Source organism: Tinamus guttatus, unplaced genomic scaffold (assembly GCF_059628265.1).
Source record: "Tinamus guttatus ecotype Peru unplaced genomic scaffold, ASM5962826v1 Tinamus_guttatus_pri_ptg000150l, whole genome shotgun sequence".
NCBI classification, from domain to species: domain Eukaryota; kingdom Metazoa; phylum Chordata; class Aves; order Tinamiformes; family Tinamidae; genus Tinamus; species Tinamus guttatus.
The window spans coordinates 9,223,201-9,291,231 of NW_028288684.1; the positions used below are offsets into that span (position 1 = coordinate 9,223,201).

Below are 68,031 nucleotides of genomic sequence, written 5' to 3' on the forward strand. Positions count from 1 at the left end.
GGCCCATTTTCACACATAAAAACTGGAGAGGGACAGCTAGAAGTGGTCAAGAAACAACGGACATGGCTCTCCGGAACAATAAGTGAATTGCCATTAAACTGGGGATAAATTGCAAGAATTTTAAAAACCACTGATACTATAATCCAGCTGTTGAGTGACCTGGTTTCCAGGGTACACAGCCTTCCTAGCAAAATTAAAATATGAACACGAGGAAAGCAGTTGCCCAGCAGATTGTTGAGTGCAGGGGATTTATGTCTAGGCATTTTGTATTATATTACACTCACAAAGTAGAATCCAAGTATCAGCAGCTGTGTCTTGTATCCATTATTTCCCTTCTTCCCCAAATATAAACCTTCCTCACCTTTTTAATTAGAAAAGCTGTTTATTGACTATGACATGGAAATACTTTGCATGTTGTTGTCCAAAAATGCCATTATTAAATAATCAGGAAAATATGTTCGGTGGAAAACAGAGACATTTTAAAGCAATGTCAAGCCCACACACTCCATAATTTGTGCGTAGGTATGTGTTACTTTCAGAAGAGAAATCACTGTAGATTACTACTAAAATGACATGTAAGGCTGCTATGGAAAGTATCTTTTACAAAAAGAATTGTAGGGTAAATAAAAAATTAAAAGCTAAAATGCACAAGCAGCAACTTACCTAGTAAATTACCAAGTTAAAATCAGGACTGTTCATGGGAGGTCTGGCTTTATATTCAGAGTAACCAGGAACAAAAAAGTTTTGCTGTTTTTCAATGCTGAAAAATATCTTATAGCAGTTAACTGAGGTCAGGACATCTCTTGCTTTTTTGGCTGACTCATTCTTCACTCGTACAGCAGTTCTCTCATGCATAACAAAGAAACACAGGAGTCACGCAAAGAGAGAAGTGGTACCGGGAAACCCAGCAAGAGATGCTAAATTCACTGTGTAAAAGTATGGCATTCATCTACAGGGAAAATAAATAAATAAATAAAATAAGCATTAACGTGTCCTCTCCTTCCTTCATGCAATACCAGTAAAATGAAGAGGCTGTGTGGGGGTTAATGAAGATGGATTTTGGACTTAGCAGCCACAGGAAATCAGCAAAACTTTTTCATTTTATTACTGTTGCTGTTGCCGTTTGTTTCAGTTTTGATTTTGTGTTTTGAGAGGAGGTGAAAGAGAGGTAAAGAACAGAAAAGCTCTCTGTGTAGGACAGCAGAGCAAAACACTGACTTTGGTAAATTACGTTAACAGTAACTGTGAACTTTGATCGAAAAGCCTTAGAAACCTGCTTTAACTTGGGCGTAAACTTAACTGGGCGAGACCCTGAGTCTTGTACACTGAGGGGAATCCTGGGTTTTGCAGGAGTCAAAACAAGGTTATCTGATTGCAAAGCCTGCGCTGCTGGATGTCTCTGCCCATGTGTATTTATATCACTATCAAGAAAGCAGTCATAGCAGTCAAGAATGCTTTGTTTATTTGCAATGCATCATATTCATTATATTTGTTTTAAAATTTGTTTTAAAATACTTTTAAAAAGTTGTGGCTGGGCAAGAGGAGGAAGGTCCTTCTTGCCTCAGCCATTGCACAGAGGTTAGGAGAGCTTGGGGGCAGACTCAGAGCTCCAAAGAATCCTGATGCCATTGCAGAGTATTTTATAGGATACCCATTCCCAGATGTACCAAAGGAACCACTCATTGATGGCCACAGTTGATAGAAAGTAAGAGCAAGATGTATTTAAATAAATTCTTTCTTTTCATAGGTATGAGAGAAGGGGTGGCAGGACCTTCTCACAAGGAATTGGCTAGAGAGGAGAGCAGGTCACTGCAAGGTACTTGCCTAGAGTTTTGGTGAAGAATCTCTTAATTGGACTATTCTTCATTGGAACATACTAAGTCAGCAAAGTCACCACTTTACATGGAAACTTACTCATTTGGATGAAAGCTCACTCAGGAAGGGCCACTGAAGCACCACTTGGAATTTGGGAACAAAGGAAGGGAGAGAGCTTTCACAATAGTTTGGTATTCAAAGCACTCATGTAGAGGGAAGGGAAGGCGGAAAGAAAACACACACACACACACACACACTTGTTTTCTTTCAGCTAGCCAAGAGTAGAAGTTTGACCATGAGTTCTCCTCATGAGGAAGTCCTGTAACAACCATGAAATTCAAGAACATTTTTTTCCGTGCTTTTCCCCAGAAAATCCACCAATATTTTGAAGGTCTATCAAACTGGAACATTTTTTAAATCTCAAATCTTCACATGATCATTTCCCCAAAATCTGTCTATACCCAGTATTTTTCTTTTCACCCTGCAGCATGAGTGTCTCCTTGAACAGCCTCCCAAAAGCCACAAATGGTCCTTCCCATATCAGATAGCGGTGGCCCACAGGCAGCCACATGGACCCTACTGAGTGGGTGCCCCATCATCCTCAGGTCATATGCACAATGATAGCAGAGTTTCTAACACCATTTCATGGCTCTTCTTGGGCATTCTTGGACGGTCATAGGTCACCATGGGTAGAGGAGAAAGCTTGGAGATTTAAGCTGTATTTTATGGGATATTTTTTATTTAAAAAATGATTGTGGTGTTTGGAAAGCTATAATAATACAGAAATGATGACAGATCAAGAAAGGAATAAGCTTTCAATACAGATAAGTATGTTAATTCGTGCATTTTAGGCACTGCAAAGGTCTGGTAGAGCTTCTTAGAATATTTTAATAGTTTTAATTTAATTAATAGTTTTCCCATAGGAGTTAGCATACTGGGCCCCTTTTTTAGGTCTCACTATTGATGCTAAGCTAGAAAAAAAAGCAAGTAGACCAGATTTTTTTTGCCCATGCACAACTTTCTTCAAGCTCTGCCTGACTTAAGAGAATTTGGGAGAGTTTGCTGGTTCCACAAGAGAAACATTTTATGAACTGTTCAGCTGCCCCTGCGAGTGTCGCGGACTGCACTGAGATATGGATTAAACGAGCAGAATATGAGCTGTCAGCGCTTATCGAGCTTGTTTCAGGGGCCACTCGAGAAAAGGCAGACCAGGAGTGAAGACGAAAGCTTGTGGGAAACCCAGGAACATCCCAGGACTCCCGTTTAGCAACACAAACTGCAACTCATCCTTCTTCCCTTTACCTATCTGAAATTAGCTTCAAGCAGCCCCATGGTCACACCATCTTGGTATCTCATTGACAAACAATTAAAATGGAAGAGTTGCCAGGAGGGAGGATCGCAGTTTATTTGCTATGACAGAGATTCTGCAAAGGAGATGGAGATTAAAAATGTTGAAAACAAAACTTGACTTAGTGACTTTGTTGGCTCCCCACCATCCAGGGTATCTTGTTCTTCATCACGTCTCTTGCCTCTGTCACTGCAAAGGTTCTGGACCACCACATCACGTCCCACACTTCCATGCCTTTGCTAAGGACTTCACTACTCCTCCCATGCATCCTGCTACCCCTGCCCACATCCAAACACCCAGGTCTTGGTTATTCTTTCCAAGCTCCACTTTCCAGCAGAAAAGCTCTCCCCAGCTATCATAGGGTTTTTTTTTTTTTTTTCCTAGAAAAAGAAGTCCTTCCTCTTTTCTTCTCCATTGCTGCTTCTACACTTGAATTTTTTGCACATTTTGCCTCTGCCTATGCTAAATTATACACTCTTCTGTGAACAAGGCCTCATTTGATTTGCTTTATAAAACACCATTCACATGGATGGAAGTGTATAAATAATTAATACATGCCTTAACTTAAAGATTATGAAGAATAAGGTGGTGATTGCTGCAGAAAGATTAATGTGAATGAAATAACTCAACCAGATTGTAATTTTCTCTGCGACCCATGAAAGAATTAACCCAAAGGGGGCCCCCTTAAGTACTTTTGCAGATAACCTAATGAATTCTGGATAAGGCTTTTCTTTGCATTTTTTATTTTCTTTTTTTCTTCCAATATCTATCTGTCTGTCTTATATGCAAGCATACACATGTCCATTCCTGTTTTTATGCAGGTAGTTTCTCCAACTATTGTTGGAGAATTCTATTCTATTCTGTTCTATTACTTTATGTAATTCCTTTCAGTACTTAAAGAGCAGAAGGTGCAGCACCATCATAACTTTTTGCCTAGGTGACAAATTGTGCAATATAGATATGCTCATATATATCATATACGGTCACAGGCTCTGGCATTTCTTTGCTAAACGTATCCTCAATCCCTGAACTCTGTGCTCAGCTAGCAGGTTGGACACACAGAGCAACACACACTGAGACCTATGCTACACATCCCTCATCAAGATGATTTCATGAGCCCAGCACTTAGACCAAGTTAATAAATATTGCACAGGGGCAGGGCCCATTAACATGGTATGGCATAGCTGGCATCCTGGTGCCAGCCAAGGTATACTGCTTTCCAGATCCCGGATTCAGTACCTCTGCACCTACCATCTTATTTGGGTCCAGCTCAGAGCATCACCATGCCAGTGCCTGGGCTGAGTAACCCACAGGGAACTGAAGACATCTGGGTAGGGACTCTACACATCTCAGAGCATGATGGTGCTTTGCTATCACAGAATCACTGAATGGCTGAGTCTGGAAGAGACCTCTAGAGATCATCTAGTCCAACCCCCTGCTCCAGCAGGGACACCTAAAGCACATGGTACAGGGTGGCAACCAGGAGGGTTTTGAAGATCTCCAGAGAAGGAGACTCCACAGCCTCTCTCGGCAGCCTGTTCCAGGGCTCTGTCACCCCCACAGGAAATAAGTTCCTCCTCATATGGAGATGGAACTTCCTGTATTTCAATTTGCACCCATTACCCCTTGTCCTTTTGCTGGCCACCACCAAGAAGAGTTTGGCCCCATCCTCTTTGCATTCTCCCCTCAGGTATTTATACGTATTGATAAGATTGCCTCTTAATCTTCTCTATCAAGAAAATCTCCAGGGACTCTTAGCATGACAGCTCAGCAATCAGCAACAGTAGCTGAAGCACAAGCCTTGCTTTCCACCCTGGAATCAGTCCAGCATTTCTTTGTAAATGTTTCATTCTTTCCCTGTTTTCCTTCAAGAACCTGCAAGAGCTGAGGAGGCTGGATGGGATCTGGGGATTATAAAAATGGGGAGGGAGAGAAAAAAAAAAAGAACCACCCGTGGTTAGCTCAGCTGAGACAGTTCCAGTGAGCCCAACAGAGCTGTAAGGGGAAAGGTCCCTTTCTACCCTTCTGTCTTTCTAGCAATGCCTTAGAGAGAGAAAATAACTTTATAATGGCTTCAGCTTTCATTTGTCAAGGAGGAATGAATGAAAGTTATTAAAAGCCAAGAGCAAGCCTGTGCCGGACGTTGTGGTAGCAGTGACTGAATGGAGAACTGCTGGTTTCCATTCATGGCAGCAACTTCACAGTAGATGAAGCAGGACAGAAATGTTTTGGGCCCTCAGTGCTAGTGAAAGAAGTTGAACAGAGATTTTTATAACCAGGGCGGGAAGTCAGTCCCATAAGGACTGTCAGGTGGGTACTTCAAGGGCAGCATACGCAGCTGGATCAGGTGTCTCAGCGTGATGCAGCTCTATGTCATCTGGTCACAATGAGGAAATGCAGAGAACAGATGATGTTGGACAAAGAAGGACCAAATGTGAAAGCATTTCAGGCACCCTAGCAAGCCCATCACTATGCTAATGGATCTGTGCCCATTTATCTTTGGTCCCATGTATCAATGCCAACTTCCAACATTATTTTCATCAATATCATCTTACATTTAATGAAATAGTGGTTTTAATGCAATACTAGATACAACCAGAGATCACAAAGAATAATTTGAAATGTGTAGAACTGCTTTCAGCTTTCGTTATATACATATATATATATATATATATATTTATATCAATCAGATGAAACCTGCTGCAAACTCTACCTAGATACATATGTAGACCGATCACACACATAAACACTTTCCTGTGGAGAAGGGAGGGAGTGGAACATGCTCTAGGAAGGGAAGATGGGTACCTGCCATGCTACTCAGGACATCACCATCACAGAAACATTCTGTTCATCTCCTGCCCTTGGTAGGAAGGAGAGCAACCCCAAAAAACAGTAATGTGGTTCCTTCAAGGTTTAATTTAACTGGGTATCCATAAAGTCATCATCTCCTTTCTAGCCCCTTCAAATTTCTGATTGTTCAAATGTTAGAGCTTTCCTTTTATCCCATAGGATTTGGATCTTTTTTTCTGATCTTTTTAGAACTTTCTTCTGTTTTGACAAAAACACTTCCAGGATTTTCATGCAATAAATCACCTAGGATTAATGGTTCAACTTTTTTCAGGAGACACTCAACTTCCATTGAGTTCAGTAGGAGCTATTCAACTATTCAGCACTTTGACAGATCAAACCTCAAAAGCAGGCTTAATAAGAGTCACTAAAGCTCAGCTTATTCCTTTGGTTTACATCAAGTGATGATTACCATTTTTTTCTCTTTCCCTATAAAATTGCAAATCTTTACCTAAGATACTGATTTTCATGTTGGCATTATCTACCACATTCCATTTAACAACCTATTAAAAAAAAGAAAAAAAAAAAAAAAGACAGGCATAGTAATTTCATGTATGGATTAGGTGTCTCAGATCATTCCCAGAAACTGTTTTTCTTATTTCACAGATTTCTGTGCTCACCTGCAAGTTCTGCCTTGCTCCCTTTCTCTGCTTGACTCCTGCACATAAAAAGTGAGACTCAATTGCCCAAACACACATTCCTCACTAGCAGTTTACATTAATGTCTCTCTGCCTATCCTGTAACTGTGGTGTATGTACTCTGGCTCTTTGCATTCATGTTTGTGGAAGGAGATGTATCTATCTCATGTGTACCTGCTTTATCTATCATAGAGCCAAGACAGCAGAGACACTTTGAAGTTCACATTTGGAAAATGCACAGCCAAACTGTCCATAAATATTCTGGTTAATCATTTCATTCAATAGTGAATAAAACTGCTTTAGTTTTAGGAAATGATGGTGTATGAGGCATTCTGCATCACTGTGGATGCAATTACCTTACTTCTTCAGGTCCAGAAGATGGGTTAAGATTTGAAGACTGTTCTTATGTATAAAATTTGTCCTTTTGGTTTACCTCTCAATGCCAGCTTTGGGATACAAAAGAATCACCGTCACTAACAGCTTCTGATCACACAATTAAGCTTTCATATCTATTTGGCAACTGCACTGTGCTGCAGTTTCAGTGAACATGATGTTCTCTGTCTTTAGTCTAAACTGTTGTCTAAATAGCAGTGCATTAGATAACTAAATTAAATAAATAGATAATGGTATTAAAAAAGAACACTGAGGGGGATAAAGTGACTTTTGAATGAAACATAGGGGTGAATGCTATCTATGTACTTGGCTATACGGTGTATTGTAGCATGTCTATAGAACAATTTAGGATGGAAAGGCTCAATCCCGAAGTGTGCTACATGTTCTTACTGCTGCCCGGAAAAGCCCTAAGCACAGTCTTAATTTTAAACAAATTAATAGATCCACCAAAAATATAGCTAAGTCTGTGCTTTTAAGGATCAAGGCTCCCACAACACTGCATGATCCAGCCCTTGGCAAGGAGACATTTAACGGGCTGTACGGAGCACTGTGGGCTAACGTCATGTGGAGCTAGGGAGTGCGAACGAGGGAGGACCCGGCTCCCAGAAACAGTTTGTTCACAGGCTCTGGTTGCAGTCAGTGACTCAGGATCAGATCAAAAGGGATTTAAGCTATAGCTGAAAAACAGATGGGAAGTTGCCGAGGTGGAAAGAGGGAGAGCAATTAATCCCGACAGCTGGCACGGCAGCAAGACGGGTCTGACCACCAGTGGTGGGAAGGAGAGAGTAGAGAGCCAAGGGAAAGCCAGTGCTGGCAGGCATGGAGAAATGGAGAGGCTTGCACAAGTGCCCAGGACACAGACATTGGAGGCTTAAGAGGATGATTTCTACAGCAGAATATTCCATTGTTAAGGCTTATACCAATTCCGACAACTGCTACCCCAGAGCCTCTGGAGTCCGTGATGGCGTAGCTGCATGTGAGCCCCACATTTGGGCAGGTGGGGAAGGATCCTGCTGCAGCATCTGCCACAGCCTGGCACTTGTGGGGCTTTGGAAAAGGGCCCGGGAAGAAGCAGCAGTTATGAAAGCGGGAAGCGCCCAGTGTGCAAATGAGTGATCAGCAGAGCATGCTTCAAAGCCAGGGAGCTCGCACGCCCGTCACGGAGCACGGAGCTTGCCTTGTAGGAAAGGAGGCACCAGACACAGCTTCCTCCTGTCACCTGGGTGCTGGGGCTTGAAGAAGTGCCAGTGCTGCAGAGGCAAGCAAGAAGGATGTGTGTGAGTGTCCTGCACCGCTCCTGACGGGTCTATGAAGCACTCTGAGCAAAATATACCTTGCACATTGTGCAAGAACCCCTCTGCCCAAAAGGAGCCATTTGGTACGCCAGGAAGTTCATGAGATTTCCTGGCTTTTCTTGGGACATACCTTAGGCCCTGACACCTGATGTTGTCCTTAGAGAGCAGTTTCAACTTCCATTTTCACAGAGAAGATAGCCAGGGACCCTGGTGGTTACAGAGAAAAACTCGAAAGATGCTAAACTGAGAGCTTCTGAATCCCAGTCAGAAAATGACAATATTCCCTTGTTCTTGATAACATTATGGTGCTTGCAGTGGTTGCAGACTGCTGGGGATGGGCAACAGAGAAGAAAGTGGGAGGACGAACCACAGCCACCTACCAGAAATGTGTAGCCTCTATTTTTAAATGCAAACACTTTAAAATAGTTTACATGGAATATTTAAAAGCTGCTGGAAATCTATGAAACCATGGATTGTGATCTAACTTGCGAAGCAGATTTCAAAATGTGTGCATCCCATCATCTGATCCACTAAACTGACGCAGCTAATTCAGCAGAGCATTATAAGAGCTGTTGTAAGAGCTATTAAAAGGTATCTTCTTGCCTAATAAAATAATGCGCCAAAGCTGTGGAGAATCAAGACAGAAACAATAGCATCATGAGAAAGCAGTTAAGCATGACTTCAGTACTTATCACAGCAATGCTACAATGAATATTTGCTCAAAAACGTAAATAAAACCTAACTAAACAACCTTTTGAAGCTTCTGGTTCTATATGGCTGCTTTGGATAAAACTGTAGTATTTCGGTCTCCCAAACACAGCTAACCATTCTAACTTAGGTTTTTATTGGCTGAAACTCTCCATATAAACCTAAATGTTTGGTTACATGTTATTTTAGCTTTCTGCAATAAAAATATTTTTGGGGAAATAAGTTAAACAAAACAAACCCCACGAGTCTATATTATTAATGGCTTATGCCAACACAATCACTGAAAGCAGTACAATTAATACAATTTTCAGCAGCTGTATGGCATGAAGGAAAACATGTATTCTAAGCTGTAAAATCCTTTTTACCAGTATAAAAATTAAATTTAAGCAAATTATTTTTATACCACTTTGATGTAGCAATGTTTATTTTAAATTGAAACAGCTAAACTCAGTATTGGAGGCTTTTTGACATGTCACTTGATTTTATTAAATTATAATGGCTGTTAATTTTCATATGTAGCATGTGGAACTTGTTAATTAAAAGCTACTTCCTTGTGTTAGGTCTTGATCAGATTCCAGAATCAGATACTTAATGTGCTATTAAAATCATTCTTTGACAGCCCAAACCTGGGAGGTGCTGAATACCATCAACTCCCACTGAACTTTCTAGGTTGCTTTGCACTTTGGAGGTTTTCCATGAGTTAAAAGTCAGGCTGGACTGTTGTGATTGTCCTGGCTGGCTGAATATCTACCCCTACTCCATGCCTATGCCCACAGAGACCTCAGGTCCTGGTTCACTCCCTTGCCAAGATTAAATATTGATTTTTTTAAGAGCTCTGGGGATACCACACGTTGGCCACACTTACCTGATTGCTCCTTGTTTTGGCCACTGCTTGCAGACTCCTAAAAGGAAGAAATGCAGATATTAAACTCTGACCTCAGAGCTTTCAAAAATGTAAGTAGGATTTTATCAACTATGGAGAAAAGTTTTGGGGACGAGGTTAGAGAGAAATGGAGTTCACTTACCTTCCCCCACTGGTAACTTGAGGAGATGTAGCTTCTTGGCTTGCACGGTGAAACATTGGCAGCATCTCAGTACCCCTCCCCATGCAGACGTCCCCCACAATTATTCCTCCTCTGAGGAAGCAGAACTGTCCTGTCCTCGGCAGTTCAAATTGAAGCTCAGACAGCACAAAATGGTGGAAAGCAGCACAAGGTCCAACCACGTTTTTGAGATCCTCTTACCTAACACTGCTCCTCCAGCATTTGCTGCAGCCTCTGCTATTTTCACCACTGGCCCAAGACCCCTCACAAGGTTAGAGGCACCACAGATGTCCAAGCAGTTCCCAGACTGTGCCAAAGCAGCCCTGGCTCTAACTCTGAACATGCGGTGAGAGTTCTTGCCTGAAGCTGACCACAGAACATATCCAGTAGATTCTTGCAGCAAGAGCAGCATCTTTTTAGGGTGATCAGATCCAATGTTTAAGGTTCCTAGTCCTGATTCAAAACTGTCAAGTGATGCAGTCTACTACATCCCCTTCATGAGTCTTTTCAATGATTAATACATGTTATTCTGACAGCTTTTGTCCTTCTGTTTCTTAAGTTGTCAATTTTGCTACCTTCACTATGTTTCTTTAAAGTATTTTTCTACATGGCTTTCTAATTTCTTAAAAAAAAAATCAAAATCAAACAATTCCTATTCTCATGTTGCTTCATCCACTTTTCATCTCCCCCAGTGGCTTTTCAATACCCATCTTCTCTACAAACCTTCAGTCATTCCCAGTATCCCCTAGCTCCACCTACATCATCTTCTTTCTCCTCCTCTGTTTCCACCTTTCCTTTTTTCAGAGTAGTTGGGGCACTAACTCACCATGGTCTCGTCCTCAGGTCCAGTTTTGAACTTATAGCTTATAGCAGGGCACTCTTGGGCAGATATCAGTAGGGCTTTCAGGAGGCTTTCCCAGGCCTGCCTCTTGCACCTACCCTGCTTGGCTGTGTCTAGCTGTTGCTCAGGCTGGAGAAGAACAACTCTGCTGCCTGGGCCCTTGGGAACAAGGAAATCTAGATTCAGTTTCAGCTCTTGTGCTACTTAATGAAGAATTATATACTGGTGAAAAAGAAATCTAGGTCTTTATTTCAAGTGTCTTCCTATCCAGGTAAATAGTCTCATCTCTAAGCAAAGAAATGCCACTGTAGTTTTTCTTCAATTTACTCTAACTTGGAGACCATCTCCATTTATACTGAGGAGCAGATTAAGGACTTTTTGTATTTGCAGCTTGAGGAAAGGTGATCAAAAAGTGTCCAAAGTTCTCCTATGTGCCTTCCTGCCTCGCTCCTGTGCAGTCTAGCTGTGCGCAGTCGGGTATTTGCACTTTTGGAAATAGTTGCAGAGCTGAAAGACCTGCAGCGTCTGGCTCTGAGAGGTGTAGTTCGTGGAAGCGCACCTCTCCACGCGGTGGTCCTCGGCAGGCCGGTGCTCCGCAGTCATCCCCGGAGAGCTGGCGGCGCGGTGCCAGCTGGCCTCCGAGCAGCCTTGGAGGAACTCTTCTGAAATGCACTTTTGAGGCAGAAACAGTGGGTGAGTGCTAAAGGTCAGGATGCTGGCAGGGAAAATATATAGCACGGCATAAAGGAGCTTTTCTGCGGAAGTGCTCTTGGATAAATATACTTAGTTCTGAGGAAATGCCAGAGTAGGTAGCAAGCAGATTCAAAACCATCCAGTTAACCATGGAAAAGGCAGCCATGGTGCCCCGGGGCCCGGGCTGAGCCCCCTCAGCCTCACACCAGGGGAGCAGTGACCAAAGTGCCTGGAGGCAGCCACCGCAATGCCAGGGATGTGCCAGCCCATGGACCCAGAGCACGAGCTCATCTCCCTGCAGCCACCTAACAGGGGTCAGCAGATAGCAATGACACTTGCTCATCACTGGCAAGCACTGGCTTCAAACCCTTCAAACCCAAGGGACACTTGGTACACACAAGTTTAAAAAAAAAAAGCAGAAAGTTGTTACCAAGATGTGTTACACGTGGCAGGTTAGATTAACGCTATCATTTTTACCAAAGAAATAGGCATGCATTGCTAAAGGTCAATAAACTGGCAAAGGGAAATGTACAGCTAGTCATAAAGAAGCTTTTCTGCGAAAGTGTTCTTGGATAAATAAACATGAGTTCTTGTAAACACTGTGTACTCTCCAGATGTAAATATTCAGAAGGTGTGTTCAAAAAGCCTGAGGTGGTTCCAGCTCAGCATTTTATTAATAGGAGATGGTGAATTTTTGGTCAGTTATTAAGTACAACTTAATATGAAAAAGTGTTTGTTTGCCTAACAAGACTTACCGCTTAGACCAAGCTGCCTCCAAGATTGTGATAAGAGTATTCAAAACAGTGAAAGATACTTTGGATGTTAGCAAACACCTTATGCAATATATAAAGATTAGATATGGAGCTGGTTGTCAAGCATAGGCTGGAATGGCCTTTTCTTTTTTTTTTTTTTTTTTTTTTTTTTCCCCTCCTTTTTCCAGAGTTCAAATTTGAGAGGTTTGATTTGGGAATATTGTTTTATGTTATTAGAAAAGTACAGGTTAGCAGCAGCATTTCTGCCTTTTTTTTCAACTTTCAGCTTCCCTCAAGTCTGGGAATTGTTTCAAGGATTTATGTTTGCTGGGCTAGGGTGAAAGATGGAAAATTTGCTTACAGGAGAGTAAGACTGCCAGCCCCGTCAGGACCTAGAGGGAAATGTGATGCTGCCTTTTGCCTTGGCAACATGTATAAGGGGACATGTTTTACCCACCCCACGCTGTTGCCAGCCCACATGGCAAGGGCTGGAGAGCTCCACAGGGGTCACTGCCTGTGGGCAGCCGGTCACTCAAATCTTATTAAACTTAGAGGGTTGTTTTCCTAACTCGTCCTTAGAGTCTTAATTACCGTCGTCCTAAGCACACGGCCAGCCTCCTTCCACCAGCTCCGGACAGAAAGCACCTGCTGGGGTCAGGCGCTTCACCTCCCTCCTGCTCCACGTTGACTCCTATGCACTTTCTGCCTTTTCTCCCCCTTGAATAATTCTGAAAACATAGAGTGGGTGCAAACGCCGCAGAAATGCCCTATACAGCCTGGTAATGCAAACAACAGTTGCGGCCCGGTGCAGCCCTACACCACGTTCACTCCTCTGCAAGGCTGACTGGCACGTGGAGCCCTGGCCTGGCTATGCTGTGGCCTTGCCAGCTGAGGTGCATTTCCCTGTTTCCCTCACTATTTGCTAAAAAACCAGGAAGTAGGAGAACAGCACCCTTTCCAGAGCGGCACCCAGCGTTTTGCAACGCTCCTACAGAGCCCGGGAATTTCCCCCACTAAGCCCCAGCACATTGCCAGCATTCCAGCAGCGAAAAATCCAGGAACAGGTGGGGAAAAACCTGGTCGTGTGAGAAGGGCTGAGGCAATTGCATTTCACAGCAGCCTGACCGGACGTCCCCATGCTCCTTGCTGGCAGCAGCAGAGGATGCCCAGCATTGCCATGAACGAGGCATGGGACCTGCCATCCACCCAGTCAAACTTACCCCATGTCTGAAATGTGGTTCATGCCTTGGAAAATGTCCTCAGTGGCACCACTGACATGCAGTGCCACCAGTGTGTGAGATTTCTGAGCTGCCCCTTCAGAAAACTGTCGGGGACAGCACCTGTAGTCCCCACACTGGTGCAGGGGTCTGCAGGGACCCCCAGCACAGCCAGCCAGGAGGTCTTCCAGGAGAGGGCTGGTGAGTCTCCATCCATGCAATACCGACTGTCTTGAGCTGAGGACCTGCAGAGTCAAAACATCTGTCATTGCCACAGTTTTGCAGAGCAATTGTCACTGCTCAGCAGCCTCGCTACACACACGGCAGCTGTAAGGGTGTATAGCATGTTCCCCATCCCCATGAGGAATGTGCAGGAAGACACAAGACCTCATTGCATGTGCGCCTGGGAGGGACGTGCAGCACCAAACAGGGCTCTGATGTCCTCTGGGGCATCCCTGGGGCAGCCCCACTGGCTGCTCCAGCAAAACCAAACTACTCTGCAGTGCCCAAAGCTGCTGCTGAGGGCAGAGCATGTACCAGGAAAGCTTTAAAAGCAGCTTTCACTTCTGCAGCACAAGCTGTGTCTTCATTAATGCCAAGGTCGAACACAGAGGACAGAGGTAGGAGGAAATCTTAGTAAGCAGGAGGTCAGTTGGCTTTCCTTTTTGCTTTGCTCCAGAGGGCCTTTTGCATTTTTAAATCCCTTTTTCTACCAGACAGAATGAAAATTCTTTCCTTCTTCTGTCCTATAACACCTATAACAAAAAATCATATCCTCTTTTTTTTTCTTCTTTTTAGTCAGAGGCCAAAATTTATCAAATTTGAAAAAAGAAAGAAAGAAAGAAAAGAAAGAAAGAAAGAAAGAAAGAAAGAAAGAAAGAAAGAAAAGAAGAAAGAAGAAGAAGAAGAAGGAAGGAAGGAAGGAAGGAAGGAAGGAAGGAAGGAAGGAAGGAAGGAAGGAAGGAAGGAAGAAGGAAGGAAGGAAGGAAGGAAGGAAGGAAGGAAGGAAGGAAGGAAGGAAGGAAGGAAGGAAGGAAGGAAGGAAGGAAGGAAGGAAGGAAGGAAGGAAGGAAGGAAGGAAGGAAGGAAGAAGGAAGCTCTGAGCAGGAGTTGTTGTTTGATAGAATATATATATATTAACCTTATGAAACACCACCCTACCAGGGTTTCCTCTTCAAGGCAGGATGACTGCGTCACACTGTCCCAGTTGTCCTCATCTCTGCTGTCCAGATGAGAAGACTTCAGCTATGAGACGGGCTCCATATAAGAACTGATGAAAAACGGAAAGCTCCGGCTAGATCTGGAAATCTAACAGATTTGCTCAGGCCTTTGTTTTTTCATCAGCTCACCTGGAATTGAACTGAATTCTTCCTCACCCTTTTCCAAGTCGAAGGCTGAATTTAGAAAAGCCTAAAATGAAAGAAGCAGAAGCCTAGGGAGCACTGTCCTCACAAAGAGGATTAAAAGACATATAGAAACGCTTTTCCTCTCTGAAAGCCAGGTAGTTTTCATGCTTTGGTTGTACACTAAGGCCCATTTCAGATAGGTATCACTATTCAGCTCGCAGGCAAGGCTGACTAGTTCCCTTGAACATCATGCTCCCCTTCTCTAGGGGACTTTCCAATTCCCTTTCCAGTCTGAAATGCATCTTAGCTTGAAGCCTGACATAAAGCAGGCAGTAACAACCACCTCTCTCCTATTTTTTCCCCTGTATCATCTATAGGTAAACTCCAGACATCCCTTATTATACCTCCCTTTTTATACTACTTTTAATCATAGCATTCAAAATTTTCTAGCTTACTGACTGCCGCTGCACATCCTTTACATATTGTGGCATCGGAGGCGCTTTTTGGCTCATTCCTCACGCCTTTATGTTTATAGCACAGAGACAGAGAGGGGAGGGTGGAGTAATCTTTACACCAGCTATTTAAAGGCAGTGATGGCTGCATGCAAACCAAGGCACACAGCCATGGGAATTACATGTCTGGAGGAAACAGTTGGCTGGGTGTCTTCTCTGATAGGTTTTTTTTTTCCTAATGTGTAACAAAAATGCAGCATTTACACTTCGAAAAAAAGACAGAAAATACCTGATCACAATTAAACGGTGGTAGGTGTTTTCAGTTGTCATCTGAGAAACTGAAGTGGTGCAGGCCAGGAATAGACTGCCAGCTGTCTCTGGTCGTGTTCTCTGTACAAGTGGGCTAAGTGCCCCCTCGCCTGCGCCCTCGTGTAAATCCACGCATGCCTCCAGCTCCTCCTGCACTGCACAGCTGTAAAAGGAATCTAACAGTTTTAGTAAGGGCTGAGAAAAAAAAAAAAAAGTGGTTGGTGCTGCTGCCTGCTAACACCTTTCTGAGCACAGCCAGTGGTCCAGCACATCCCTGCGCTCTGCTCTCCTGTGGCCCCAGGAACCGCATGGGACCCCATGAAGTGCAGGAGCGACAGCCCAGACCCCAGCACTACAGCAGCCGGGCCACCTTGGGACACATGTCCCTGGGAGCGATCCCCACTCGCTAGCAAGAAGGGAGTTCCCAAAAGCCGCCTGGTCCTCGTGATGCAGGTGCCAGTTCACTTCTCACTGCAGATTACAATCTAGATTGATCATTTTATACGCAAAAGACAACACCACTTGTTATGGCAGGCTCACGAATCTTTCCACAGCAATTGTACCTCTGATTTGAAAATTGCCAAACTGGGATATTTTGCACCACTAGCTGGGTCCTACCCCTCCTTTGGATATAATTGATACTGGCAAAATTTTCAATTTTGCTTTATGCTTAACACTTCCTGAAAAAAAAAAAGTGCATTCACCCTTACATTTCCTCTGCTGCCATTTTTGGAAGGCTATGTGCTTTTTAGGAAGGACAGCCTGGGAAGGCGAGTTGGTGGAGTTGCTCTTTATGTGAGAGAGCAACTGGAATGCATGGAGCTCAGCCTGGGGGTGGAGGATGAGAGAGTTGAGAGCTTGTGGGTAAGGGTTAAAGGGCAGGCAGTGGGAGACACTGTGGTGGGTGTCTGCTACAAGCCGCCTGACCAGGACGAGGAAGTTGATGAGGCCTTCTATAGGCAGCTGGATATTGCCTCACGGTCACAGGCCCTGCTTCTCCTGGGGGACTTCAGCTACCCTGACATCAACTGAAGGACAACACATCCAGGCACAAACGGTCCTGGAGGTTCCTGCAGTGTGTTGATGATAACATTTTGACGCAGGTTGTGGAGGAGCCAACGAGGAGAGGTGGGCTACTGGACCTCGTGCTAACAAATAGAGAGGGACTTGCAGGAGATGTGAAGGTGGGGGGTAGCCTCGGCTGCAGGGACCATGAGTTGGTGGAGTTCAGGATCCAACGTGGAGGTGGCAGGGCTGTAAGTAGCCTTGCAACAGTGGACTTCAGGAGGGCGAACTTTAGCCTCTTCAAGGACCTCCTCGGAAGAATCCCATGGGCTAGAGCTCTAGAAGGAAGGGTGACCCAAGAGAGCTGGTTAGTTCTCAAGCAGCACTTCCTCCATGCCCAGCAACAGGGCATCCCTGTGTGTAAGAAGTCAGGCAGAGAGGGCAGGAGACCTGCGTGGATGAGCAAGGAGCTTGTGGCAATGCTCAAGCAGAGGGCGGCGGTATACAGAATGTGGAAAAAAGGACAGGCCCCCTGGGAGAAATACAGGAACATGGTCAGGGAATGCAGAGGTGCGACAAGAAAAGCTAAGGCGCGTTTGGAACACAATCTGCCAAGGGACGTTAAAAATAAAAACTTCTTCAAACATATTAACAGCAAAAGGAAGATCAGGGAAAACATGTGTCCGCTGGTGAACGGAATGGGCACCCTGGTTATGAATAACACAGAAAAAGCAGAGTTGCTGAATGCCTTCTTTGCTTCGGTGTTTACCAAGGGCAGCCCTTTAGAGCCCCAGGCCCTAGGGACAAGAGAAGAAGCCTGGAGAGAGGAAGACCTGCCCTGGGTAGAGGAAGATTGAGTCAGAGAGCACCTAAGGCAACTCGATATCCACAAATCCATGGGCCCTGATGGGATGCACCCCAGAGTGCTGCTGGAGCTGGCAGATGTCATAGCTAAGCCGCTCTCCATCATCTTTGAAAGATCCTGGAGAATGAGGGAGGTGGCGGAGGACTCGAAGAAGGCCAATGTCACGCCAGTCTTCAAAAAAGGCAAGAAGGAGGACCCAGGCAACTACAGGCCAGTGAGCCTCACCCCCATCCCCGGAAAAGTGATGGAACAGCTCATACTGGCCATTGTCTCCAGGCACATGGAGGACAAGAAGGTGCTCAAGAGTAGTCAGCATGGATTCACCAAGGGGAAATCATGTTTGACTAACCTGATAGCCTTCTATGATGAAATGACCAGCTGGATATATGAGGGGAGAGCGGTAGATGTCATCTATCTCAAGTTCACCAAGGCTTTTGACACCGTCCCTCACAACATCCTCCTGGCAAGCTCCAGAAGTGTGGGATAGATGAGCGCACAGTGAGGTGGATTAGGAACTGGCTGGATGGCAGAGCTCAGAGGGTGGTGATCAGCGGTGCAGAGTCTAGTTGGAGGCCTGTAGTTAGCGGTGTCTCCCAGGGGTCAGTCCTTAGTCCAGTCCTGTTCAATTTATTCATCAATGACCTGGATGAAGGCACAGAGTGCTCCCTCAGCAAGTTTGCTGATGATGCCTAACTGGGAGGAGTAGCTGATACCCCAGAGGGCTGCGCTGCCATTCGGAGGGACCTGGACAGACTGGACAACCAGGCGGTGAAAAACCTCATGCACTTCAACAAGGCCAAGTGCAAGGTCCTGCACCTGGGGAGGAATAACCCCAGACACCAGTACAGGCTGGGGACTGACCTTCTGGAGAGCAGCTCTGCAGAGAGGGACCTGGGTGTCATGGTGGACAACAAGTTGACCATGAGGCACCAGTGTGCCCTCGTGGCCAAGAAGACCAATTGGATCCTGGGGTGTGTTAAGAAGAGCATCTCCAGCAGGTCGAGGGAGGTGATCCTGCCCCTCTACTCAGCCCTGGTGAGGCCACATCTGGAGTATTGTGTCCAGTTCTGGGCTCCACAGTACAAGAGGGATGTGGAGCTGCTGGAGAGAGTCCAGCACAGGGCTACAAGGATGATCAGGGACCTGGAACATCTGCCCTATGAGGAGAGGCTGAGGGAGCTGGGCCTGTTCAGCCTGGAGAAGAGAAGGCTGAGAGGGGATCTAATCAGTGCCTATAAGTACCTCAAGGGAGGCAGTGAGGAGGATGGCGCTGGCCTCTTTTCACTGGTGGCCACCGACAGAACTAGAGGAAATAGCCGGAAACTGAAGCATCAAAAGTTCCACAGGAACTTAAGGAAAAAATTCTTAACAGTGAGGGCGACGAAGCATTGGAACAGGTTGCCCAGAGACGTTGTGGAGTCTCCTTCTCTGGAGATCTTCCAAACCCACTTGGGTTTTGTGCCACGTGCTCTAGGTGACCCTGCACGTGCAGGGGGCTTGGACTAGATGACCTCTAGAGGTCCCTTCCAACCTTAAACATTCTATGATTCATTCTATGATTCTATGATTTCATCAAGTATTTCTGCTTCATGTCTTATTTCTGAAGAATTTGCCATCCTGTGGAGATCTTCAAAACCCACTTGGATGCACTCCTGTGTAACATGCTCTAGGTGACCCTGTGTGTGCAGGGGGGTTGGACTAGATGACCTCTAAAGGTCCTTTCCAACCTTAAGGATTCTATGATTCTATGAATCCATTTTCCCTCCACTGCTCTTTCATTCCCAACCTCCTTGTGACTTGAACGAGCAGCCAAATTTCAGTGTCCTACATGTTCTTTCCATTGGAAAAAGGAAAACGATGCAAGGAGGGGTTTGTATTTTATATTCCACCATAATGCTGGTTATTACAAGGCTGCATCCCAGGCCCTGAACACGGCAGGGTGTGGGTGAGGTGTCTCACCTCACCGTGCCCCCAGGCTGGCTCCCACTCCTGCCTCTTTCCCCACACACAGGGTTGTGGCTAGTGGGGTTGCCCAGCATGGCCCTGGCTGAGGCTCCACTCTTTATCCCAGCTCCAAGGCAAGAGGCTCCCATAAAGCTGAAATTACACTTTGCTGCACCCACCAGGACAGTCAAGGCTGGTCTCAAGTTTACCAATGAAACAACCCTCCATTCTGCTTTGTTCATCTCTGTTTCCCTGGCCTTTTTGGCTGCTTTTGCCTAAAAAAGTTCTAACTATTTTCGTATTTGTGATGAAGGGCACAGTGTTTCCATGGCTGGTACAGCCCTCAGGTGATGGATGCTGGGTCAGTTCCCTCTGAGGAAATATCACATTTTTAGAAACAGAGGATGGAGCCATGTTCTGGGCAAGCTGTGCACAACAAGCAGAGCCCTTTTCTTTGATAAAAGCCTTTGACAAATGGGACTTGGAAGAAACATTGCCTAGATGGTCTTTTAAAGGTGGAAATTGCTAGCTCCTAAAATCAAATTATGTGAAGCCAGAGAAAGAGAGAGAGCAAACTGTGCCAGACAAACTGCCACGCTGCTAATATGTTCCTTTCTAAATATAAGGACAACCTACTGCTGACACTGCCAGTGCAGCACATAATCAAGGCAGGAGTGATGTATAGTGCCAGCCTGAAGTGGGGCCGCGAGATTGTGTGCTGCTCTTGGGCTCCTTTCTGTAATTATTTACAAAAGAGTGCTGGGGAGACAGGGGAACATGTGCCCAAAGGGGACAAGGCGTCAGCTGAGCCCTTTTAGCCACAGGGGTTGTCCAAACCCGCAGCTGATGCTGACGGCAGTGGGACTCTCCCCTGAGAACATTTCTTGCCTTGCTCCTGCAGCACTCAGGGTAAAAAAATCATATAAGCCATAGAAGTAGCTTCTGCCTTACTGGACTAACATATCAACGGGGCAAGACTGGGGGCTCCCAACAGCTCTTCTGAATCCCACTTGTGGAGAAAAGCAGGATTTTAAATGGTGGCATGTCCATGCCCTTTATCAGCCCACTCCTGCTCTCTCAGCAGCGCATATAACCTTCCTCCACCTCAATCAATGTCATGTATAGGACACTGCACAGATTGACAGGTTCCTCATTTTATTCCAATTCCCTAGCCAGACCGTAAGACAGAGAGAGGAATAAAGGCGTAGATAATTTTCTAATTCTTCATTCTATAACCTTAATTTCTCATCTGGCCAGCCCCACCAGAATGTCATTGAGTTTCTTTTTCAGATTATAATAAAATCAATTCACTTGTGTATGAAGTTATTTTTAGATCTAGTTTAAAAAATCATTTGTAACACTTATCTGTAGTTGAATTATACACTGAAAGGCTTTCTTGGAGATTGTGATGCATAATACTGAAGCCCACATAAAATCCCAGTGATTGCCTATGGAATTTTATCCTTTTCTATTTGAAAATTAAAGCTAAAGTTCAGCTTATGAAAACTATTGAAGATCTCTGATCAGGTATAAGTATGCCAGTGTAGAAACTGAATCCATCTTTTCCGTTAAAGAAAATAATTCACTTTGGCCAGCAGGTCATCAGCTACAGATTCCCTTCCAAGCTTCAGCTCTCAATAAATTTTAAACACAACATTCTCAGATCCTCAGCTAGAAGTATCATTGTTAGTCATTGACTTTAATAGCAGTTGCAGTATCTGAAGCATCTGAAGCCCAGTTAAGCAGAAAATGGGAGTTGAGAACATAAAGGGAACTGAGGGGACTTCTATTTTTAAATAATAATAATAAAAGTTCTTAATAAAGTAAGGTAGCAAATTAAAATATATTTCTTTATGCTGTTGATTTTTATCATTATAAAATATTTCACAAACCTGAAAGGGAGGAAGTTTTTAGCCTGCTGTGTCCTCACCCCAGCAAAATACCAAACAAAAAAAGAAAAAAAAATTTGGACCTGGAGAAAGCTCTAACTGTTAAATCCATAGTAGAGACTTTTATTTTGCTCCTCTTAACCTTGCACATTGCCCATTTGCACCTAGACAGGTTGTCAGAGAAGCCGCTTAGACTTTACAAAGACAGGAAGCATGGAGGCTTTCTGAATATTCAACTGTCTAAGTTCCAGGAAACTGTTGGTACTTGATACAATTCAACAGGGCAAAATGTTGAGAAATTATTTTGTTTAATTAAATATCACCTACATTTTGAGGCTCAGCATTGCATAACCTATCCAGAGTAGAAATATTTTGGCAGATTGGTGCGGATAGCATTCAGGGTCGGTTTTGACAGAGCAAAAATGGAAAATCAGCAGTGCTGACTTTCTAGAACCTTTTCTAGTGAAGAAACTTGGAAAAAAAAAAAAAAAAAAAAAAAGAAGGCTTAGGTTTCAGGGCTCCTTTCAGCAGCTGGGTCCCCAGCCAACGGGAGTGCTTTGTATTAATTTCAAACACTGGCATCATGATCCTAACGTGCTCCCATGCCAAGTGGTTTCCACTAAGTTAACAAACAGAAGTATTCAGCCTCATGCTGGAAATCTACTCGCATTCCAGAGGACTTGAGTAGATGGGCACCAGGTTGTCATTCACATACTCTGTCTAGCAAAACAACGTTCCCAGCTTGCTTAAAAAGAGCAGAAGTGTTCTAGGAATTTGCAAGTGTGCTGTTCTTAGAAGCAACAACCCGTGGCCGCTTCCCCTTAAAAGCGTCTGCTTGCCGCGTGATGCGGTGATTGGCAACATACAAGGAACCAGGCATTGAAAAGGGGTGAACAGCTCTGAGAAAATCAGTGTTCTTCTGTGAGATACCTCACAGTGCAAGATCCGGGAAAGAATTCCTGGGTTATGTCGGGATGAGGCAGGGGGAACTCCCACCCCAAATATTCATCTTTTTGTTCACCTAGCTGGTGGGTACAGGTAAAAAACATGATGGACCTGTACATGAAATTTAACATAATGTAAGAATAATCCACAATGCAGAAGATACTGTCAAATGGAAAAATATAAGAAGCAAAATGAAGCTCAGAATGGAGCTGGATGGAAAAAATTGTCTGCAGCACTGCACACGCTGCGTAGTTGTGGATGCCAACGTCAGCCCAGGTTAGGCTTCGAGCTGAGTCCAGAAACCTCCAGGAAGTCGGGAATGGAGACAGGATGGAGCGATGCCCATGCCAGGGCCCATGATCCAGCAGGCAGGGACAGCTGCCTGTAGGCTGCCACTCGCTGCCTGTAGGACTAGAAGAGGAGAAATATTTTTCTTGAAGAAAGGTGGTGCAGATATCACCTCCTTTCTCTTCCTTCTTTGTACCCGAAAGGGCACCAAAGTGGGACACAACCTTCCAGCACTGATGCCACGCTCCAGCAGTTTAACTACTGCAATGTAACTACTGAGCAGGGAGCAGGGAGATGCCACCTCCTGTATCTGCAGGCTTTAGAGAACATCACTCAGCAGTGGTGGCAGTAGGCTGCAGTAACTAGCAAATTTGGTTACTCTGCTCTGTCACAATAAGAATGACAAAACAACTGTTGCCACTCTGACCCTCAAAGCTCACTGTTTTGCAAGGACTCTCCAAAACAGGGGAGAAAATTCACCTTTGAACTCCCTCATCTTGTTTTGTGCCTGTGGAAGGAAAAAAATGACAGTGTGTTCGGGCTTCCTTGAGATTAGATTCCAGTGTTAATGAAAGTGAGCAAATTAAATAATTTCCACGTTACATATCCAAAAAATATTTTTTCACACAGGTCTCTGCTCTTGGACTCACTTACTGAGCCGTTTTCTCATTGAAGAGTTTGGCTACTGTTGCTTTCCTGCCATTAGTAAATGAGGACTCTAGCGATGAGGACTCTACAATGGAGGGTTTTCATTTTAGAAGGTTTAAAATGTAAAAAAAAATCCAATCAGAAATAATCCTAGTTCTTACATAATGTCCCAAGAATTTTTTTTCACATCTGTCATTTGTGCTTCCTGATATAGCATGTCAGGATCAAAAAAAAACCCATATGCATCAGTCCAAAATAACAGGGCAACTTTTGTGTTTATTTATAATGGAATTATTTGTAAAGTATTTGTGCAGCTTCTCTTTTTTCAGACACAAAGACAGAAATACTGGCCCCGCTGAATTTAACAACAGTGCTCTGATTGGCACAAACAGCAATAGGCCCTCACCCTTAATCTATATCATAAAACCATAATTGGCAGTTTCCATTAGGACTAAAGTAGCAGGAATGTTGTAGGTCAGGATGAAGGTGCATTTGCAGCCCGCATAGTTTCTGCACACATTAATAGTCCTTCATGAGTATTATGTTCACATTTTTAAGCATGTATTTGTGGTATTTTATTTGCTAAAGCCTGATCGGGTGGTCATTGCTGTCTGAGGCATAAAACTGTGACAGTCCCCAGCTTAATCAACAAAACCAGAGGCTGAGCTCACTCGGGCTGCTGGGAGAAAGATAAGCCTTACCCATTTGAAAAGCAGTGACATCCACTGAATATCTTTCTTCTTCTGTCTTTGCTAGAACATTAGGAATTACAAAGGAGAAAAACATCTCTAGGAAAGAAGTGAAGAAGCTGAAAAAGTGCAAAATGTAACAGCTCAGCCTGCCTAGCTGAGTGCTGGCTTGTGCCACTGTCTTTCCAGGGGTCAGAAGCTCTACTTTCGCTTACTCACTGCAGCAGCAGTCGCAGAAAATCAAACCTGGCGCACTAGACAAGATCCAGTGTCTGCCTCACTGTTATGCCTGGCAGCTGCCTCCGTGTTTGACTTTTAGGGCCAGGTCATCTGGGTTGGTAAGTATTTGGGGCTTCAGAAAAAAAGAGGGGGAAACAAAGGGAGACACCCCAGCGCAGGAGCTGCCAGCGCTGTCTCAGGGCTTCTCTACCACCTTGGGCAGTGTCCACCACAGAAGGTTGGTGTCGAGGACCACGTCATGCTGCTGGGCTGTAGCCTCTGGCCCCTTGCATAGGGATGAGCTTGTTCCACCCCAGCGGGTCTGGAGAGCAGGACCATTGTCCACCCCCCGGCAGGGCCAGCCTGGGGGACGTGGTGCTCATACCCACTGCCTCCCCACCGCCTGCAAAGCAGAGACACCAACTCTGCATAGCACTAAAGCAATAAAGGTCACATGAAGAAAAGCTATATATTGATCTATCTCCCTGTAAGTTTGCTTTTTGGTTTCTTTTCCATGCAGTTCAGCTAGTCCAGTCTGTTCAGAAACTCCAGTGAAATCACCCCATGTGAGATATAATGAGAAAAATTTCCCTGAGACTCCACTGATCCAGTTTCCACAGTAAATATGGACTCTTCTTTCACTGCTTCTCCTCAAATATGTGTTGTCATTAGCACAAATTAAAACCAAGCCTGATAGGCTGCAAAGCGCAGATTAATTAACATTCCAAGTGGATGTTTTTGTTTTCAAAGAAAGGATTGAACTAATGAAGGTCACTTTGCTCTCAAGTGAAGAATGCATTCTGCTGCAACCTGCTCTGCAGAGGGGGCACAGAGCCAGGCATGTGAACCACGCATTTCTAGCAGAGCTCCACATTTTGGCACACTCAAATAACTGGACGTAATGTCCTAACTCAATGCTTTAAAAACAAGAGGGAAGAAAGAACAGGACAGGGGGAGTCCATAATCGTATCTTATGGCACGAAAGGAAGTTGGGCTATCAGAGTCTTTGGGGACTGATCTTAATGAAAGAGATCGGGCATAACTGCATAACATGGTGCATCGTGAGGTAGCTCCGAGCGGTCGCCGTTGCTGCTGACCGAGCCATCTTCGGAGCGGGAACCCTGCAGAGCTGCTTAGCACAGGCACCGTGCAGCAGCAGTGCAGCTCTACAGCTTTGAAGAACAAAGCTGATGTTTCTGTCTGTCCCAGCACTGCCCAGTGACTGCGTCAGCATTAGGTCAGGGACCTCTGCATTGCAGTCCAGTTTGTGACACTGAGCAGCTCCTCGGGACTATTTGGGCATTTTGAGAATGCTGTGCCCAGTTTTGGCACCACACACACACACACACAATGCTCAAGAGGGATGCCAAGAAACTGAAGAGGATCTGAGCTCACAAGATACCAAAGTAGTTAAAACAGCACCTGCAAGGAGAGGTAGAGGGATCTGGGCTCGCTGCGCCTGGCAAGGAGGAGGTGAGAACCCTACAGTGACCTGCAGGGCAGGTATGAGCTCAGCGAGCCAAGCTCCCCACCAACGCAGCCAAACCAAGGGGAGGCAGTCACAGACTGTGGCTCCAGAGGGTCAGATCAGGCAGCAGGAAAGCTTTTCCACTGGGAGGGAAGTGCAGCTCTATGTTAAGGTGCCCCAGAGAGACTGCGGAGCTTCCATCCTTGAAGGAAAAAATGAGCTCGTAGTTTATGGATCTCACTGAAGTTTTGGTGCTAGAGTGCTCAGTCCCAGAAAGATTAGGGAAGCTTTAAAGCCAAAGTTTAAGTCAGAAAGGGCAGAATGGGCAACAGCTACTTCCAAGGCTTCTTTATTTCAAGCTCACAACTTTGGCTGACTTTTTTTTTTTTGGATTGATTTTGTTTTAGATTCATGATGCTAATATTCTGGCATGTTTTCATTCAGAATATAGTCAAGTAAAGGCTGTCGGAGACATTATAAACAGGTACCTCCTGAAATTACAGAGTGTGTCCAATGTTGGTTTATCAGCTACTGTCCTTCTTAGAAAGATTCAGTTTGTGCAGGTTATTTTGTAACCTCCTGTGCAACTCACCAATCTGGGAACTGTCTATCTGTTCTTACATTTTTTGAAGATACCACCACCCAGGTTTTCTCAGAACCACAGTGACTAGCCCAAAATTCACACTACTTCATCCTCTCAGTAAAATGCATGGAACTGACTTACTCTGATTTTTGAAGCAAGTCAGAACTGAGTTCCAGTCTAAATCTGATATTCTGGTATAATTTAAGATAGCTGTTAAAACCTGTTTCCTATTGAAGATTAGGTGCCATTCAGCTCACTACCTCTTTAACCAAGGTGACAGTCTTGGTTGGTGGCTGCCACTGTGATGCTGCTTTACAAGACCGGCTGCAGGTGATTTGCTAAAATGCTCCCAGCTTCATAGAGCTGTAGAAAAGACAGAGCAAATCTCAGTCCTTGAGTCTGATTTATTCTGATCTTACCTCAGTGTAGTTAGTTTGTATTTCCACCAGGATAAATGTAAGACTCTTGGCCCAGACTTTCCTTAGATGTTAGGGGAAAGGGAGAGGAAGGTTCTTGTGCATCTCAGTAGAGGCCCATCTGTTTGGATGAGGAACATCTTTGTCTGCATCATGTTTGTCTGCATCATCTTTCAGCTGAGGCAGTGACAACAGCACGAAGCTTCATGCTCGGAGCATGAATAATTCAATAAATGAAGATTTCCCTATTCTTATAGAAGGTGAAAGAAGCGGTAGGAAATGCTGCAAGACCAGCATAAGCTGTAGTTCCCAACAAGGAAAAACAGTACTAGAAAATATAAGTCTTCAGCATGGGATTGATGGTTGATTCTTTGTGTGCTTCAGGCAGGAGGATGATTGAGAATGGTAAATTAACTGTTCAGATCTTCCAGAAAATGTAACAGGCATCAAGCTGTGAATTTCTGACATTTCCCAGCATCATAACAAATACCTGGAACAGCTGCAAGTATAAGCATAAGCTCAATAGCCATTTATCATGCCAAGTTATGAGATGAGTATGGTTGACTGTCAATGTTTGGAGTCATTATAAAGGGGATCATTCAGTCCTTTAGAAAGCAGAGACGAGTCAAAATACCGTCTTTTTTTTTTTTTAATCTCACATCTCCTCCTTTGCTCCTAGAATTATGCAGTAATGCATTATGTTAGTCTTTAAAGGCCACAGTCCAGGCATTAGCATTACAGACACAGCCGAAACCCTGCCTGTCCAAATTACCTGAAGACGCAAAATCTCAGACTAACAGAGGAAAGAAGAAGAGGCAGAGGGAGTTCATGAAAAACTGCTGTTCACCTATTTTTTGCCAGGAAGGGTAAAATACAAAGAAAAGTTGAGGAAAAAATAGGTAATTCAGGAACATCTGCCTGAGTTTGTAGATAGCTTGAAAAATATAGCTGTGAAATATGACTTTACCAATTTATCCTAATCATAGAATGCTTAAGGTTGGAAGGCACCTCTAGAGGTCATCTAGTCTAACCTGCCCTGCGCACGCAGGGTCACCTAGAGCATGTGGCGCAGGACTGCGTCCAAGGGGGTTTTGAAGATCTCCAGAGAATGAGACTCCACAACCTCTCTTGGCAGCCTGTTCCAGTGCTCTGTCACCTTACTGTTAAGATTTTTTTCCTTAATAATAATCAGTAAATTCTATAAGAACTCAACATTTTGTAATTGGCTGTTCATCCTGAAATCCAGGGCTCTGGGAGTCCTGGTTGATGGAGAGTTCAGGGACATTGGCTGCTCCTTCCGGCCACTGCTGAAATGGCTTTGGTGCTCCCACCGGTGCAATGGTTTGGGTGTGTGCAGGCTGGGTTAGCTCCTTTGAGGGACCTTCATGTCCCCAGCCAGCACATCCAGCGGAGTCAGGGGTGAGTGTCAAGGGCAGGGATGGTATCGAATGGAGCCATGTGCACAATGTCCATTATCTGCTGCTGCCAAAAGACAAGCAACGGGCTCCCAGAGAGAGCAGCGTCAAGAAGCAGCTTGAGGCTGCCAAGATGTCCTGTTGCAGCACCGTGTCTGTGCATAGCAGTCATTGCAGGCAGGAGCAGTGCAGTGACCAGAGGCTCCAATACTCTGCACCCAGACTAACTCATGCAGAAGCTTCAGTGCCACTTTTTGGTACGTTTTGCTGAAGAAGCTGGTGTCAGGCCAATCTTCCCAGATGCCATTTCCATTCTATATATTTCTACACCAGGCTGTAGTTTCAATAACATATACTGAATTTGGAGACCACACACTGAACAAGAAGGATCCCAGAGAGACATCTCTATAAGAAACATCCCATTCAAGTCTTCAAAGAGCAGCATTGCAGAAGAAAGGAAAACTTTTTTTTTTCCATTAAGCCTCACTCATGAATTCATGAATCAGTTATACTCATCATATAGCTTTTATTTTCCCCCAGGCCAGGACTTAGCTATAAATTCATTTATGTGAAGATAAATTGGGAACAAGTTGTGCACACTTTTCAGTAACCGCCTGCAGCGTATGGAGGATTTGGCAAAGAAGGAACGTGGAGGTCACCTGACTTTGGGAACTCCCGCCACGCCAGCTGCCTCCGTCTCGCCACCATGGTCCTTCACACCTCTTGCTCTAACCAGCTGCAGCACCCAGCAGTGCCAACCCTGAGGCTTCTACAGACCTCACCAAAAGGGAGAAAGCAGCACCCTAATCCTAGCAATCCAGGACGGCTTGCAAACAACCCTCCTCTACAGCCAGGCCCTTTCTGGTATTATTTGAATTATGAAACTAATCCACAAGGAGAAAGATCACTTACTAAACACATGTAATGCATGATCTTTTAAAGTTGCTAGGAAGCAACTGTTGCTTTAATTATAGTGATGCATGTGATCTTCCCCTTTTTAGAGGGGATTTCCCTGCTGTGCTGACAAGCGCCTCAGCCTGACTGAGAAAAAAACACTTTGCTGCAGTGGAAGTTCAGCCTCGCAGCTGGATGAAAGGCAGCTGAGAGGAAGGTTTAATGAGCATCTGTAGCAGGTGGGTAGTAAGCACTTTTACTGGGCATTGAAACCTCAGCATACCCCTGTAACATCTGAATATGGTCTCCAAGACTACATTTCTATGAACAAATCACATTTTCCTTCAAGAAAGAAACTGATGTTCAGCTGCACATTGATGAATTTTATCACAACTAAAACTATGACTACAAATAACAATATTTTGAATTTAGAATTTCAGCTAAGGAGTTGCCTGATTTTTAAAGTAGAGCTGAGGAAGAGGCCATAAGGTAGATAATACATGTAGTGATACTAAGACATTCAGTGTGGAAAATTCAATCTCACAAGAAAAGTTTTCTTGCTCTTTCAACAATGCAGTCTCCAGATAGATTATAAGGCCATAAAAATAGAAACATTAATTAAATGCATAGGATATGAGCTGAGGTGGTAAACATAAGAGGTAAAATTCTACTGAAGCCAAGTATGAATTCCTTCATGCAGGCTTGCAGAGGGGAAGATGGGCTCATCCTAAGGAAACTACAAGCAACAAGCAAAGCATTTCATTCTACATCAAGCAAAAGCCTTGTACAACACTGTTATGGAAGTTGAAAGAAGCAGTAAACATTCAGCTTGGAAAAGAACGGGCTGATTTCAAGAAACAGAAATTGTCTATGGCTGTGGCACTATGCAAGAGCAGTCTCTTAAAGCATTCACAGAGTTTGTTGCACATACACTTTATAGATACTGCAAAGAGCTGTTGATAGGATGGCAAAGATGGAAGATATTATGGAACCTCAGAAAGATAATTAAGAGTGTGGAAATCTCAGATCTTAACATGAGCATAATCTTCACATTAGCCCTCCTTCAAGCTCACTTGAGATAAAGGGTAAGATCATCTAGTTTTCTTTTGCTTTGTTGTTTCTGCCAATATTTTTATGGGATGAAGACAGGGTTGATTAGAAATGAGTGTGCTCTGTATACCTTCACAATAATTACAAAATCAGACAGTGTTTGCCTCAACACCCAAAAACTACAAAAATGAAATTAAGACAAAGGTGATTAGAAGAGGATGTTAAAAAAAGATTTTTGGAAGAGAAAGAAAATGAAAAGAGAATACAAGAGATAATAAAAGAGAGAATGCAGAAGGGTAGGTGGCACAGCAGGCAAGTTGACACACACTGAAGGCACTAAGAGAAATGTTTCCCTCAAAAGGACATTGGGGTAGACTGGTGCCAGAGAGGAAAATATCCAACTAGAAAAGTATAGATGACTTTCATTCTTCAGAAAACAATTCAGTCTTAGGATAAATGCAACTGGCAACCAGACTTTGGGTCTTTAACACAAACGTTGCAAACATGGAGTAACACAAAGTGGCTGATGAAGAGATTTGAAGTTAATAAGCTAATATCTACCCTGGATTTTAGGTATTCAATAATAAACAAGAACTTACACAGAACAAAGAAAATACTTTGTGGAAAGAGAAATGGAAATTGATCCATTAGAATCTGAATAAACTAACATTAGGGCCAGTCTTCTCAAAAGCCCACTAGTAGCACAGGCAAGAGAAACACCCAACTCCTCTTGGAGCAGAAGATGTGAACATTGATTTCATTTCAAGCCAAATCAAACAATGACCCAAAAATGAAGATGGACTTGGACTCATTAACAGCAAGTCTTCTCTTTGCCTGGTATAAGGATAAGACAGCAAATACAAAAGGCTGTAGCATGAGGGGTCTTTGTGAAGGGTTGTGAAGGTAATTACACTCCGAATAGAAAAGACTCACTGTGCTAGGAAAAAAAAAAATAAAAAGAAATAAAAAAGAAAATAAGAGACCTAGACAAGAATTTCATCTTATTTTCTTACCTGTCCTCATAAAAGGACCAGAAAGAGAAAAACAATTTATCTAAAGAAGACAGTGACATATATTTTGGCTGCAATCGGTGCAGAATATTCATGACAAGTATAAAAGTTTCTAAAATTAATAAGAGTATTGTATAAGAAGCATAACATAAAAAAGTACTCAAGAGCACAGATGTGACAGCATATTTCAATAGTCTGTATTTCAATGTTTATATCTACCCTCAATATATGAAGGATAGGAATAATAATAATTTTAATTTAAGCTACAGTTTTAATGATGGCAATTTCAATAAAATGCATGAATTACAACATTACAGAAAATGCTCTTTTCACCTAGACTTACTGCCTCCAACAGTAAGACATACATAAATCTAGGCCCTCTGGATATGGAAAAAAATTCTACAGGGCATATTTTGCATATCACTGTAATTTGATGGCCTACGATTTCTCAAGAAAACAGAAATGTGAGAAATATGTTGACAGTTCAGTCTAATTCCAGATTTTTTTGACTATGTGATCGTTGTTACTTGTATCACACACAGAAATCACTTTGACCAATCTAAAGAAAAAATTGGGGGATATTTTGCTATGAGATGAAACCCTTTGCATCAGAAAGCAATACACAGTTCAATTCTGCATTGTGAATTTCTATCCATGATAAGGTGTTAATGAATGTGCATTTAAGAGACAGATACTGGTTTAGCAAAGCCTGTGTAGCTGGAGGATCATTTGCAAATCTCACCTGTAGTAGCAACAAAATACAGTGTACTGAAGAACAAGTAATGTTGTAGTCCTCTGTGTGGCAGATACAATGAGACAAGGTCATCCTATGGAACATACCCCTAGTGTGAGCACAACTACAGCATCTCTATGACGCACATGATCCTCTGTCCAAAGCAAAAATTATATGCTGACTTTCCTGCCCCAGGGTTGAGATGTGAATAGCTCTGAAAAATTGTACATAGATAACTGTACTTTGGAAATCATGCATGGAAGAGTCTTTTCTGATAGCTTTTGGTAAAGAAAAAAAAAAAACACAAAAAAACACACACACATGTTATTAAAGCTGCATAATTCCTGGAAAAAAAAAAAAAAAAACACAAGGCAACAAAACAGAATTTTAGAAACTGCCTTGTAGAAACTCATTTTGTAACTTGGTGGTTCTCATTTCAAGTTTCCCGCCCACTAAAAAAGCATTTTCTGCTTTCAAACTTCATGTTCACAACTGAAGTACCCAATCAACTTTTGCAATCATGCTGTTCCTTTTTAATCCCTAATTGTCTTTTTGTGTCCTTGGTGGATCATTTTTATAAATTCTAAATTTAAGGTGCTAATTTGCCTTTCTCTGTTCAATTCCCAGTGCTAAACTGTTCAGCAGAAAACTCTAGGACAGGCTATTCAGCTTCTCGACAGCAGGAGATCAGGTTATACTACTGGTACTTATTCAGGAGCCAGATGGTCAAACCACTTTTAATGTTATTTGAAGATGAAAAATAACACCAAGGCAGAAAAGAATGGACCTGTGGGCAACCCACAGAGAATTGAGGAACAGAGATAAAAGTCTGGAATCAAAAAATCTTCTAGTTTCTGTTCTCAGACCTGTAAATGATGCACCACATGGGAAAAAAAAAAAAAAAAAAAAAACATTCAGGACAAAGCTGTTGGTTGCTTCTACCCCCCTGCTCTCTATGTCCAAGTGTGGCTGCATAGACCTACACATCAACATGAGCAGGGGACGTTTGAAAAGGTTCCATCAAAACTTCAGATAGTCCAGAGTCTAGCACTAGTTTCAAAAAACAAACTGCAGGAAGCAGAGCCTCGTCATATTCCAGTCCCCACAGCTGTAAATTAAGGATAATGGTCAAGGCAGCTCATGGGAATGTAGTGAGAATCCACTAGCTGGCCCAGGAGGTCACACAAAGGAGTATTTAACATGTGTGTAAGCCCATTTATTTCTACTCCTATAATTATGGGTAGCAGAGCTGGACCTTATATGTGCTCCTTTACTTGATACAAGAGCAGTACACAAAGCAGAGAGCAAACAAACTAGGGTGATGCAAGTGTCCTTGAAAGACATGGAGAAATAGATGCTGCAGGTGCTTCTTCTCTTGCCTCCTGCTATTTACTACTCCACAGAAACCTGAAGAGTGCCCCGTGAGCAGTGTTCCTTGTTTATTAAAAATACTTTTAGCTTTTTCCACAAGGATTATAGTAGTGCTTGATTTTTTTCAAACGCTAGTCCCATCTCTCTCTTTCCACATTTTACCCAGTCGTTTCTGAGAAGTACTTTTTTTTTTCCCCTTCAAATTGGCAGGCAGTTAAAGCTCTACACTGATGAGTGACATTTTCAGGTAATGTTTATCTGCTTTTGCTCTTTCCACTTCCAGTGCTGCCCAGCTCTGATAGGCTTCATCCACCCCTCTTAGCTGGGGAGCGCTTGCAGGTCGTGTTATCAGATGCAGCCCACAGCCAGCAGGTACAATGACATTACCTCAGATCACAGGCACCTTTTTGCCTCTGCTGCCCAGTAATGAACAGATCTGCTTCAGGTAAAATGGTAACACCCCTCTTGCCAGAAAGATTTTCCTCCCTTATTTCCAGCTTAGCGAAAAAAAGAGATCTAAAGTGTTCACAGTTTTCATCTTCCTGGAATTTTCTTGCACCCTTTCTAGGTATAAAAAATCTTTTTTGCAATCCCATAATTACACATATGTACTGTTTTAAGAAATAGCTCTAAAGGGACATCAAGCAAATAATACCAATTTTCAAAATTCTATAGCAATGTATTTATACAAATTACAGATTTCTGTATGTATTTACACACCAGTACAGAATATCAAGTAAATAACACCAATTGTTCTTTTATTTTTTTTTCCCTCAGATTTTTCTTCAAGTGAATTTTAGTGCTCAGGAAAGGTGCCAGATTGACGGCACTAGAAAATGAAGATTGCTATTTCTCCATGGCCCAGGAATAGCCAGCTGAGGTATCTTCAGACCTGCAGCACTGCGTGAGGCCAGGCAGGGCCTCCGTGCCCATCCATCCTTGGCAAAGGAGCAAAGCAGCACCCAGGTGATGCTGGCTTTGCCCATCCCCCATCAGAAAACAAACAGAAATAGCTCATTTTACATCGGTGCCTGCACAAAATCTGTTGTTTGCTACTTGAAACAAGCTGAATTTGACCCAGTGAACCTGCCGTGAGTGGCAAGCTGCCAACTCCTGGATCATCCACTCTCGCAATAATGCCTATGTTAAATTACATGTTTCTATATTTACATAAAGTCAGTATTTACACACCATTATGGGTTATTAGAGTAAATTGGTTACAGTTTATTTATATGGACTGCCATAAACTCATAACATTTTTCTTGGTTTTAATCCTTTCTTTAGAAAAATACAAAAAAAAATAAATTAAGTAACACATGTTAACTAGTAGTAATGATTTACCTATGACTAAAAATCCAAGTTGATTTAACATTAAGACTCAGACCATGGCCTAGTATTCTGGCCTCAACTCATAGTATTTTTAACCTTCACAATTAATTTTCTGGTGTATGAAAGATTTACTGAAAAACAAACAGGGAGTTGCAAACTTCATTTTCTTGCAGTAGAGTTAATCTTTTCCATACTGAGCAATGAATCCCAGTACTTCCCAGAAGTTCATTTCATTGTTTGATTGTCCAGGAAGGTTTTACACCTTCTGGTCAAATGATTCAGCATTTGGTTAACCCGCAGCTAAATTGTGGGCAAGTTTCAGCAGTTCTGAAGGGTTAAAAATAATCTAGTGGGCTGCAGTACAATGCTGGAAATTCTTAGGCAATAACAGTACCTAGACAAATAAGTATGTCTAACTGTATCTTACAAATCAACTAACTTAATTTACGTATCTTTATCATTACACAACAATTAAAATAAAATGCCACATTTTATTTAAGATTACTGATACTGCAAGTTGAGATATGGCCTCTCCTACCTGCCAGAGTACCAAAAGTTCAGGTGTGTTCAGGACATCAAGCCATAGGTTATTCCAGAATAGATTTACTTTTCAAAAAACAAATGTTTATATCACACAGAAAAGTGTGCATTAGAGCTAAAACAAATCAGGATTACTTAATTAAAAATAGGCTAAAAACTTATGTATAACTACTCCAAAGTACATTTCCACTCAGCCTCAGTGCCCTTGAGGATGGGCAGGGGTGTCAGACCCAAGCATTCTCCCCACAGATTCAATGGCAAAAGTTGCACTCATTTTAATGGTACTAGATTCAAAACTTCAGGAATGCACTTTAAAACATATGTGTTATATGCTTTCTTTCTCTTTTTTTTCTTCAGGGTATTGATTAAAAAATAGTTTCTTTTTAAGGATTTTTAAGGATCCTACTGGTAACTGCTAGTCAATGTGTTCACCTGCTTAACATAAAATGCTATAATTCCTTAAATATTATATACTGCCATCTCACAGTTCATGAATATTTGAACATATTTTAGGGAAAGAAAAAAAAACAAGTCTAATACTTTCCCCCTCATTGTCATTATTTATAGAGATTTATTAGTTTCATTTTGCAAGTTTTACTTTAAGAAGGGTGCTAGTATCGTGTACTATGACAGTTCACACTGAAAGCAATTTTCCATAAAAGATGTTACAATGACCCCTATGGAACTTGTATAATTTCATAGTAGATAGTCAAGTGCACAAATAAACATGTTTACAAGAGTGATCCTGTTAACCTGGTTCTTGCCCTCTGAAACCATTATATGCTATTTGTGGATTCTAAAAATCAGTACAATTGTTGATATTACTTATGTTGTTTCTGGCATCCTGCTTTAGGAAAAAAAAGAAAAAGCATATTTATCATTTAGCTTTGGTATAATCTGCAATAGATCTTAACAAGTAGAATATATTCCAACCCCTACACACCTGTGTAGTTTACAGCAATATAATAAGTCACTTTATCAGAGAGGAAATATTACAGACACAGAAGAAAAGTTGAAGACCCAGTTTTTTTTTTAATCCTCTGGGGGTAAGCTATGAAACAAGCAGTCAGAGAGTGAGTACTCAGTGTCACGAGTGGTGTGCATACTTTTACTTTTACAATAATATGGGCACAAAATAGATTGTCGCCTTTAGTACATGAGGGTCACTAGAATTTATTATTATTAATTTTTATTGATTTTTTATTATTTATTTATCCATGCACCTTTATATTTACTTGCATGAATTTACCACAGGTTCATAGCGGCCTTTGCCATTTTAACGCTTACAGAGCCTAAAGCTTCCAAAATGCCTATCTGGCCTGTACATATTTCATTAAAAATAAACTCTATATAATAAATAAATATATAAAATAAATAAAATGTTGCCTTTGGAATTTCTATAAATAAATTTAACTTTTTTACTTTTATTTTCACTAAGAGGTCTTTGCTTTAAACTCAGTGGGCGGAGACCCAGCGAGCAGTTAACTGAAAAGTCTCTTGTTAAGTAAGACTGCACCCTCCATGCCTTTGTAAATGCAGCGTACACTTGAGCAGGCCACCAGCCAAAAATCCAGATGAATCAAAGTATGGCAGCTAGGCTGATATATGACGAAGTACAACTGATCAAAAATTTAAAAGCGTGTCTATTGCCCAGCATGCATTAGGCCCTTTTCCTGCTTGCTTTTGCCTTTCTCCCTCCCTCTCTTACTGCCATTCACACACTCGTCTCCTCTCGCTCCTTCGCTCACGCACTCTCTCCTAATAAATCAAGCGAGCGGGCATAGGCTTCCTCCAGGAGGGCAAACCTTTAAGTGCAGAACAAAATCAGCATGTTCCCTCCAAGCCTCCATCATACATTATGCATGCGACAAAGTTTGGCAACAGTGGAGCTGATGTGATGACACAGCTAATCAATAAGAACCCACCGTATGAAACCTTTATAGTGGTTACTTTTTAAGGGCTCAAGTGAAGGAATTGTCTTTGTCAACTTTGGCTTAAAATATCCTTATATAGTTCGGGTACTTTCTCAGGGTCCACCGGTCTAGGTAAAAAATGTGTAAATTTTTGATGCCGTTTAGTCCTAGTCCCTTCTCTTGGAGTCCCATCTTTATTTAGCGCAACGTAGTATCGTCTTCCAGTGTCCACATGTTTATATAGATTTGATGAATATGTGTTATACCAGTTTTCTTCAAACTGCTCTCTGAATACACATTCCTGGGTTAATTTTTCCTATAATAAAAAGAGAAAAGATAGAAAGAATAAAGCAGTAAGGAATCAGCCACAAAAAAAAAAAGAATCTTTCTTAAAAAGTATATGTATCTTGTTTACTGATTAAGATCAGTACCTCATGGATCAATTCATAAAAATAACCATTAAATGTTCCCAATTTTAACTAAATAAAAGCTGTATTCCTGGGCATGCCATAAAGTAATCACAAGGATAGATAACTGCATGTGAAGCAAAATTGATTCTCCAACATCCCGATTGCCAAAATCAAAACAGCAACAGCAGAAATGATTTTTTTTTTCCTAATCATTCTCAAGCAACTTACAAGATGTCACTGGACTGGCATAAGCTATTGATTGTACTGCAAGGGTGAGTGTTTGAATGGCAAGACATAACAAAAGGGAAGCAACAGTGCTCTGCAGGGCTCTCCTACAACACAGGGCCTTGAAATTGCTATACATTTTCCTTGCAAGGAGTACTCATGTCATTAATTAAAAAAAAAACAGATTAGTAACCATTATTTGGTTTATTGCTGGCACCACAAGACCACAGCCAGAGCAAGCACAAAGTCCGCGGGGCACAATGCATGTAGGCAAGGAGCAGCCACCATGTGTTGTATGAGGTTGACCTGGTGTCTGCTCTGGTGAGAGGTGCTATTTAAGGCCTTGGTTGATGCTACGGGTTCCCACTTCCTCCCAGCTCACTGGCCACTTCAGGCCATGACATCCTCTGTCCTTCCAGGACTTGATGAACTAGGCTTCCTGAAGAAGCAGGTATCCACTAACCTGGTTCAGCCTGGATTTGGAAGCCCTCACACAAGCCACTGAGCAAGAAGACTAGAAAACATGGTGACCTCCAGCCTGACAGAGCTGATGGACAACAGGGAGAAAAGAGCCAGGGAGCAGTCAGGTTATTCTCAGGCTCTCACACATAAATATAATAGTGATAATATAATGCAGTTTTGTATAACAAGAGTTCTCCCTTGAACAGCATTCACAGCAAACAGATTCAGTTTGCAGCTGAGGAGCAATTCCTTAATGCCAGACAGTCCAGACTTTTGCAGATGGGTTTCACAGAAATTAATCTTGAAACAGGCCTTTTGGATGGCCATCCAGAGAAGGCAAAGCAGAGACCAAGGTGTATAGGCAGCAAAGCATCTAGGACACCTAAACCTTCAAGCTGAGCATGACTAAGGAGCTGGGCCTCCAGCTGCAGGTCACTCCAGCAAGTACGGTCTGGGGCCTAATCCAGGACCTAGGCTTTCAGAAAGGAGAAAATTTCCTGGAGGTGCTTTGACTGCAAAATTTTCATGTGTGAAGTAGCTCAAACACAGCAGCACTTTCTCCTGCTCACCTAAAGATAAGAAACAAACACTTGTTTACGTTAAATCCTCCTCTGTGGGGCAGACCCTGCAAGTGCTTGACAGTCACCTCTACTTTGACTGTGAGGAGCTGCAGCAATAATAAATGTTACTGGAGCCAGAATCCACTGAAGTTAAATCCATTCCAGCATCCACCTTGCACAGGCTCAGAGTACAAACTATATTGTAAAAATGATTCAGCTGCTATAAAGATTGTCTTTAAGTACAGCTCTCATTAGTATTTTATTTTGCGCGATGTTTAAAAAAATCACTTTGTTTGCAGATGCTGAGGGGTATTATATGTTGGGTCTATAGGTCCATGGAGGAACAAGAAATTAATTCAGACTCAGTTTTCATGCTCTCCAAAGGCAATAGGATCACATGACAACACTGCAGAGGCACTCCGCGCTAAAAATAGAAACATTTTGGGAAGATATTTCAGTGTCATCTTGAATTCATTAATTATTCACTTCATCTGCATTTTTTTTAGCATGATCATAAATTTCTATCTTTGTAAGAACAGTTCTTCCCCATGCCCTCAAGGAGAAATTTATTTAAAATAGCCTCACTTTGTCTGGCAGGTTCGATCAAATATGACAGTGCTGTGGTAGAGGGTTTTGTATAATACCACAGCCTGGCTGAGTTCAGGGGATTTCAAGACTACAAATTTAATCTTTATTTTAAACTTTACTCTGATTTTGCATTTCTTTCTCTTAGACCACAGCTGGAGGGTTTTTTTTTTTTTTTGTCCCTAAGCAAAATTATATGGAATATATATTTGGTCAAAATTAGACCTTAGAGAGATATTTCAGAGGGAACTTCACACAACTATCAGGCTGCAGGTAAGGAATTCTAGCTACACTGCTGATCACACTTGCAGAGAAGCAAAATAATTTATTTAGAAATTCGTGAAACAGTTTCTTTCAATGACACTAAGAAATTCTGGTTGTAGCCAAGGACCACTTAAGTAAACTGCCTTGAGGGACTTTGAATCGTGCCCTACAACTAGTTTGGGCCCAAGATCCCAGCACACTCCCACCACCTGTCCTGATTACAAGGTTCTCGTGCTGCCTGCACTGCCTGGATGTGCAGAAAACCTCCATAGGCACACTCCAAGGTTTAGACCTAGAATACAGCAGCCTTCCCATGCCATTATTCCAATAACTGGTGTCTCTATCATTTCTTCAGTGCCAATATTTCCTTGCACCCTGTTTCACATCACCAGACATCTTTGTGGAAGAGTAACACAAATGCAAAACCTTCCCCACTGCAATGGCTGTGTAAAAAAACTGTGTTCCTATACAAGGGAAGGCTGCCTGCCAGGATCAAAATCATTCTATCGGGGGGCCAAATAAGGAGGTGACCTCAAAATTATGTACATCAGATGTCACATCACATACCATATGTTCTCAATGAAGACTGTTTATGCAGTATTCCACTATAAAGTGATCAATTCTTATCTTACTGTATTTCCACGTTAGCTTTTTTTAACCTTTTATTTAACTCAAGCTGTTCAAATAATTTAATTGTTCAAAGACACACATATTGCAGGGGCAAAGGAACCAACGTGGACTGAATTCAGAAGTCTGATCAAGTCTGACCAGTGTCAGTGAGCCTACAGCTTCACTTCTCTTTTTATATTCTCCACCAACTAAACTGTAGAGAAAAATAATTATATCATCCTACTTCCAGGCAGACCCATTAAAAGTGAGATTATAAATTAACATAGTAGAGGGTTACACAATGACAGCTTTGGCTTCTTACTTAAAAGAGATATTCCTATGAAGCAGCTAATTGAAAATATGTGCGAATAGGAAAAACACATGTACACTGCCCAGAAAATGGTTTCATGACTGTAAATCTGATAAGGCATTTGTGTTGCTTAGTAAATGAAAGCGCAGTACAAGATCCTGTGTAAAACTTCTCAATATTCATTTTTTTCTTTTAGATAAACCTGCAGAGTTAAAACTCTACTTATTTTGTAATCTGATGAAAGGAAACCTCTTCTGAACATCATTCCTAGAATCACAACAAACACATTTCATCTTTAGCTAACCATTTTATTTCTATGCCTATATATAGTTTTGTCTTACACAAACTACTACGCTGATTGATTTAATATAGACACTTCGCAAGTAAACAATCCAAAAGTCCAAATGCTATTAAAAAGTAGTACATTTGATGTAATCAACCTTCCTACCCATCTGCTCTCTGTTAATCTATCTGTCTAAATAAAATCATGTTTAGATATTTTGTCTCCTATATAAGCTCATGCAACTCCCTTATTATGGCTATATGACATTAATGAAAACTATATATGCAGGGAAAAGAAAAAAGAACTGTTGTCTTCCAAGTTGTTTTTCCTTGCTGTTCTACTTACAAACACATACATTTTACCCCAAATTGGCCTTCCTACTCTGTAATGCAAACAGCTTTTAGAACATACCATGTTTAGCTAATAATTAACGCTCAGCAAGAGCTGTCATAAACAAGTCTGTAGTAGACTGCTTTGCCTGACGTCCCATGTAAAGCAGGGTAGCCTCTGGCTGAATGGACAAGCTCCAGAGGAATCTTAGCCACCACTGCAAGCTAAATACTGCCACTGAGCAGTGTCCCTTCTTTTCCTAAGAAGTTAGTGGACAACAGTGCCAGTCAAGCACTGCTTTTTGAATGTCTCATTTAGGGGATGGCATGGACTTCTCTTTGATAGGTTTCTTCAAGTTATGTTTCTCCAGAATGCTGTTTGTTTAATAATTTGACAGAACATGAAAGGAAAAAAAAAAAGGAAATAAAAAAGGTCTGCTAAAAATATTAGATTTTTTTATATATGTCTGTGTCATTATTTCTCCATGAGTACTGGAGGAAGATGTAGGAAATCCTGCATGTCTAGAAAAGAGATCTAGCAAATAAGTAGGCGTACATGCTGCCAGTTACATGCATTTCATATTCCCTGGCACTTTTTATAAGAAAAGGGAAGTTAGGCAAGGTGTCTTGATAAAAACCCTGTTGGGCAATTGCATTTTGCCTTACCTTGTACTTTAACATAGGAAGAGTATTTATCTCAGCTTCTCCTAAACTGCTAATTGGCATTGGCATGAAATTTTTATTATATATACACACCCCCCATACACACATACCAGAAAAAAAAAAAAAGATATTCTGAAAGATATTCTGTACTACAAACATGAAGGCATTCGGAGTGCTTAAAGCGAACATCTTCCATACAAAAGGCTTGTAAAATCACCACCACCTGCAGAAACTTGGAAGCCTTTGATCATTATCATCAGAAGGGGCAATAGCTACAAACACATAGAATCTGCTGTGGCACCACAACACAAGCAAGGTGATAGAAAAGCAGCTTTCTGACAAATAAGTGGACTCCAGCATCAAGAGTAAAATCGCAGGGGCTCTGTAAGTGCAGTGGGATTTCTTTCCTTCTCCCTTTTCCACCATTTATCTTGTTTTTCCCACTCCATACCCTCCATGCCATCATGGATTCCTCTGGACAGAGCAGATGGGGAGGCAGAGCTTCTCCCCTGCACACCAACATTGTTCACAGAGTCCTTCCAACACGAACTGCAGCAGCAAGCGAGGCCAGCTAGGCCTACATCCATTTTTGCCATTGCTAAATCTACAGTTATTATTTTTAGTGATATGCAACCACCCAGATTTCCATTTTGAAGTGTCTGTTGAGCATCAGACATGGCCTCCCTGGTCACGAGCTCTTTATGGGAAGAACAAGCCCACCATGCATGAGCATTCACCCACCAGCACATGCATCTGGCCATGACATAAGCAGTCATGCTTATGTCCATAAAGGTTCACTCTAAACCTACCTGGTCGAGTGAATTAGATGAAAACTCATTTTCACGTAAACACCAAAGACTTCTGTTGGAAGAAGTGACAAAATTCCATGTCAAGGCCTCTGGCCATGAAAATTGCCACAACTCCATTTCTGCAAAAGCTGAAGAGCTTCCTTCCCTCTGCTACAACAGAGCAGCACTGGGAGGGAAGTCAAAAAACAAGCAAGCAGGTGTGTTCCCCTCCCTCCTATGCCATGGACCCATATGGTGCATTTACTGTTCACACTTCTGACCTCTGTTTTATTTTTGGTTCCCTTGGCACAATCCATAGCTACAGTCATCAATGTTATCTCAGCATCTAATTCCTAACGCTTGGCTGAACCCTTCCAAGAATCAGAAAACAAGGTGGTATGCAATCTGATACAGGACGAGAGCCAATTTTTAAAGAAGACAGCAGAAAAAATCCCACCAGCTTAAATTCAACTTGGATCAGACTTGTAATGATAAAAAGGCAACAAATACTTTAAGACACTAAAGGAACCATTTCAGGCATGCTCACACTTATTGAAAGCTGTAACTTGACCTACCCTAGTTCCCCACTCCACAAATTCTCTTCTATCAAAAGGCATCATGTATGTCAGACCAGGTCCGCTATCCTACTGCTACGCGTACTCACCACCCTGTGCAAATGAAATACTAGTTAAGCTTTTAACTCAACAAAGGTTTAAAATGAATCGCGCTTTGCTAAAAAATAACTAAAATAGTGCATAGCATCAAAGTGCTTTGGCAGCATTTTTTGTTTTGTTTTGTTGGTCCACAAGTGAAGAAAAACAGCTCAAAGGAAAGTATAATCCTCCTTGAGCAGAAAGTGTGTGCCTTCTGTGTGCGATGGCAGGAGCACCTAAACTCACAAGCTGAAAGACATAAATTCAGTGATAAAAAGCATTTAATCTACACGGGTCTTTATATTCAGATGAGTACCCATCCAGACTTGACTTTCCGTGCCTAGAGAAGCACCTCATCCCTCAGCTACAGGGTCTTATCATAAAAACAAGAGAACACACAAGGTCCTTCATGAAACATTTTGCCACAGGGACCAAACAATTATAATTTATACTCTGATAAAAAATTACCCTACTAAAACACTTAATGCTCTGTTCTTTCAGCAAGTTGATTTGGCTAAGGACTGATGAACAAAAGCCTGTCTCTAGATTTTGTTACTGATTTTATGTGAAGCGAGGTCCTAGCTCAGATAGGGACATTACTAACCACAGTGTCAGTCTGGGTCGATGTGGGTGCACTTTAAATGTCACCAGAGTTAAACAAACAAATCTGCATAGGCTTTTACATTTGGAAGGATCCTGCCCTCCTTGCTCAAATGCCAAACATCCACTAAAGTCTTGGAAAACAATGTGGGATTTGCCAGAGAGATTTTCAAAGATGCAAGGTTTTGGTGGGCAGAACAGCAAAGGGCTGGTATTCTATGATCTTTTCCCAGCAGGACTCAATTGCATATTCAATTTAAATTGTTTGAAAATAAGGCCTTTTTATTTCTAACCTTTTGGGCCATAAAGGAAGGCCACCATTTCAAAGAGCAGCTGCTGAAGAAAACATGTCATGTTCACCCATTTAGACAGCAGTATCCTTCCATTTGCTAATGCTTCTCACAAGTGCTCTCAAGAAACTGTTCTTTGGACACCACTTTCATTCCTTTTCCCAGAGGCAATCCCAACCTAACGTCAAATATTAGGTATATATTTTTTTTAGTATTTCACTTTCTAAGTAGGACAAAGACGATTTCACAAAGATTTCTCTGGAAAGCCACATATCTTTTGGTGCTGTGCAGGGCTATGCCTTAGGTTCCCGGGGATACAGCCGACCCAGCTTTTAGAAAACACTTCGGCGAGTCAGAGGGCTCTACTCTCCTGCTACCCCCTTCTACCTACACCAATGGAACCTGGCTGCACACACCAATGGAACCTGGCTTTTCAATGGATCAAACTTTAACCATGCAGTTAATTTCAGGTTTGATGAAAGAAATTGTCAAGCTACCTGAAAGAAACAGATATATAATAACCACTTCAGCAGAATCGGTGAGTGAGGAGGTCAAAGACCAGGAGATTGTTCTACCATGTCATATGGACCTTCCAAAGAATTCAGTTTTAGCAAGTATAAAGAAAAAAAAAAAAGATTATTTTGTTTAAGCATGACAACATTGTTTTCCATATTTGTATATTCTAAAATGACTCAAAGGATTTTCCTTAAATCTTCCCAAATAAGTTTCCTATTCTAAGTCCAGATTGTGCGTTAGATGCTGCCCTAATGAAGGCATTAGATGCTGTCCTAATGAAGGCCAAAATCACTCTTGCAATTCAAGGACCATAAACACATTTTAAAACTGTCTTTCAATTTGCAGCTCTCACAGACAGAAACCATGTCTTGATTTAGGTTTTTAAAATGATGAAAACAGTAGGGCTGTTATCTTGATCGGGGTCTGCTGACACAACCGTAAAATTAATAGGTGGTTTTACAGGAACAGGTCCAATTCTGCTTTCATTAAAGTCAATAGCACTTTCCTCGACACTTTCACTGGTAATAGAATCAAGTCAGAATTTCTCCCAAGCACTCAGCCACAATTACAGTGCCTCCATAACTGCGTTAAAATCAAAGTGTAAAGTTTAAAAGATTAAAGATACACAGTCCAGGCCAAATCTCAAAAGCATGTGGCATACATAACAAAAGCCCATTTTTTTCCCCAGTAGTCATTGTAGAACACGGATTTAAAACCTGATCTTCAGATCAAAAGTAGCGGCAAAAGTCTGTTGTTGGAAAAGGAAAGAGAAAGAAGCCAAAGGGCTTTATAAAAGGAGGAAAAATAGATTTGCACTGTAACAAGCATTATTTCTTAAGCTTTTTGAATGCAACACAAATGAACTGCATTACTGCACATCACCAAGTCAGCTTGAGTACATTCAAACTGCAAAGCAAATCCCAACCTAGACAAAATCCCTAATGAAGTCCCTGCAGGGCAGACTTTTCTACTCTGTCTTTGAAAATGATGAATGGTAAAGTGGAAAAGAGTGCCACGTTCGCATCCCACTGGATCCTGAGTCAGAAACAGAGCACATCAGCTCTTTATCTGATGCAGCGCTTAATCCCCAAGCACTTCTCAGTATGTCACTGCTCTTTTAGTATGTCACTTCCACACACTATTCTCAGGTCAGCTCTCACACATCACCTTTTTACACTGTCTTTCAGCTTTCACTGCTAGCTCTAGAAACGCTGGGGCTAGATTGACTGGGGAGCTATATGGCTGCAAAACACTGAATCTGAAATATCTCAAAGTGAACATGTCCAGCATGAACTTTGCATGCAGGATTCCCGTTTACAGTCCCAAGGACAGTGTGAAAGCCTGGTGCTTTCTCACCCCGAGCATGTAGTAGTAATCCAAATTCAGCATGGAATAACACAGGCCAAGATAAAGAGATCATTGCAGGTTTTCTGTCTTACGAAACTGTTCTCAGACCTAGTCAGGATGTGGAATGCAGTTCTCCAAGGAAAACCAATTATATAAGAAAGCGTACTGATTACTCAGTACCTACCCCACAAGGCAGTACTAACAGGTGTCTACCTTTTGTGACAGATATTGTTATTTTCAATTCTGATTTTTAAAAAAACAGACCAAAGTCTCAGTTTAATAAGAATCGTAAGAGGTAGTTAGTTTCACAAATAACTTGTCCCAGATTATCTGTATTAAGTGTATATATTCACCTATCAGTTTTTCTTACACTAATACTCATATCCCAAAAGAACTTTCTTTTCTATAGATTCCTTCCTAACTTCCTATCATCTTGCTGACTAGGTCTGTTCTCCTGCCTGATGCTGGCATCTGTGACAAACACTGTTTAACACTAACCAGCGTTCAGTGAGGCTGCCTATGCAAATTCAGAAAGAAGGTGTCTGCAAAGTCAAAATAGATGAAATTGTAAGCTACAAATAACTGAAACTTCAGGGCTTCTCTCAGACCTATACTCTGAGTAAAGAAAATATTCACTGTGACAAATCTGTTTCCTATCATACAGTAGAGGGACAAAAAAGGTTTGTGCCTCACCGCCCTGCTGTCTGAAAAAAAAATCAGGCCTGCTCAAAATCTCACTTCTTCAGTGATCCAAATTCTCCTAATATCTAGCCTAAGCTTCCTTTTGAACTGCTCATACCAATTTGTCTTTGTCCTTTATTTTAAGGATTTTTTTTTTCCACTTCTTGGTAAAAACCTCAAAGCATTTGCAGAGACAAGGATGTATCCTCTTGGTGTTCTTGTATTTTGCTAGACTAAATAAGTCAAGATACTTAGACTCTGTCCTATCTTTCGCTTCCTCTGATTATCTAGCATGATCTTTCTGCACCTGTCCCAGTTTCAGTTCATCTATAACAGGCATGACCAGAACTTCATGTTGCATTTAGACTAGATCCTACCGTTGCCTTATGGAGGAGCATTTTTATGGTTCTTCAAGGGACGTCTTTCCTAGAACATCTTAGTATTACCTCTGCCTTCCTCACAGCTGCTCAGCCTCATAGGCATGCTGTGATGAGTTAGTGTCTCCAGGATCCTCTCCGCTCTGTCTGAAGAGCACTCAACTCAGAAAAACTTGTTAACAGTAGCCCCAAGCACGTGAGTTCACATTTTGTAGACATTAGGTCACCTAGTCCCCTCTGGGAGACAGCCCTCTGCACTGAAAATACTTCCCAACTTTGCAACACCTGCACATTTCAGTAACACACTCCGGCTTCTTATGACAAGATGTTTAATGTCCCTAATAAAAATCAGGAATAAAAGTGGATTGAATCCACCCCAAGGACTAATCCATAAAAGCTCCACTAATAATTTCACTCCAACCTAACACTTTTCAACACTTCCCATTGCTGTCTTCTCTTCAGTTTTTTCATCATCTATCAAATGATCTCCTGCTAAGCCCCATCTTCCCCACTGTAGCAAATACGCTTTTCTGCTGGGTCATATCTAACACAGTCCCACAGATTGGCAATGTTATTTCCCATTTCTAGGGGAAAAAAAAAAAACAGTGTTTATCAAAGGTAAAATAGCAGATTTCCTTGAAATTATTAATCCAACTTCAGTGAACTCATCCAACATTTCCTTCCAGGCCCTCCTCTCTTCTCGCACTCAAAAGCACGTTCTCAAGCCATGAGCACAAGGCAGGGCACACGAACGGCCTTGCAACTTCCCGGGTCACGTCCTTTGCTGAGCGGGAACCACATGGCTGCGGGTTTGCAAACCGTGGAAGCTGCCAAGCACCTCTGGAAAAGCATCCCCCGCTCCAGGGTTTGTTCCCACCTCAGCACCACATCCTGCCTCATGCAGCATCACATGGGGAGGCACCATGCCTGAACCCAAGCCTTTGGTTTTGCCAGGTTATTTCTCAGTTCCCTGCTTCAGGTCCCCATGCAGCAACAGAAACGCCTGTGCCAACAAAAGGGGGGAAGGAGACAACTTCATTCAGCGGTGTTGTCACCTGCACCCACTGCGACTGTGCATCAAGCGATAGCCAAATCTCCCAGGCCTGTTTTACCATCCCAATGAGTGTATTAGACATACTTGCTAGCCAAGCTAGCTGTATTCAGACCATCTTCCATTTGCACTCCAGCCCAAGTACATAATTATTGTAAAGACTCCTGTTCCCTTTTCATTTATGCAGCTTTAAAAGCTTTTTCCATAGGCCTTAGTATCCCCTTGAAAGGCCCCATTTAGTTTCACTGTAGCAATTTGCATTTATCCTCTTGCTTGTGGGGATAAGACACTCTTAAGGCTTGTGGGCCTTTTCAAATTAGTTACAGGTTTTCTTCTTACAAGTCTTCTACTTAAAGAGAATTTAGTCGGGAAGACAGGAGTCACTGCTGCCGGTAAAAGGCATCATCGGATTTTGGATAACAAGAGTGCCATCTTCTCCTGACCATCTCCAGCTGAGCACTGAGTACTCCTTGCAACTCAGTTGGGCTTGAAACCACTTTCCGATTCTCAGGATTTTGCATCATTTATCAAAAGACACTTTATCTTATGAACAAGCAGAAGACTGTAAAATCTGCTGTCATAGCCATGCCCTGCTGGGATGTGACCAGTCTCAGCCTAGAAGTCTGTGCTTTCATTCAGAGAAATTGCATTTAGTTCTTTCTCCAAGAGTTGTTGTGAATTGCAACTGTTCTGTTTTCAGGTTCACCTCAAGCACAGGTGGCTGCATGTATGCTGAGGGTAAATAATGCAGCTTAAAGAAAACAAAACGAAACAGAATCAAAAGCACACAGAATCCCTTTAGATCAAAGCTGTTTAACAGGAGCAGGAAAGTGTGAATGACACTGCAAGGTCACTTCATTGTCTAACTTATTCTTAGATAACTGCATTGACCATATACTTGGATGACACACTGTTCCCAGCACACACCTTCAACTTTCTTTTTATGTTGCTTCTGTGCACCTTGACCTACCATCTGAAGGGCTGAAAAATTCTCTTCACTTATTTGCACGTGAACATAAAATGTGATAATACAGTTCCTTACCTACAGCAAGTTATTTTTAGCATTCTGTCTCCTTTTCTTCAAATGCTGTTTAACCATCTTTGTAGTTGTACTGTCCTCCTAGGACCACAAGGACCTGATAAATGCACACCACATTGCAGGTGATGTCCTACTCCCATAAGGAGGCATATCGCTACCTCCCTGCACACTTTGGTGAAAGAAATGTTTCTTCAAGGGCATTACTATTTCTCCCCTCTCCATCTTCACCCCAGTAGTTTCAGGAGCCTGAAACTGGGTTTAGTCCCAGAAATGCTGCTCCTACCAGACCCTGCAGCTCTGCTCCAGGTGCTCTGTGGACACATAAGGTCCTTGTCCTACCCTCACTACCCCTTCAAAATGTTCCTGGGTCTCCTCAGCATACCCAGCCTGCCCTCCTGTCTTCCTCCTCCTCTCCATACTGCCCCCCAATATCGCTGTTCCACATCTTCTCTGCACACTTTTCATTGTGGCTGTATAACATGTGTTGCCTCCTACTCGGACCAAGGAACTGGCATTTGTGGGGAAGAGGAGCAAGGCAGCTCTGTTTCCTGGGTCTGGCATGTGCTAACCCAGCATGCAGAGGCACGAAGGCCAAACATACACACAGGCTTCCTTCACTCCTCCACATGGGTCGGGGTGGCATGGCTATTATCCCTTCCTTAACACTTGTCAAAGGTGTTGGCAAGACCAACTTGGCAGTCGGAAAGGAAGGAAGTTCTTCCTGTCTCGACACTCTCTGCATCCTATTTCTAGTTTGGATTTTTCCTCCTGTCCAGTAACAAGCATATTAACTGTTGTGAAACATAATAAGTCCCCTCGCCTAAGGGAAAAGTGAGGTAAATGGAGAGCATAAAAAGAGTTAGACAGGAGGGAAAGCTACTGTCACTGAATAGCCTGCAAGTCATTGCTGCACAGTTACCGCTTGCTTCTTCAGAGTATAACATATATCTTCAGCTTTGCCTAGCCAAAGCCCAGGAGTGGAGGAGAATTTAGGAAGATCCACCATGTGTTACACATTCCTGCTCAAGAGCAACATCCAAGGTGCTGCTTTAGCCAGAAGATGCAATGGGAACTGCCTCCTTCAAGAGTAGCCTGGGAAGAGCGTTTGTCAGGCAGCAGATGCAGCACTTCAAAAGGCCAAAACAAGCATGTCCAGATCAAGATATTCTGAAAGTGATTTTACTGCTGCCTTTTGTGAAAATTGGCAGAAGTCACCCACCCTGGCTGCTCTGCTCTACCATATGTCCCATCTCCAATGGCAATGCTGGGAAAAAAAATCTTCCTGTGCTAAATGCTTCAAGCACAGGTCTGGAAGGATGTAAGTGCCATAGTAGCTGATCTGATCCACACCTAATACAATTTTCTTAGAGTAAGTTAAATATAAATGCGGTATCATGATAGACACAGGGCATCTACCCCAGCAGTATCAGAGCCGCAATACTGAATGACCAGAGAAACACACCTGTGTAAACCCAGAGCACAGTAGTAGAGCAGAACCAGGTATTTGGCTACTGAACTGTGAGTGGAGATCAGCTTACCCATCTTACCATCTTACATGACACATTTACAGACCCATAGATATACCTGCTGTGCACTATGACAAAGCCAATGTCATACATGGTCTTTTATAAAGAAACTAAGGCAAAGAGACCAGATCCACCTTCCAGAATTAGAGAACTTCCTATGCAAGAACAGAGTTCTAACAGGGCAGAACAGTCCAACTCAAGCACCTTCTCAGATGAAAACTTGAACCTCAGTCTATGTGTCACCTGTCAGCACTTAAACCAACTTCAGTTAAGACGATTTTCTCTCTTACCAAAATGAGAACTCTAGACTGGATTGTGACTTGCTTCCGGTTCAAAATGGCACATTATTACCACCAGAGAACTTCATTTTCAATTAAATGCCCTTTTTTTGACCAAAAGCAAAATACTGTCACTTAAAAATGTCCAGGCAATTCTACATACAAATTTGTTCTGCGGCCTGCTTATCTCAGTGTTTCTATGAGAGCTGACAGTTGCTGAAATATAGCCACTAGAATTGCTAGTGTTGACAAGGCTTTAAAGCATCGTCACACTGAGTAGCCATTAGAGGTTATATTTCATTGGAAGTAATGTAATTCAATTACCATCACTCTTCAGTCTGTTCCATCTCTATGGCTGACAATATGCCATATCATCCATCAGATTTCAGGCTGAACTTTGCATTCTGGCCCTATAGATTGCCAGTTCTGCACTATAAATGGCTTCATATTTTTAGCCTCATTTCTTAAGGATAAGAGGTCATACAATTATTCTGTGCTTCTGTCTGCCTGCTAGGCTGTCAGCCCTTCTTAACTTGTCAAACAGTTTCAATCAAGAGGCAAAGGTCTGCAAGAAAATTAAGTTCCTATCAATTTTGTGACTAATCAGGGGCAGTGTAAAGAAAAGAAATCACTTGCTCGTCCTGCTTGGATGTGCTGAGATAGGCAGCCAGTGAACGTAGACACCTAAAGCTGCCTCTTTCTCAGTACAAGTGCAAAAGGCTGGGGAATTTGGGGTAGAGCAGAGGGAAAGTAAGGAGAGACCCATGTCTCAGGCTGTGAGACATGAGCCCTTAGGAAAGCAAACTCCCCTAGTACTGCTGCTCATGGAACAACTCTTTTTGCTATCACTGTGAGCTGGGTAATTTACAGAGAATTTCTTGTGCATATTTCTTTGGTAAAGAATGTTTTCAGCAATTCACTTTGGCAGCCAAACATTTAACAAACTCAAAATGAAAACTGCAGAGAAAAATGATTTACCATTTGCTGTCCCAAGTCTATGTATTTAAGGTCTAGTGATAACTAATCATTTCTACATTTCTTTCTGTTTCTGGATATCCAAAGTTTAGAATAACTTAACCAGTTCACCGACTACATAATTGTCTGCTTAAATGATTTCTTTTATTGCTGATTTTCAACATTACTGATTCATATTGCTGTTGGTTTTCTGCTGTTTTGCTGCCTAACCAAATCATAAAACTACTTTATACTATAAATCAGCTGCACAAAAACTGTTACTTATGACAAAATATTTTCTATCTATAGGCAGCCTGTTTCCATCTGTCATTTCATTCACTCCCTTCCTCCTTGCCCATGTGCTTTTCCAACTTTCTCCTCCTCCATACTGCCATTTACACTAAATCCCTTTCCTTTCACTCCGTGGTTCCATGAACTTCTTAAATCTCCACTTTGTCCACATGTCCTCTGCCCAAGCCTTGCCCCTCATCCTACCACCTCCTGTTCTGCCTCTGTGATACCGCACCTTTCACTGAGCCTTTCTGCACTTCCACCCTTCATGGCTCTTCTCACAGAGGACCTTGACTGCCCTACCATCCTCCTCTAACATAAGAGGTTGTTAAGCAAGGATCAGTGAACCTGGGTATCCTGCTGAGAATACTTCTGCTGGACCCTCATATTTTAAGGTCTCTTCCACAGACGGAGCATGGGAAAGAAAGACTTCCTTCTCTCTCTTTCTGTTTAAACCCCTCTACTCATCCTCTTCTTCTCACATCTCCTCTCACTCTAGCTGTTGTCCCACTCAATTCCCTCTCCACCCTTTTCCCAGTCTCCCCTCCGACACAGGTATCTTCAGTTCTACACAGTCGCACTTGTTGCCACTTCAGCTTCTTTCTGAGTGCCCCTCTGCAGTGCCTACCCCACCAGACTCCCCCACCAGCATCTGGTCAATCACTGGATCAAGTCACTAATGAACTCCAGTAAATATACAACCTCTCCTTGTTTTAGGTATTTACCTCTCCTTCAGATCTACCATCCTCTTCTTCAAATCGGAGTACCTCTCTAGTCCTGATAGCCTTGTCAGTCTGGGAGACTGGCACTTGACTGATACAAGTGGTTGCCCCATCATCTGGGGAGTTACCTACTCGATTTCAGATAAACCCCAGCCATGATCTGAGCAGGACGTGAACCCCAGGAGCTGCCAGAGGTCTCCAAATCCCAAAAAGGGCCATGTCCCACACAGGGACATGCAAGCAGGGATAGCAAGATGGAGGTCACTAAGGCAGCCTAGAATTGCCAAGGACAGTCACCCATCAGCTGCAGGGGTGTTGTTCACCGCTCAAACTCCCACATGAGAAATGCCCATTTTTACTTCTTTCTTAAACCGTTCCCCACCACTGCTGCCATCCCCACAGGCAGCAAGAGTGAAACTGCCAGGATACGATCACCAACCCTTTTGCCCTCACTCATGTGCTCTTCGTAGCTTTTGCCCATTTGCATTTCTTGTTTTCTCAGCTTTGTCTACCACCTTTACTTCCCCTGTCATTTGTTCCTGCTAATTTCAAGAAGCTCCCTGCTTACTAACAAAAAAGCAGCAACTTTGTCTTCTTTTAAGTCTCTACCAAAATGATACTTTTACGGATATTACAGTACACCTTTTAGTCTTCAGCAGCCAGCTATGGCCATTGATCTCTGCTGCTTATATCTAAACTGGTCAGTATCCACTATCTCTCATTCCTGATTTTGTCACCCATTACCACTCCTTTATTTGTTATACCACAGGAGAAAATCTTGTTTCTAATTAGACTAGAAGATATTTAAAGCAGAAGCAGGGTTTGTAGAGCACTAGCACAATAAGGGCTTGTAGGAGCTGTACACTATTTTTGTTATAGAAGACAAAGGTTGTAATTTTTGCAGGCAGCCAGGAACTTACCGAGCCGTACAGTTCCCCTTTCTCATTCATTCCAAGGTAGAGTCCACTGTCTACTCCTCGAATGCTGACCAGGCCCACTGCTATACTGATAAATTCCAGTATACCTACAAAATACAAAGGAAAAAACAATGTACAGCTTGCCTCCATCTAAAGATTCCTCTCAGACGTGACTGCTCCCTGAGTGACAAGCAGCCATCTTCAAAGGAGTCTTTCCATTTTTGGAGTTGCTTTGAGGAGGCTGAGGAACAATTGAGTATATTTTTGATTGTGGTTCTTGAACGAGTAAGTCCTTTGAGTGTCTACTACAACGATGCAGTGCAGAGAGAATTAAGGTAACAAAGCAAAAGATTAGTCTCAATCTTTCTCAGCATTTTTGAACACAAAACTAAGCTCAGGCATATTACAACACATTTGTCAGTATCAGTATTCTGATTTCCACAACAAACAATATATTCCAAGAAGCAAATCAAGTATTCAGGTAACCAAAGTTACCATGATTAAAGAACTTACGAGATTTGGTTTGCAAACTAAATTCCTAGATATACATTTGAATCGGAACTGCAAGCTGAAAATAAAGTGTTACACACAGAACCAAAAGATCTATTTCAAGGAATCAGTGAATCAGGAATACAGAGAAAGAGTTTTACTCACAGTCTGATCCTCTAGAAGCTCCAGAAATGAAAATCTGTAGTACAAATCAGTCTCACACATGTTCTCCTAGATATTAATCATTCTAACTCCCTGGAGTGTTTTTACTCATTCAAATCTGAAAATTAAAATATTCTCCACCTAAATAGTAGTGTATAAATTATTAATTCTCTCTATACACAGAAACATTTGTGCGCTACAGCTAAGAACGTTTTGCAGAGAAGCGCTGCTCTTGCAAAACTCCCTAAGCTCGGCATCAGTGTGCATGGGACAGCAAGTGTCTGTATAAAATACCAAGCCAACCAGTTCTGAGAATTTGGGCTTTTTTTGACAGCCTTCCTGCAAATTGCTTATCCCCTCAGTGAGGATGCTACTAGCCACGTCTTGCATAGATCTAGAATTCTTGTGGAACAAAATGGAAATTTCAGGGTGTTCATCTAAGTCTAATGACAGGAGTTATCCTGAAACACTAAGCAGCATATTGCTGCAGCACACTACTTTCTGAGCCACATAATAAAACAGAAAGTAGCATTTTCAATATATTTTTTGAATTTTATGTCTAAGCACACTACACTTTAAGCATTTAAAGCTTGTTAGAAATTATATTTACATGAAATAATACAATATGGTATAATATGAGTTGAACCTCACATGGCCAATAAAAAAGCACTTCGGTGGATTTTTTCAACAATTAATTTGGCATCTCTCGGAAAATAGTTGTGCACTAATCAATAACAGGCATGAATCACATAAATCTAACAAAGCGTGGGTTGAAGCCAATAGGGAAAATTTATAGCCCAGCTAATGTAAAGATGAAATGTATTCCCTGTAAGGGACTATTGATCATTACCTTATATATTATTCAGTACTACAAACACCGTATTTTTAGTGTTTTCATAACCTTGTTTCATGGCCTACGCATTTTAAATTATTCTCTACATATATGCAAGGAAAATGGCTTCACAAATACTGGGAGGAAATATTTAGTAATTATGGAATTTTCTGAAGTAATAAAAAGTGGTAGTATGTTGCCTATATGGTGTATGACAGCATCTCTGATACAAATGATTGATTGAAAAACTTTAAACCTTCACCTTCTATCTGGACATGCAATGCTTCCAGATTTCTTAATAAAGCTTTTTCTGTAAAGCTTGCCCTAAAGTATCAGATTTCCTGGTACATATTACCAGGCAATTTTAACTGAAGTTAAATCTTATGCTAAGCGTGTAGTATGCCATACTGCAGCTAAGCTAGTGAGTCTGGCATCTTTCACATCGGTATAAATGTGGGCTTTAATTGCTGTCCTCATTTCAAGTATTTGGGTGCACACTGCTTGGTGTGTAAAAAGAACAAAAAAGCACTGTCACATCCTATTGTGCGTGCAGAGGATGAGTTTAAGGTACTTGGCAAAGAGCATCCACATATTTGAGATCAGAATAGGCTTGTTCATTTAAAAATTTCAAAAGCCTATTCACATCGCCAAGCTTTACGTGCCATGCTATTAAGTCCACAAGCAATTGTCTGGGGCCAATCATGCAATCTGACACAAGTTTTGAGAGTTTAAGGGCTGCATGAGTTGGTCCAATACTCCTATGAATATTTTCTCTTTACAGTTTCCATAATGCGCGCATAGTACTTAGGATCTGAACCGGATTATTAAAATAGATAGCCCCTTTCAGAATGAGTCTGGAGCAAATGAAAAACAGGACAGCTCCAAACTTTAAAGGCTAGACTTTAGAAGTCAGGTTGGCCTGCACATGATCCAGCTTTGGGCCATGCAGGATACCAGGCTGGCCACATAGAGCCAATCCTGCACTCCCACCAGGCTCACGGGAGACAGCAGGGAGGTCATGTACAGTGCGAGAAATTTTAAGTTTCCTCCAGTTTATCTGCAGCAAAGAGAGCGCTAGAGCACACCTGCCTTGGCTTTAAGCAGCGGATGTCCTGACAATGATTAATCTTTTTGCATTCCTCCTTTGGTGGATTTTTTTTTTTTTTTTTTTGCCCTTTGCTATGCCTCGGCTCACTTTGTATTGCTGGATGGAGGCAGTTTAGCTCCCTAAAACTCGGTCTACAATAACTCAGAGAGTAAACAAGCCCCTGCCAGCTGCCTGACAGATTTCCAGGGGAAGTAATAAGGTGCCCTGCACAGAGAAGGGAAGGCACAGAGGACTTGCAGACATAGGGCAAGGGAAATAGAGCTGCATGGCAATATATTTAGCAAACTATCATACAGCCAGAAGAGAGAAAAATAAAAGGTGGGGGGGGAATAGAAAAACAGAGAGGAGAAAGAGAGAAGAGCAGCTCCTGGAGCTGACCAAGGCGATGGGGAGGGGTGGCCGGGCCCGGGGGAGGCCCGCAGGGATTCCCGGCTCCCCCGCTGCCCGCGCCGCGCGCCGGGCTCCGTCCCCGCCGCCGCCCGCTCTCCGCAGGCTGCGCAGTTGGCGCTCAGCTGGAGCGGCGCTTCCAGGCGGGATGTTCCCCGCCCGCCACAGCTGTCACCGCTCCGCCCTCTCCCGCGCATTAGGCCGCCTCAGAACCCGGCGCGCCGGGAGCGGCGGCTCCGCGGGGGGCCCTTCCCTCGCTCCCGGCTCCCGCGCCGCGCGGTGCCCCCTCCGCAGCGCCCCGCGCAGCCGCAGCGCCCCGGCCCGCAGGGAGCCCCGCCACCCGCCTTGGCCCCTGCCCCGCGATGCGGGCGGCTGCCGCAGTGACGAGCGCGGCGGCTCCTTGTAGCAGCAGGTCCCGGGGAGCGGAGGTCACCTGCTGACGAGCTAATTTTTAATTTTTTTTTCTTTTCCTGCATGCTCCTATTTTTTTTAATGCTGTGCATGCAGTACTCGTGCTGACGCACAGGGGCACGCCTCTCCACTGGGAGAGAGTTCCTGAATTTACAATGACTCCAGTGTCTAGCAAATGCCCTAGACTAAAGGAGAGTGCATCAAAAAAAAAATCTATCCCTTGTCACCTAGGAAGGATAAGGCTTTGATCACATAGAGTCACGTTCCGAGGGGTACCCGAGCCTGCTCTCCCGAGGAGCTTTTCATTTTAGAAATGGACATCTTACTGCAGGCATTGCGAAATGCCAGCGCTTCCAGAAGCGGGCGAGTATAGACATACAATATGGCTCGGTTTATTGTATGCAATAGGCACGCATCCAACATAGCATCACAAAAGAATTACTCTTATCTGATGCCTCTCCAGAGGTGTATGCGTGTGTGTGCGGGGAGGGGGATTCCCACGAGGCAGCGCCAGGAGAGGAGTTTACGCACAGCCCCCGGGCTCCTCTTTGTCCTTACTCCTGCAGGAAAACTTCCTCCTGGCGGGGGTTCCTGCAGACCTCCGCGGGGAGGGACTTTGCCATCACCCAGCCCCTCGGAGCATCTGCCACTCGGCCACCTGGCCGATGCTCACGACAGCCCTGGGACACCGAGCTCCCACCCCGCTGCTCTAAGCGCGGGACCTCGAAGCACTCATCCCGCCGCAGCACCTTGCCCAGCGTGACTGAACCGAGAGAGCGAGAAAAAAAAAGAGAGAGAGAGAAAAAAAGAAAGGAAAGCAGCTATTTAAAGCCGAGGCGCTCCAAGGGCGAGAATAGCCGCCCCTCGGAATGGTTAGCTTCCTGCAAGCGCGGCTGCAGAGCCATTTTTAAAAACAGACGCCCCGAATAGCGCGGCCGCGCTGGGCCGGGAGCAGCTGGCGGGGGCGGCGCGCGGGCGCGGAGCCGCGGGCAGGCGGTGCGCGCAGGGGCGCGGGCCGCGCTGCACCTGCCGCCCGCCCGCTCCGCGCCGCGCCGCCCCGCGCACCCTCCGGCCGCGTGCGCGGCTCTGCGCAGCGAGCAGCGGGGGGGACCCGAGGGCGCCCGCACTCTCCGTGCCGGGAGAAGGAGCGGAGGGCACTAAGCGGAGGGGACTAACCCGCTACCGGGCGAGTTTCCCCCCCGCGCCTTCCGCCCCTGCCCATCTGCGCCCTTTGGAGACCATCTCCCGCAAACCCGGTAGCATCCAAACACAAACGGCTCCGCAAAGCAATAGCGTGGAGTTTAGGTACCGCTCGGCGTCCGGCATGAAAACACGGAGCGAAAAAAAAAAAATGACCACGGGACTTTGTTTTTACGAGCTCAGTTAAGTGCTGTCAGGTTGGTTCACTCGCAAGTTAACTCCTTCTCGCAGCGCGACTGCCCAAGCACCGAACCCGGCGTTTTTTTTTCAAAACCCAGTTGCGCGCGCACCGTCCACGCTGCTCCTGTGGCTCCGCACACGCGCCCCCGCGACCCGACCCGAGAGCGCAGCGCTGCGCGGAGCCGCCAGCGCCGCAACCGCCAGCGCCGCAGCCTCCAGCCTCGCTGCTGAGTCACAGAGTGGGCTCCGCACCCGCGCAGCTCCCCCCGGGCCGGCTACCTGCCCGGCCCGGCCCCGCGCCCGCCGCCCCCGCCGCGGGGCGGCCGCTCAGTCCTTCGCTGCAGATCCGAGAGCGGCCGGTCCGCGGGGCGCGCAGGTAACCGGGGAGAGAAAACGAAAGAAAAGGCTGCGTTAAAGTGCGCGCCGGGCGGCGGCCACTCCCTTGGGGAAACTCGGCGGATGTCAAACTGCGGTGGTTAATGATTAAAACCCCCCTTTAAACTCGTGCAATCAAAGCGTTCAGTGGAAACGTCCGGAGCAAAATCTCCCCCTTCCCCCGCCGCACCTCCCCGCATGTATCCGCACCCGCGCAGGGCTCGGCCCCGGCGCCGCCGCGGGGCTGCCGCAATCCCGGGCACGCCGCAACCCGCCCCCCCTCCTCCCGCCCGCATCGCGCCCCCCCGGCCGCCCCTCTGCCACAGGCTTCATGGCACGAACCCTAAAGGGTTAAGGGTAATACCTACCAAATCTGCTGTGGTCTTGCCTGGTGCCCTGGATAGTACCATTGGGGAAGATTTCTAAGTGAAATCCAGTCCTGCAGTATAGCTGCCTCCGTCTGAGGATCCCCTTTAAATGGTCCAAGTCCGTGACCGCAGGCCCCCTGGGTAGCCCACCTGCCTCAGACTGACCCAGGTGGTCACTTAACAAAACCGGACTATCCACCGGCAAAACGGGAACATTCCCAAAGGGTACTGCATCCTGCACACCGAAATAGTTCCCAACTTCACCTAAGGGAGCCATCAGAAGATTCTGCTTTTAGAGAATAAGAATAAACAATAATGATGGTGCCAAACCCAGGAGATATAAGATTAGGTATATTCCACTCCTCTCCCCTCCCTAGCGCAGTTACAGAGAAAATGTTCTTTCTTCAATCCATTAAATGCATAAATAAAAGTAATATTCTGTTTTGACTGGTACAGGTTCAAGGTCAAACCAGTTAGTCTAAGAAACCACCACTTTATACTCACACACTGACATATTTATAAACATATAGATGTGTGTATCTATATATATGCATATATTCCCGGCTCTTAGAAAGCAGTAAGGTCTTCAGCCCATCCAACTGTAATAAAGAAAAAAAATCCGTAGTTTCTCCATTTGGTTTAAGATAAGAAAGACCATAGCAACTTAAATACCTAGGCGTTATAGGGATTTTTTTTTAAGATGCACAGGCTACGTCAGGATTTATGGATTCTGACTCCAGAAAGGCATGCGCTGTTTTTACTCTATAACAGACTGCATACATCAGCATGAATCCCGCAAAGGGGGGAGGGGGGAAATCTCACGTTGTTGGCTGAGATAAATCCCAAAAAAAAAAAAGAAAAAGAAAAAGAAAAAATAAAGGAAAAAATAAAACTTTTGACGTCCAAATCTATTATCCAGAGCGGTCGGGAGGCTCAGCAGAGGTCCACTGGGGCAGGATTACTGACGATCCACAAGCAAGGCAGAAACGTACAAGTGCTTGTGCCTTTCTTGGCCGCCTCGGAGCAGGTGCTGCTTGTGCAGGGCTCCCCGTGCGCTGTCGTGCTCCGGCCGCGCGCTGCAGCTCCTGGCTGTGGGTCTCCATCCAGCACGCAGAGTGGCGCAGGAAGCGGCATCGGGCTCGCTTTAAGGTAGTCCCGGGCGCCGCGGGGAGGCTCCTGCGAGGTCCTGGCGCGCAGCGCTACCTGCCGCAGCGGAGCGGCGGCCGCGGCGCGCGGCACCCGCGCTCCTCCCGCGCTGCGGCAGCGCGGCCCGGGGCGCAGCGGAGCGGGCGCAAGTCCGCGCGGCGCGAGCGGCATCGGCGGCGCGGGGCGGCGCGGGGCGGCGCGGCCGCTCACGGCGCGGCGGGGGGCGGCGCGCGGCGGGAGGCGCCCGCCGCCCGCGGCATCGCCCGCGACACCGGCACCGGCACCGGCACCGGCTGCGCTCCGCTGCTGCCCGCCGGGGTCGGCGCCAGCCGCTGCGCTGCGCTGCGCTCGGGCGGCGGCAGCAGCAGCCGCAGCAGCCGCCTGGGTGCCGCGCTCCAGGTAACCGCGCTGTCGCTGTCCCGCTGCGGGTTTTAAGCCCGGCTGCGGGGTCCCCCAGGGAGGGGGTGGGAGCAAAGGGGGGGGGGGGGGGCTGGCAGCGCTGCTGGCCACGCCGCAGTGCTCGTCCGTCCTCCCTTCCCGCCCTCCTGCCCACCGGGCGGGGGCTCGCGGTCCCCCTCGGGAGCCCGCAGCGCTCCCGGCTGCCGGGGGGCGCTGGGGAGGGGGCGCCCCGGGGGCAGAAGCGCCTCTCGCCTCGCGGCCGGGACCTGCCGCGGGGGCTGCGGAGGGCGGGGGGCACCGCGGCAGAGAGGCTGCCCCACGCTGGGAATATATCCCCTTCCTCCCCCCCCCCCCCCCCCCCAAAAAAAAAAAGACAAAAAAGACAAAAAGAGAAGTTATTCCAAAGTGCTGGGGGAAGGGGTGGGGAGAGGGGGAGAAAGGATTTCTGTTTCTTCCTATGATGCCTCTGATTGATGTTATTGCTGCTCTGCCGCGCTCTGATACAGCAGCATTAACCAGCAAAGGGGCAGAGGGGACTCCTGGTTTTTCTCTGGAGCAGCGCCCAGGGCGTGGGCACGATGCGAAGGGAGAAGGAAACTCCGCAGCCTGGGGGAGCCAGTGCCAAACCTGAAGGCAGGAGCATGGGGTGGGAGGGATGGGAGAAAGAGAAGGAGTAAAGAAGAGGACACACAGCATTGCAGGGGCAAGGGGCAGAGGTGGCACCGTGTGGATGAGGACGGGCATCTCCAAGAGACATGGCCCCCGAAGGTCACTGCTGTAGACTGGAAAAAGAGCTCGGGGCAGGAGGCTCCACAGAGATGGTTAGAAATCCACTGGGACACACTGCACAGGGCCCTCCCTGCAGCCCTTTTGCATCATACCATGGGTCAGCAGTGGCATTTGCGGGATGAGGATCAAGAGCTGCAGGGTAGGGTCCCAGTGCCCCAGCTCTGCTCAAAGCCACAAAAAGAAGCAGTTGCTGCCCATCAGTCCATGCGTTTCCACGTGCAAGAGCAGACCAGGCCCCCTCCCCCCTGCCCAAAACCCAGGAAAATCAGTGCTAGCAAGGGCCGCTTCAACGCTCTCCGGGAATGTTCCACAGCATTTACCATATAGATCAGGTTTAAGGACGCTGCTCAAATGCACAATGGTTATATCAGTGTGAACAACTGCAGAATGACTTGGTAAAAACTGCAGAACTCCCCATGTCAAAAATCATTATTCTTTATCAACTTGATCATGGCAGGCCCGGGAGGCCCCATTCAGGGATCACGGTCCCATTGTGCCGGATACTGTAGACACTTGTAATAGGAGCGATGGTCGATGCCCGAAGAGCTTATGATCTTAACCCATGATGAAAGACAACAGGTGTATCTGCAGACACATGGGGGAAGGATAAGGGAAAAGCAGAGTTGGGAATAAAAAGCAACAGGCCTAGCCAATGACAAGTGTTTTATGTCCAAGGGAAGTTTTAAGGAGATTTGAAGGAGAACAGTGAAGGAGCTTTATGGTTATTAATGGGAAGTTGTTTTTTTTTTTTCTTTTTTTTTCCATGCATCATGGGTGACTTGGAAGAGAACATAAATTGCTTGTTAGGAAATTGGACTGCTGAGTAATTAAGGCTCATGCCACTGGCAAAGCACAAGGATTAAAACAGAGGGACTAGAGGTCCTGATATTTGGCATGCTATTCAGTCTAGAAACAATGGGAAAGAGGCTTCCAGTCCTTCAAAATTTACATTTCTAGTCCCAGTGAAGAGTAAGATATGGGATTTTTTTCCTCTAGGCCAGGCTTCAGTATTTTCTACCTTGTGCTTCAGAACAGCATTACTTATGCAAAATACCTGCAAGTAAAGAAGGAAGTATTTGTATAATTTTTTAAGAAACTTAAATGAAAGCCTATATTACTGGCTATGGGAAGTTGGATGTTATAAAAGTGTTATCTAAGTTGAGGCTTTGATGTCTGAATTACTCATAAGTATCAAAGCCACACATGAATAATGCAGGACATCCCCCAAATTATACCCATCTGTGAGTAGGTGGTGTTCTAACCCTGCTTCACATGAAGCCTATGTGTGATGTGTAATGCCAAACTTACCCCTTACAGAAGCTTGTCTCTGCCAATATCTCAGGCTATATCCAAAGCCTACACTTCTGCCCCCAAGACACTGAGGCAGAAGCATCTCTGGCTCTAGCTCCCCTCCAGTGGAGATTCACACCCACTTCCCTTACACCCTCCTGGAGCTTGAGGCTGCATCTGCCACTGTGACTCATCCAGAGCTTACTCATCAGCTTTATGCAGGGCTTTAACTCCTGCTAGCGGAGCTGGTCAGGAGAATCTTGCTTTTTTTTTTTTTTTTTTTCCTATCAGTTGCTGACACACATTCTGCTGGCATGAACTACACTAATGTGACACCTCTAGCAAGTTTGAGGTATCGTGACTATTTTTTAACTGTTTCACTTGAACTCTGCCTACCAGTGCAACTTTGCAACAGCATCTCACACCAAATTTTGAGCACCGATTAAAAAAAAAATCAGCCTGCCACAAGAAATGTTTTCTTTATTCACTCAAGATTGCATAATTTCAACAAAAATACAGATTTTTTGCTCTGGATTTACAATCTACCTGCCCCCACCCACCCTCCTCGTATATTTCCCAACACTGCAGATGGAGAATTTGAAGATTTATGCCATTAACAAGATGGGATTTACAACTTGTCACTGAAACACACGGCATCTGCCAACTTTACTAAAAATGTGCTGAATCAGCAAACTTTAAAAGGCTGCTTTTTATAAATAGAAAATAATATAGAAGCAATGTCATTTTCAGACTTCTTTGCAGACTGGAATCTTCAGGGTATTTGAAGGATAATGCAAATCTGAATATGATAGCATATAATTAATCTCACCTTACTGCTTGCTGCTGCAGTCTAGATAAGTAAACTCCTGTTCTTTAATGCAGATAAATAAGTGCAATTTTAGGGAGCGAATCATCTGACCCATTCAAGGCATCTACTTTAGAATGATATGACTCATGCTCTAGAGATTCTTTTTTTCCCCTTGTGTACCAAGGAAGCCTATATTAAATGTAGACTTCTGCATAATCCAGGTCTAGATGTGTTTGGATGAATCCCACCTGCTATGCTATACATGTGATTCAGCATTTCCTTAGGACAGTTAGTGAGGGCATTAAACTATTAATATAAATGCACAAATTAATCTTCCAAAGAAAAATCATGATATCTCAGCAATGAAAAATTACTGAAACCCATGATTATGAGACAGTAGATTAATATGAAAATAAACAACTCATTTGTGAAATGGTTTGATTAATCTACTAGCCACATATTTCAAGTTGATTGGGTTAACATAAGAAATGCTTACAAAGTTACGAGAAATTGATGTAGAGGAATTTACTTGCCCCTTCATTTCAGAAACTGAAAGAAAAATATTCAGAAGTATTTATGACATAAAACATCACATTCAAGGATCCCAGAATTTGGTATATTTAATATGACACGATTATAAAGCATAACACAGTCTAGTTGCAATATTCTAAAATAAAAAAATATATCAGCACCAGTTTTTCCATGTGATACACAGCTGCAGCAGCATATCTCACATTATGATATTTTGCCACTTGCAGGAATTAGTGAATACACATAAAATAAGCATATCAGAATACAATCTTTGTGGCTGTCCTTGGAAGTTCAAGGAGTCCAGGAAATATCAGGTTATGTGCTTAAAATATCTTAATTTAACTACAAAAATAAAGCCATTATCAGTCAGATATAGTAGAGTGTACTGGGAGAGATGTTGATGTAGGAAAGCTTCTATGTGCTGGTGACGGTTGAGGGCAGAAAGGGTGCGTATCTGCTGCTTTTATACTGAATTAGTTGTCCATTTAATAAGTTCCTCCATCTCAGAAGTGAAAGCACCAGAAATTGGAAGAAAAGGGGAGGAAGTCAAAGTTGCTGCATATGCAGAGGACTGCACAGGCCTATCCATGGTAAGCAGTTTTTACGTCCCGTTCACAGTCTCAGTTTGAGAATCATCCTGCTGCTACTGACCCATCTTCTTTCTATTCTACATTCCCTACCCAACAGCTCCTTTTCAAGGGGATTTCTGACCTCTTCATGGTCACTTGTTGTTGCTGCCCATTTGTGACTGCAAGCTCAAAAGTGTATGTCAGTAGCCTGCACTCAAAACAGCCTGATTAGCCAGCTACGTTTTCTCTTCAACTAGTTCACTATCTGAAAGACATGCTGACACTCGCATACCAATCACAGTACATATCCAAACCATCAACTGGACCCCACTTTTCAGTGCTAGAACAGATATGCAGTCAACAGCCTGGCTTGATTACCTTGCCATCACCCACCTTGGGGCAAAGACAGAAATTGCTTCTTTTGGAGCTTCTGCAGCTCTCCATAGCTGGACATATGCTCCTTCTTATCACTTGGTCAGCATCCTGGCAAACACAACACCCTGCTACTCCTCTATCTTGATGGAGACCTTGGTTTCATGCTGCATCCAGGCTCACTTTCTGGAATGACCAAAGACCTCTCTAGCTTTCTGGAGGCAACTGATTGCATCTTCACCAATGGTAACATCACCATACAAAAAATTTCCAAAGTAAGTGAACTCAGGAGTAACTGGTATTTTGTTTCATGCTGGATGTTGAAAAGCTGGCCTCCATGAGATTCCCAGCTAATTCACCCAGAGGTTTAGTCTATCCAGATGCAAAAGCAGTAAGTCTACAATGAGCTGAAGCACTTGCTTCAGCCCACCAGCACAGAGCTGCCAGTGCATGACATCCCTGTGAGGTCTCTGGCAGCCAGTGCTGGGCTGTCCTCCTGCATGTCAAGCGCATGTCCTGGTGCCAGGTCCTTCTCACCCTCTCCAGAAGAAGTCTCCATGAAGGAGGACAGCTCTTCGTTGGCAGCACAGGCGCCAGGCTCAGCCACCTCTGCCTGAGGGACCATACCAGTGTAGCCCTCCTTTCACGCCAGCCCTGCACCTCCACCGGTGCGCAGGGGGAGCAGGAGGGAAGGAGGCAGCCAGGCCTGGGCAGCCCAGGTCGCCCCGCTGCGCTTGTGTGGGTCTCTCTTGCCCTCTAGTGGGCAAAGCCAGCGGGGCGGCCCCGCAGTGCCCCCTGCGGCCTGCCTTCCTCCTCCTCCTCTTCCTCGGCTTCTCCTTCTCTCCCACCCCAGTCTTCTCTCCCATGAGACAGCAGGGTCTGGGGGATCCCCAAGCAGAGCTGCAGCTCCTGAGGCAGGGGACGCTCCTCAGCATTGCTCCATGCCTGGGATCAGGGCGCTGGGCAGTGCGGACTGGGCTAACCCGAACAGGGACATGGGCTGACCATGTGGCTATGTCTTGCAGGTGGTGGCCTTGGTGGGGAACGTGCTGACAAGGGCCTGCCAAAGCTGTCACCTCTGCCATCCCCAGCCAACAGCAAGAAGAGGGGCCAAGTGATGCAGGCCCTGAAGATCAGTGCTAAGAGTACTAAGAGTCCATGATGGGGCTGCCTAAGGTGCGACCTGCTCAGTGGCAGCACCATTGGTTTTGGATGGATGGGATGTCCCAATGGGTGGTGTCCTTGTAGCTGTGGATCATGTCCTCACTGCTGGGGCTTGCAGGCTGAGAACAAGGTGCCTAGTGCATGATCCTGGGGCCTATGTAAAGCTGAGCACAGTGGTGGGTATGTTTGGAAAAGGGAATACATCTGTGCTCTTATAGGACTTTTTGGCGTATCCTATGAAGACTTTTTTTTTTTAAAGCCTTTCCTAGCCTTCTGTTAACAAAAGACCTTTCTCCTCTTAAAAAAAATCTTTTTTTTCCTAATGAATATGAAAATGAAGGAAAACATTTAATTCATATCACAGAATCACAGAATGGTTGAGGTTGGAAGGGACCTCCAGAGATCATCTAGTCCAACTGGGACATTTAGAGCATGAATAAAATTATTTTATCACCATCTCCATCATCCTGTTTCTCCTCACATGCAAACTGGAAATACATACAAAAATTTTGTCTTTTCTACATTATTACAAATTTACTATCTCAATCTAGAAGAAGATTGATACCATCAGTAGGAATTTTTCTGTTACAAATAAACATTAGAAAATTTCCATTGTTTTTAAATTTGCCAGCTAATCTTCCTGTTTTCCCCACTTTGTAAATAAATCTTATGTTTTTCTTCTCTCCTCCTTTTTTACACTATTACCAATATTATATATTGCATTTTTCCTCTGACTGCTGTTGTTATCACTGAACCATATTATCCCATTAGAAAAAGTCATCCTTTTTACTGCAACATGGTTCTTCAGCCTTCTAACAGATTTCACAATTTAAATTCATGTACTTTCTCTCTAAAACTTTTCTCCTCCCAGTCTTGCTCATAATTTACCATTCTCTAGGAAGTGTTAACACCTGTGGAGTGATTGTCTCCTCTCTTTATGGTTCCTTGGAGTTGACTACTGATGAGAAAGTCCTCTGCCTGCCAGCAGTGAATGTAACCAGGTCACTTGGAATAAAATCTCAAGGAAACCTCCTCTTTCTGATACCTTATTATCCTTTGCACGACAGTGTCCATTTCATTTGTTTTAAAAGTACCCAATTACTGTTGATAACCGAATATTCTGCACACATTGTCTTTTGTTATCCTTAATCATATTATCAATAATCCCAAAGTACAAAACTACACTCTCATTTAGTGATGTGAAGGGACCAAAATTTATATAACCATTTCCTTCAAATAATTCAAAATTTATCAAGACCTGTGCTAATCTTCTCCTTTTTACTGGCCAAGACAAAAGCATCTCTGACTAGAAACTGGGTTTGGTGCTAGCTAATCCTTTTTCTCCTGAACCTTCTTTTATAGCTAGAGCAGTGACCCCCTCCCTTTTCTACAGTGAAAAAAGGGTATGCTCAAAAGGATATAGTTGGTCTGGGGAGCTGAGGGACAGCAGGACTACTAAACTGTTCCCCCATGGAGAAGTTTATAAAGAAACTAGGAAAACATGTTTTCCATTTTGGAGTGGAGGATCATGGAAAACACATGCTACCTTTTGGGTCTGAGAGCCAATATCTGACATATTTGTTTCTCCTCCTATGTAAGATTGTAACATGGTCATAACAGACTAGGGTAAAGTTAGGTCCCTATCTTCTCTAGGGCAGTATCAGTAGGAAATACCATTTAGGGAGTGTGTGTGTTCCTGGCCACTTCGTGCAGTCTATTCCCCTCGTACTCCCCCAGCAAACACAATCACCAGGGATGTCAGAACGTACATCCTTGCATACTCCTTTTAGTATCAGCTTATTGACTTGCT

The 68,031-nt window shown here is 43.8% G+C and overlaps 1 protein-coding gene across 1 annotated transcript; it reads right to left on the minus strand.

Annotated features, from left to right (window-relative positions):
- Positions 1-35,546: 35,546 nt before the first annotated feature.
- FGF9 (fibroblast growth factor 9) lies at positions 35,547-60,322 on the minus strand. Its single transcript, XM_010227593.2, has 4 exons — positions 60,146-60,322; positions 59,154-59,417; positions 53,645-53,748; positions 35,547-37,227 (listed from the first exon to the last, which is right to left on the minus strand). The coding sequence occupies exons 1-4, from the start codon at positions 60,285-60,287 to the stop codon at positions 36,982-36,984; spliced, it is 756 nt and encodes a 251-aa protein (XP_010225895.2). The 5' UTR covers positions 60,288-60,322; the 3' UTR covers positions 35,547-36,981.
- Between the last annotated feature and the right edge of the window lie 7,709 nt (positions 60,323-68,031).

Excerpts from the sequence above, each read along its gene's own strand:
- FGF9 (XM_010227593.2), bottom strand. The coding sequence starts at position 60,287 with ATGCCGCTTCCTGCGCCACTCTGCGTGCTGGATGGAGACCCACAGCCA. Across the intron at positions 59,418-60,145 it reads CAAGAAAGGCACAAGCACTT|GTGAAGTTGGGAACTATTTC; the intron begins GTACGTTTCTGC and ends TGGCTCCCTTAG. Across the intron at positions 37,228-53,644 it reads AAGGGGAACTGTACGGCTCG|GAAAAATTAACCCAGGAATG; the intron begins GTAAGTTCCTGG and ends TTTTTATTATAG.